Genomic DNA, 72,089 nt, shown 5'->3' with positions numbered 1-72,089 from the left:
CGCACGGGCCAAAAAAATTCCAGAACACTTCTTTCCTGCCGTTATTAGACATCTGAATGGACTTCTAAAATTTTACATTTAAACATTGACCTTGCTTTTAGTGCACTTTCTCTGCAGTCACAACATTGTATTCTTTGTTCTAATACCCTAATGCGCTTTGTATGGTATGATCCACCTGTGCTGCACACAAAACAAAACCTTTCACTCTACCTAGGTACGTGTAACAATAACAAATCACATCAAGTTAAAATCAAAATTCACACCTAGCCATGTTATACTTCATGTGGCGAGCATGTGCCAAGTCTCAACTTGTCTAAATCACTTTGAAACTATTTTTTGGAAACATTGTTCTCACAACCTGACCAAGTCTTGTGTCATGAGCAAATTTCAAAATATTACTTGTGTTCCTCTGGGCCACATCGTTTATATATACTGTGAATGATTTGGGCTAAATACTCAGCCCTGCTTAATCCCACAAGGATTCACCTTCCACTCCTCAAAAGACTGATTTATTCTTCTTCACTGTTTCCTATCAGCACATCCCATGAGCAAGAACCTGTCATGAGGGATCTTGCAAAAGCTTTTGAAAAATCCAAATACATCACATCTCTCTCTCTCTCTCTCTCTCTCTCTCTCTCTCTCACACACACACACACACACACACACACACACACACACACACACACACACACACACACACACCCCCATTTCTTCGACTCATTACCCGACACAGAAAAAAATCTTGGCAGCGGATGCAGCCTGGTTTCCCTTTTATAAATTCGTATTAACTACTTGGAATGTGTGTGACGACAAATTAACAGAACTCTGAAATGGCCGAGCAAACCAATCCAGGAAATTACAGATGAAGTACAGATTTGGGGCGGCACGGTGGCTCAGTGGTTAGCATTGTAGCCTCACAGCACCGGGACTCGGGTTTGATTCCAGCCTCGGGCAACCGTCTGTGTGGAGTTTGCACATTCTCCCCATGTCTACGTGGGTTTCCTCCGGGTGCTCTGGTTTCCTTCCACAGTCCAAAGATGTGCAGGCTAGGTGGATTGGCCATGCTAAATTGCCCAGAGTGTTCAGGGGTGTGTGGGTTATAGGGGGATGGGTCTGGGTGGGATGCTTCAAGCAGGGGTGTGGACTTGTTGGACCAAAGGCCCTGTTTCCATGCTGTAGGGAATCTAATCAAATCTAATCTAAAAGTGCCAGAATGCTATGAGAAAATGAAGGAAACACAGATTACCCCATTCTAATATGAAACATTAGAAAATCATTGAACCATACAGCACGGACACAGCCTTAACGATTTACATTCTAAGGGGGTGACATGGGAACCCCCACAGGCCCAAGTTATGCCTGCCTCTGTGTAGGATACGTGGAACAGTCCCTCTTCAGCAGCTACACTGGCACTATCACTCACGTTTTCCTCCGCTATATCAATGACTGTATTGGTGCCGCCTCGTGTTCCCACGAGGAGCTTGAACACTTCATCAACTTTACTTACACCTTTCACCCCAATCTCAAGTCACCTGGACCACCTTTGATACCTCTCTCTCCTTCCTGGGCTTCTCTGTCTCCATCTCTGGTGACAGCCTCAAAACTGATATACATTTCAAGTCCACTGACTCCAATAGCTACCTGGACTGCACCTCCTCTCACCCACCTTCCTGCAAGGACGCAATCCCCTACTCCCAACACCTTCACATCTGCTCCCAAGATGAGTCCTTCCACTCCTGAACATCCCAGAGGTCCTTGTAGTTCAAGAAGTGCAACTCCCCCCTTTCAGTGGTCGAAAACACTCTCAACCACATCTCTTGCGTTTCCTGCACCTCTGCCCTCCCACTATGTATGATAATATAACATATTAATATCAATGCAATGGTACACAGAGAATTTAAATGTAACGGTCCAGAGAATATCAGTACAATAGCATAGGGAAAATCAAAGTAATAGCACATAGAAAATATCAAAGTAACAGCATACAGAGAAGATCAATGTCATAGCACAAAGGGAATTTCAATGTAGCAGCACAAAGAAAATATCACTGTCAAAGCACAGAGACAACACCAATGTAATACCTTGGAGTGAATACCAGTGTACTAGCACAGAGAGAATATCAACATGATGGCAGAGCTTGAATACCAACGTAAATGCATGGAGAATGTCAATGTAAAAGCACAAAGAGCATAAATTTAACTGAACAGGGAGTCTGTCAATGTTACAGAACAGACAGGATATTACTGGAATAGAACAGAGAGTTTCAACATAATAGCACAAACAGAACATCAAAGTAATAGCACAGTGAGAACATCAATATGTTACCACAGAAAGAACATCAACGTAATAGCACACAGATTATCAATGTAATAATACGGAGAGAATATCAATGGAATAGCACAGAGAGAATATCGTTGTTGTAGCACAGACGGAATATCAATGCAATAGCACGGGGAGAATGCCACCACAATGCATGGGGAGAATACCAATGTAATAGCACGAGCAGCAGAGAGAGAGAACATTAATGTGATAGCACAGAGAGAATAAAAATGTAATTGCACAGAGAATATCAATTTTAACAGCATACAGAGTGTATCCATTAAATTGCATAGAGAATATCAATGTAATGCCACAGAGAACGTATGAATGTGATAACATAGAGAGAACATGAAAGAAATAGCACAGAAAGAATGTCAATTAAAAAGCCCAGAGAGAACGTCAATATAAGAGCGCAGGGAGAATATCAATATAATAACGCAGACAGAATATCAACATAATAGCGCATATACTATCAATGTAATAGCACAGAAAGAATATGAAAGTAGTAGCACATAGACAATATCAATTTAATAGCAGAGAGAGAATGTCATTGAAATTGCACAGAGAATATTAGTGTAACATCATACAGAGAACATAAATTTAAAAACACAAACAGAACATTGATGTGAAAACACAGGGAGGATATCCATGTGATAACACAACACAACATCAAAGTGTTAGCAGAGAGGGAATGTCAATGGAATAGCAAAGAGAATATCAATGTAACAGGACAGAGAAAATATCAATGTAATAGCATCGACACAATATTAATGTAATAGAACTGAGAATACCAAGGCAACAGCAAACTGAGAACATGAAAGTAATAGCACAGAGAGAATGTTGATTTAATAGCATATAGAGAATATCACTGTCATAGCACATAGACCATTATCAATGGCATAGGATGAACGAATATTAATGTAATCCAACTGAGAATATCAACATAATACTACAGAGGTAATTTCAATGTAATAGACATAAAGAACATCAATGTGATAGCACAGAGAAAATATCAATGAAAGCGCAGACAATATCAATGTTTAATTACATAGAGAATATAAATGTAACAGCACATATCAACATAATAGTGCAGACAATAACATGGAGAATATCAATATGATAGTACAGAGAGAATATCAATGCTATAGCACAGACAGAATATCTATGTAATAGCAGAAAGAATATCAATGTAAACATGCAGATCATGCAATGTAAAAGTACAGGTAATATGTCAATGTAGTAGCAAAGAGAGAATACAAATAGAGTAGCAAGGAAAATATTGATGGAAGAATACACAGAAAGAATGTCAAAGTAATAGTACAAAGAGAATATCAATGTAATAGCACAGAGAGTATATCAATGTAAAAGCACAGAAACAATATCAATGTAATAGCAGGGACAAAATGCAGAGATGGGCTGAGAGGTGGCAGATGGAGTTCAACCTGGATAAATGCGAGGTGATGCATTTTGGAAGGTCGAATTTGAAAGCTGAGTACAGGATTAAGGATAGGATTCTTGGCAGCGTGGAGGAACAGAGGGATCTTGGTGTGCAGATACATAGATCCCTTAAAATGGCCACCCAAGTGGATAGGGTTGTTAAGAAAGCATATGGTGTTTTGGCTTTCATTAACAGGGGGATTGAGTTTAAGAGTCGTGAGATCTTGTTGCAGCTCTATAAAACTTTGGTTAGACCGCACTTGGAATACTGCGTCCAGTTCTGGGCGCCCTATTATAGGAAAGATGTGGATGCTTTGGAGAGGGTTCAGAGGAGGTTTACCAGGATGCTGCCTGGACTGGAGGGCTTATCTTATGAAGAGAGGTTGACTGAGCTCGGTCTCTTTTCATTGGAGAAAAGGAGGAGGAGAGGGGACCTAATTGAGGTATACAAGATAATGAGAGGCATAGATAGAGTCGATAGCCAGAGACTATTTCCCAGGGCAGAAATGGCTAGCACGAGGGGTCATAGTTTTAAGCTGGTTGGTGGAAAGTATAGAGGGGATGTCAGAGGCAGGTTCTTTACGCAGAGAGTTGTGAGAGCATGGAATGCGTTGCCAGCAGCAGTTGTGGAAGCAAGGTCATTGGGGTCATTTAAGAGACTGCTGGACATGCATATGGTCACAGAAATTTGAGGGTGCATCCATGAGGATCAATGGTCGGCACAACATTGTGGGCTGAAGGGCCTGTTCTGTGCTGTACTGTTCTATGTTCTATGTTCTATGTTCTAAAATGTCAACGTACTAACACAGACAGAACATCAATGTGATACCACAGAGATGATATCAATGTGAAAGCACAGAGAGAATATCAACATAATATATTATGAATATGAATATGATAGCACACAGAATATCAATTTAATTGCACAGAGAAACTGTCATTGAAATAGCATTGTAATAGCTCAGACAGAATATCAACATAATGGCATAGACAATATGAATGTAATAGCACAGACAGAATATCACTGTAATAGCACACAGAATATCTGCTAATAGCATAGCGAATGCCAAAGTAATAGCACAGAGACGACATCAATGTGATTGACCACAGAGAATGTAAACGTAAGAGTACAGTCATAATATCACTGTAATAGCACTTAGAATATCAATGCAAAGAGAGAATACAAATAGAATAACAGGGAAAATATTGATGGAAGAATACACAGAGAGAATACCAACATAACAACACAGAGAGAATACCAATGTAATAGCACAATCAGAGCATCAATGGAACAGGACAGAGAGAGCATCAATGTAATAGCACAGAGGGAACACCAATACACCAACAGCATAGAGAATGTCAATGTAATAGCGCACAGAATATCAAGGTAATAGCACAGAGACAATATGAATTTAATAGACCTGAGAATATCAATGTAGCAGCAGAGAACATGACAATAAAAGCACAGAGAGAAGATCAATATAATAGCACAAAGAGAATATCAATGCAATAGCACAGAGAATATCAACATGATAGCATGGAGGGAATATTAATGAAATTGCACAGAGGAAATATGAATGGAATACTACAGAGAACTCTTCACTGTAATTGCACAGGGAGTATATCAATGTAATAGCAGAGAGAGAATATCAACGTAATAGCACACACAGAATATCAATATAATAGTATAGAGGTTATCGATACAATAGCACAGAGGGAATACCAATGTAATTGCACAGAAAAAAATGAATGTAATAGCTCACAGAATATTAATATGTAACAGACATCCATCAAATAGAATAGAGAATATCAATGCAATAGCAGAGAGAATATCAATGCAATAGCACAGAGAAATTATTAATGAAATATAACTGAGAATATCAAGGTAACAGCAAACAGAGAACTAAAAGTGGTAGAACAGTGAGAATTGCAGTTTAATAGCACACAGAGAATATCACCGTCAGAGGAAAGAGACCATATTAACAGCACAGCACAGACAGAATATTAATGTAACACGACTAAGAATATCAAAGTAACACCACAGAGGTAATATCAATGTAATAGCCAGCAAGGATATCGATGTAATAGCAGAGAGAGAATATCAAGGTAATAGCACACAGAAAATGTCAATGTAATAGCGCACAGAGAATATCAATTTATTGGCGCTCAGAATATCAATTTAACAGCTCAGAAAATATCAACGTAATAGCACAAGGAATATCAAAATAATAGCACATAGAAAATATCAAAGTAACAGCATAGAAAGAATATCAATGTCATAGCACATAGGGAATTTCAATATAATAGCACAAAGAGAATATCACTGTCATATCACCGAGACAATACCAATGTAATACCATGGAGAGAATATTAGTGTAACAGTACAGAAAGAAGATCAATGTAATAGCACAGAGAGACCATCAACAAAAGAGTAGAGAGTGAATACCAACATAAATGCATGGAGTGAATGTCAATGTAACAGAACAGAGAGGATATCAATGGAATAGTACAGAAAATATTAATCTAATACCACAGAGTATATCAATTTAATACCACAGATGATATCAACGTAATTGCACAGACAGAACATCAATATACTAGCAGAGTGAGAACATCAATGTATTAGCGCAGTGAGAATATCAACATAACAGCAAAGAGACAACCTGTTGGACCACCCAAGACATTTTTCCATCCCCTCCCCTGTCAGCTTTCCGGAGAGACCACTCTCTCCGTGACTCCCTTGTTCGCTCCACACTGCCCTCCAACCCCACCACACCCGGCACCTTCCCCTGCAACCGCAGGAAATGCTACACCTGTCCCCACACCTCCTCCCTCACCCCCATCCCAGGCCCCAAGATGACATTCCACATTAAGCAGAGGTTCACCTGCACATCTGCCAATGTGGTATACTGCATCCACTGTACCCGGTGCGGCTTCCTCTACATTGGGGAAACCAAGCGGAGGCTTGGGGACCGCTTTGCAGAACACCTCCGCTCAGTTCGCAACAAACAACTGCACCTCCCAGTCGCAAACCATTTCCACTCCCCCTCCCATTCTCTAGATGACATGTCCATCATGGGCCTCCTGCACTGCCACAATGATGCCACCCGAAGGTTGCAGGAACAGCAACTCAAATTCCGCCTGGGAACCCTGCAGCCATATGGTATCAATGTGGACTTCACCAGTTTCAAAATCTCCCCTTCCCCTACTGCATCCCTAAACCAGCCCAGTTCGTCCCCTCCCCCCACTGCACCACACAACCAGCCCAGCTCTTACGCCCCACCCACTGCATCCCAAAACCAGTCCAACCTGTCTCTGCCTCCCTAACCGGTTCTTCCTCTCACCCATCCCTTCCTCCCACCCCAAGCCGCACCCCCAGCTACCTACTAACCTCATCCAACCTCCTTGACCTGTCCGTCTTCCCTGGACCGACCTATCCCCTCCCTACCTCCCCACCTACACTCTCTCCACCTATCTTCTTTACTCTCCATCTTCGGTCCGCCTCCCCCTCTCTCCCTATTTATTCCAGTTCCCTCTCCCCATCCCCCTCTCTGATGAAGGGTCTAGGCCCGAAACGTCAGCTTTTGTGCTCCTGAGATGCTGCTTGGCCTGCTGTGTTCATCCAGCCTCACATTTTATTATCTTGGACTATAAACTGTTGCAATGTGATTTCTGACACAGTACAGAAAGAATGTCAATGTGATAACAAAGAGGATATCAAAGTAATAGCACAGAGTGAATATCAAAGTAAATGCACAGAGAGAATAAAAATGAAATAGCACAGAGAGAATATTGATGCAATAGCACAAAGAGATTAATAAAATGGTAGAACACAGAAAATGTCAAAGTAATAGCACAGAGAGTGTATCAATGTAGTAGCACAGAGTATATCAACGTAATAGCATAGACAGAACATCAAAGTAATAGCACACAGATTATCAATATAATAACACAGGGAGAGTATCAATTGAATAGCACAGGGAGAATATCAATGGAATAGCACAGGGAGAATACCAACACAATGGCATAGGGAGAATACCAACGGTAATAGCACAGAGATAATGTCCTTGAAATAGTATTGAGAATATCAGTGTAACATCATACAGAGAACACGCATGTAAGAACATGGGGAGAATATTCATGTGATAGCACAAACACAATATCAAAGTGCTAGCAGAGTGGGAATGTCAATGGAATAGCACAGAATATACCAATCAACTAGAATATCAATGTAGTAGCAAGGGGAATGTCAATGCAATAGCAGAGAGGATGTCAATGTAATAAGACTGAGAAAATATCAATGTGAAAGCACAGAGAGAATATTGATGTAATAGCACAGACACAATATTAATGTCATAGAACTGAGAATATCAAGGTAACAGCAAAAAGAAAACATGAAAGCAATAGCACAGAGAGAATGTCAATTTAATAGCAAATAGAGAACATAACTGTCAAAGCACAGAGACCATATAATGGCACAGAACAGACAGAATATTAATGTAATACAACTGAGAATATGAATATAATACCACAGAGGTAATATTAATGTAATAGCCAGAGACAACATCAATATGATAGCACAGAGAGAATGTCAATGAAAGCGCAAACAATATCAATTTATCTTCTCTATGTTGCATTACATAAAGAATTTAAATGTAACAGCACAAGGAGAATATCAATGTAATAGCAGAGAGAGAATATCAATGGAATAGAACAGAGAGAACACCAATGTAACAGAAAAGAGGATATCAAAGTAAATGCATACAGTGACTATCAATATAATAGCCCAGAGAGAATATCAATGGAATAGCACAGAGAGAACGTCACTGTTAAAGCACAAGGGAGTATACCAATGAAATAGCACAAAGAGAGTATCAATGTAATAGCCCAGAGAGAATATCAAGGGAATAGCACAGACAGAATATCAATATAATAGGATAGACAGAATAATAGTGATGATAAAAAAGAAATGTCAATGTAACAGTATCATAAGAGCATCAATGCAATTGCACAGAGAGAATTTCAGTGTAATAGCTCAAAGAGAATATCAATATAATGGAACAGACAATTTCAATGTGATAGCAGAGAGAGAACATTAATGCAACTGAAGACAGATAATGGCAATGCAATAGCATGGAGGGAACACCAAAACAATAGTAGGGAGAATGTCAATGCAATGGCACAGAGTGCATGTCAATGTAATAACACAGAGAGAATATTTATGTAATAGCACAGAAGGAATATTAATGTAATAGCACAGAAAGAATAATAAAGTGATAGTACAGAGAAAATGTCAATGTAATAGCATAATCTGAGTATCAATGTAATGACACAGAGCATATCAATGTAATAGGAAAGAGAAAAGGTCAACTACAGGCATAGAGAGTATGAATGTAATAGCACAGTGAGAATATCAATATAACGGCATGCAGAAAATAATGATGTAATAACACAGAGAATATCAACTAATAGCATAGAGAACGTAACAACACAGAGAGAATGCCATTGAAATAGCACAAAGAACATCAGTCTTATAGTACAGAGAGAATATGAATGTAATAGAACAGAGAGAATGTGATGTAATAGCACACAGAATATTAATGTAATAGCAGAGAGAGAATACCAACGTAGCAGCACAGAGGAAATAGCAATGTAACAGCTCAGACAGAACATCAAAGGAACAGGAAAGAGAGAATGTCACTATAATAGCACAGAGGGAACACCAAAACAACAGTAGAGACAATATCAATTTAATAGCACACAGAGAACATCAATGTAATAGCATGTAGACCATATCAAAGTAATATCACAGAGAGAATATTAAAGTGATAGTACAAAGGAAATGTCAGTGTAATAGCACAGAAAGAGTATCAATGTATCAGCATAGAAAATATCAATGTAATAGCACAGAGAAAAAAGCAATATAACAGCACAGAGAGAACAATAAAGTGATAATACAGAGAGGTCATCAATGCAACAGAAGACAGAAACGTCACTGTAATAGAACAGAGGGAACTCTAACTCAACAAAAGAAGGAATGTTAATACAATAGTGCAGAAAGAATACCACTGTAAGAGCAGAGGAAGAATAATAAAGTGATAATACAGAGAAAATGTCAATGTAATAGCATAGCATAAGTATCAATGTAATAGCACAGGACGTGTCAATGTAATAGGAATGAGAGAATGTCAACAACTGGCACAGAGAATATCAATGTAATAGCACAGAGAAAATTTCAATGTAATTGCGCAAAGAATATGAAGGTTATAGCTCAGAGAGAATGTTGTTATAACACAGAGAAGCTGTTATTAAAATAGCACAGTGGATATCAGTCTTATGGTGTAGAGAGAATGTCATGTAATAGCATACAGAATTTCAAGGTAATAGCACAGCAGCAATAGCACAGTGAGAATATTAATGAAATAGCACAGAACATCAATGTAACAATACAAAGAGAAAAACAGAGTAATAGTACAGAGAGAATTCCAATGTAATAGGACAGAGAGAATATCAATGTAATAGCACAGAGTGAATAACAATAAAATAGCACAGTGACAATATCAATGCTATTAGTACGCAGAGTATATCAATGTCACAGCACAGAGAATAACATTCTAATACAACAGAGAATGTCAATGTAATAGCACAGAGACAATGTCACTGCCATCGCACAGTACAAAGGGAATATCAATGTAATAGCAAACAGAGAATGTCAATGTAATAGCACAGAGTGAATATCAATGCAATAGCACATTGAGAATATGAATGTGTTGGCACATTGAGAATATAAACATAATAGTACAGGAGAGTACCAACATAATACCACAGAGAATATCAATGCAGTGCAACAGAGAGAAAATTAAAATGGTAGGACAGAGAGAATGTTCAATGAAATAGCGCAGAGAATATGCATGTAAAAGGACTCAGAATTTCAATGCAATATCAGAGGGAGCATATCAAAGTATAAGCACACAGATAATAAGAATATAATAGCACAGATAGAATATCAATGTTATAGCCCACGGAGAATATCTCCATAACAGCACAGAGAGAGTGCCATTGAAATAGCACAGAGAATATCAGTCTTAGACTCCAGAGGGAAGATCAACGGAATAGCATAAAGAGAATGTCACTGTAATAGCACACAGGATATCAATGTCAACTCAGAGAAAATAGCAATGTAATAGCACAGAGAATATGAATGTAATAGCTCAGAGAGAATATCAATGTAATGGAATGGAGAATTTGGACCTCACAGAGAGAATATTAATGCAACAGCACAGATTATAAACTAATAACACAGAGAATATCAAAGTAATACAATAGAGAAAATATCAATGTGATGGCACAGAGAACATCAGTGTAACAGTGCAAAGAGCATATCTGTGTAATAGCACAAAGAATATCAATATAATAGCGCTGAGACAATATCAATGCAACAGCACACAGAGAACTGCAATGTTATAGCACAGAATGAATACCAATGTAAAGGCACGGTGAGAATATCAATTCATTAGCAGGCAGAAAATATCAATGTAATCACGCAGAGAATATCAAAATAATAGCACCGAGAATATCAAGGTAATAGGACAGAGAATATCAATGTAACAGCGTACTGAGAACATCAACGTAATAGCACAGAGAGAATACCAACGTAAAAGCACAGAAAAAACAATTTATTTCTCTAACCCTAACAGTTAACAAAATGAACAATTCCTCCTTTACTACTAACTATTCCTAAAAAAACAAAATTCCGACAGTATGTAGTTCCAATAAATATAAGACCCACTTATATAAACCAAAGTAAAAAGAAAAACAAACTAAAACTTAATCTCTCAAAGTTACAGTCAGGATAAGTCTTTTGGAATGTTATTTACCTTCTCCACTGTTCTCCATTCAGGAACACGTTTCTCTGTCAAACTCCTCTGTCAGAAATGCCTTTCTGTTGTCTCAGGAATATTAGCTAAGAGTGCCACTGCACCTTTAGTGTAGATGATGATTTTCTGAGAACTTAGAGAATTCTTTGTCAGCCAGTGATGCTTTCTTTCACAACTGAGAGGGTTTTTTTTTTCTCTTGGTAGATGACAGTTGACTCTCACATCGATTTTCAAATGCTCTCTTCTTTTATACCCTTGATGACCTATTAATTTCTTACAATAGGATTGGTCTTAGGTTGTAAAAACTATCAGATTTAAATTTATTTGGGTTTTGGTTGCTATGGTCTGGTTAAAATTAATTGGCTAAATCCAAAATACCTGTTGTCTTGGTGAAATGCTGCCTTGCTTACTAATAATATAGCCTTTTGACACGATGTTTCAATTTTAAGAACCCTCTGCGCATCTGTTGCTGCTTGCAGACATTTTTTATTGTCCAAGCCCAAGGAAACATTATCTATTAAAGGCACCATGCACGCTTCCCCCCTATCATTTAAAAAAAAACAAATCATAACATTCTGGGTTCCAATCAACAATTACTGTACATTAATTACTCCCCCTTAAGAAAGAAAAGCACCATGATGAAGAAAAGATGGCATTTTTTCTAAATCTTAACATCATTATTGCTAGATACATAGGTTATTAAACTAGAGTTACACATTTCATACTAATTCTATACACATACTATGACATCGAACAGTAGGGCTTCTATCTTATATACTCATTTTTTTCTTTTAAACCAGCAATAACACATCTGCAATAACATTTTCACAACCCGCAAAATGGGCAATCTCAAAACTAAATGTTTGTTAACTCAAGACTCCAATGAAGAATGTTGGCTCAGTAGTTAGCAGTGCTACCTCAAAGCACCAGGGACCCGGGTTCAATTCCCACCATAGGTGACTGTCTGAATGGAGCTTGCACATTCTCCCTGTATCTGCAAGGGTTTGATCTGGTTTCTTCCCATCAGTTAAAGATGTGCAAGTTAGGTTGACTGGCCATGCTAAATTGTCTGCCATGTCCAGGGATATGTAGGCCAGGGGAGTTAGCTATGGGAAAGGCAGGAATAAGTTAGAGTGATGAATTTGGATGGGATGATCTTCAGAGAGTCAGTGTGGACTTGTTGGGCTGAATGGCCTCTTTCCACACTTTATGGATTCTATGAGAAATAATCTGGTGTTCTTGGCTTTAGTTCCTTCCAAAAATGTCAAAGGGTTGTGGTCATTTACACAAATGTATCTCATACATTTTTTTGCAACATAAACATTAAAATGCTGTAAGGCTAGCCCGAAACATCAGCTTTTGTGGTCCTAAGATGTTGCTTGGCCTGCTGTGTTCATCCAGCTCCACAATTTGTTATACCAAACACAATAACTCTTTTTCAACTGTTGAATATTTTCTCAGGTGGGTATTGAGTTTCTTTGAAAAATAACCAATTGGCCTTTCAATTCCACATTCATCCTCCTGTAACAACAGAGTTGCAACTCCTACATCGCTTGCATCAATGGCGACTTTCAAGGGTTTCAAGAAATTTGGCGTGGCTAAAACTGGTGCGGTGATTAACACTGCTTTTAAATTCTCATATGCCTCCTGGCATTGTTCTGTCCACTGAAAGTTCATATTCTTCTTCAACAAATCTGTCAGCAGTGCCACCATGCCACCAAGGTTTGGTACAATTTTCCTATCGAATCTGCTCAGTCCCAAAAATCATAACTCCTCTTTCTTCGAAGATGGTCTTGGAAATTCCTCAACAGACTTGGTCTTCACATTCCTTGGTGTCATCCTACCACATCTAATGTTGTGTCCTAAGAATGTCACTTCTGCCTTCACAAATTCTGTTTTTGCCAAATTTATGACCAAATTTGCCTTCCATAGCCTCTCAAACAGTTCTGCCAAATGCGCCATGTGCTCTTTCATGAGTGGCTAAAGATCACTAAGTCATCCATACAGACGGCACAATTAGTCATTCCTGTCACAACTCCGTTCATATGTCTTTGAAATTTGGCTGGTTGGTTCTTCATTCCAAAGGGTATTGCTTTAAATTGATATAGCTCATTTGGGGTTACAAAAGCAGTAACTTCTTTCACTCTGTCTGACAAAGATACTTGCCAGTAACCATGAAGTAGGTCCACTTTTTTGATGTAAGTGGCTTGTCCAACTTTTTCCACACAGTCCTCCAAACTTGGAATTGGGTATGAGTCTGATTTAGTGACGGCATTGACTTTCTGATAATCTACGCAGAATTGTTGAGTACCATCAGATTTGGGAACCAAGACAGTCGGCAAACTTCACTTGCTTTGATAATAAAATGTGAGGCTGGATGAACACAGCAGGCCCAGCAGCATCTCAGGAGCACAAAAGCTGACGTTTCGGGCCTAGACCCTTCATCAGAGAGCTCCTGAGATGCTGCTGGGCCTGCTGTGTTCATCCAGCCTCACATTTTATTATCTTGGATTCTTCAGCATCTGCAGTTCCCATTTTCACTTGCTTTGACTTGGGTTGATGATGTCTTCTTGGAGCACCACTTCCAACTCCATCTGTTAAGTTTTGTGAAGAGTAAGCTTGCAGGGATTTTATTTTATTAGAACAGAATTCCTTACGTCAACCACGTGTAGGATAGTATGACTACCCACATTCTACTTCTACATATGTCCTCAAAGTGCTGCAAAAAGCCTTTCAATTTAGTTCTCTGTGCCTGAGATAGATAGCTTACTACCCTATCCCATTCTTTACGGACTTCCTCATTATTCAATTTATTCTGAGGCATATCAAAATCCAAATCATCTAGATTTGATTCCTCACTCTGAGTGGCAGCAACTCATACCTATTTCTGCAGTTCCCTTTCCCTGTTCAAGAACAAACCATATTCCTGGCATAGACACTCTTTCAATCACTGCCACCGTCACTTTCTCAGTCTTGATTGGACTTTCCAGCCCAATCTTACACAGGAGAATGCTAAATCACTCTGCATTTATTCCACAGATTATCACTCTCTTGGGCAATATTTCAGAAGGAGTGCAAATACTTTCATCTCTTACTATTAGAGACTGACCAACACCCAAATCTCTTAATATTTTAATTTCTTTATCTTCTCCTTCTGTTCTTCCTGAGTAAACCTGACCCACAGAGGTGCGGTCTTTGAAGAGGCAAGAGATATCTTACTATCCATCCCATGACAAGGCTGTACACTCTCCTTGAATTATCTTAGGATTTCCTTCACTACCTCAACTAATCCCAATGGTTTAGTCTCTTTTACCTCATTGTTTTTGCCAGTGCTTCTCTTAACCACCAGCACTGAGACTTTGTGTCCCCCCCTGTATTACAGTGGAAACACCTGAGGCCAGGGGAAACACCTGAGGCCTTTTGCCTCTTTTTCACCCTCTTGGGATTCTATTTTCACATGTGGTAAACTGTTCCCAGGGTGGTCTACCTTTTGTTTTCACTGAAGGATCTCCCTCTTTCCTAATTTCTATCCCTCACAAGAATGAATTTGCTGTCTGAAGTTAGATTTCAATTTCTGCACAATTGCATATTCACCCGTTATCTCTGCAGCTCTTCTCACTGTTTTAATTTTCTGTTCCTCAGCATGAGCTCTTATCATTTCTGGAAGTGGGTTTTTGAACTCCTCCAGAAGAATGATCTATCTAAGATCCTCATATGTCTTTTTGATCTTTATGGCTCTCAACCATCCATTGAAGTTGCTAAGTTTAATTCTTTCAAACCTCAGCATAAGTTTCTTATATTTCTGAACCATTGTCTGAATGCTTCTGGTACTAATTCATAAGCACTCCACACAGCCGGGTTTACTTCCTCTTGACACCAATTCTGACAGTGTTGCAAACACCTAACTAGCCATATCAACCTACTTGGTCTGAACATTTTACCCACACAGTCTTTAGTCAGTTCATCTGTTTAGCCAATTTCTCAAAGGAAATGAAAGAAGCTTCTACATTTTTTAATAGAATTTTGGTAATGTTTAACATATTTGAATATCTCCGAACCAGGTCTTAGGCTTGGTGAGGAGGTGACCAATGATGAACAAATTCATCATAGCCAAACTTCTATCTTCATTTCCATCCTTTTAAATTGACTTTCCTGCTCAATTAGCAACTTCCAAATTTCAAACTCTCTTACTTTCCCTTTGTTCTCTCTTCTTCTTTTTGTTTTTCCTCTGCTTATAACCATAATTCAAACTGTCTCATTTTCCTTTCTTCTCTCTCTTTTTTCCTTCTAACTCCATTGCAGTTGCCTATTTCTCTGATATTCCTAAATGCTTGACTAACTCTGTTACAATTTCAGCTTTTCTCTTATCTCCAGTTAAACATATTACTAGCCTGCTTGTTAAGTCTAAAAGTATTTCCTTCCTCTGTCTTTCTAAACTTCCTTGGCAAAATTGAAAAGGATCTTCAAACCCCACAACCTCTTTAGCAATCTTAAGAGCCATATCCCTCACCTTTGATTTAACCAACCACAAGTCACCAAGATTGTGCAGATTTTTCAATTATAACCCAAGTTTTATTTAAAGATCCAGGACACTAATCCCCAAGTCTGTTTAAATCTGCAGGAAGCTTTCTTACCCAAAATCTGTTCAATTTGTCCAAATTTGTTCTGAACCTTTCAGATCCCATACACGAATCAGCTAGATCCCTGACTCGAGCCTCCAGTCTGTTACAAAGCAAAGGTTGACACCTCTCTGATAATTAAAACCAAAACTCCCAGAGAAGTTCACCTCACCCCCTAATCTGTTGAAGAAAGTATGATAAGTGGTATAACCTGCGTCTCTCCTCAAATCAAAAGAATATAAAGGAGAGGTGAAATAAAATGAACTCCTGAAAGTCACTCTTCAATCAACAAATAATAATTTATTTCTCTAAATCTAACAAATAACAAGTTAACTGAATTACTCACAAACCAAACAATTCCCTATTAACATCTAACTATTCCCAATAAAACAGAATTTTAATGGTGTTCTGTTCCAGTAAATACAAGACCCACTTGTATAAGCCAAATTAATAAGAAAAATAAATTAAAACTTAATCTCTCAAAATTACAGTCAGGATAATTTTTTTCTGAATGTTCTTTGCCTTCTCCACTGTTCTCCAGTCAATGTAATAGCACAGACAGAATGTCACTTTAATAGGACAGAGAGAATTTCAATCACAGAGACAATATCAATGTAATAGTACAGAGAATATCAATAGCACTAGGAAAATATCAGTGTATTAGCACAGGAGAGATCAATGAAATAGGACTGGGAGTATATCAATGTAATAACACAAAGACAATAGGAATGTATCAGCACTGAGAGAATATCAATGTAACAGCACAGAGAAAATGATAAAGTGATGGTACAGAGGAAATGTCAATGTAATAGCACAGAAGGAGAATCAACATAATAGCACAGAGAATATCAGTGAAGTAGCACAGAGGGAATACCAGACCAACAGCATAGAGAGTGTCCCAACATAAAAGCACAGAGACAATATCAATGCTATAGCAGATAGAGAATATCAATGCAATACCACAGAAAATATCAATGTAATAGTACAGAAAGGAGACCAAAGAAATAGCACTGACAGCATATCAACGTAATAGCACAGAGAGAATATCAGTGTCATAGCACAGAAGCGATGTAGATGTCATAGCACAGAGGCGACATCAATGTCATAGCACAGTAAATATCATTGAAGTAGCTCAGAGTAATAGAACAGAGATAATCACAATATAAAAAGACAGGCAGAATGACCATCTAACAGCACAAAGAGAATATCAATGTAATGGCACAGAGAGATTAACAAAATAACAGCACAGAAAGATTAACAAAGTGAGAGTACAAGCTATTAAGTCTATTAATTTAATAGCACAGAGAGAATATTACCATAATAGCACAGAGAGAATATCAACATAATAGTACAGAAAAAATATCAATGTAATAGCACAGAGAATATCAACAAAGTAGCACAGAGAGAATGCCAGAGTAATAGCACAGAGAATGCCAATGTGATAGTGCAGAGATAACACCAACATCATACCAGAGATAATATCAATGTCATAGCACAGAGAGAATATCAATATAATAGCACAGAAAATATCAATGTAATAGCTTTTAGATTTTCATTGAAGTAACACAGAGAGCATACCAGAGTAAAAGCATGAGAGGAAACCAACATAAAAGCACAGAAAGCTGTAATAGTACAAAGAGAATATCAATGTAATAGCACAGTGAGAAGATCAAAGCAATAGCAGTTAGATAGATCAACGTCAAAACACAGAGACAATATCAATGTAAAAGCCCAGAGAATATCGGTGTTATATCTCAGAAAATACAAATGTGATAGCACAAACAAATTATCAATGTAATAGCATAGAGCAAATATTATTGTAATTGCACAGAAAAAGTATCAATGTAATAGCACAGAGAGAATACCAATGTCATAGCACAGAGAGTATCAACTAAGTATCACAGAGAGATTACCAGAGTAATAGCACAGAGACCATGCCAATATAAGAGCACAGAGAGAATATCAATGTAATCTCACTGAGAAAATATCCATGAAATAACAGAAAATTTCAACATAACAATACAAATAGCATATCAATATAAATGGCACAGAGATAATATCAATGTAATAGCAGAGGGAATATCAACATAATAGCACAGACAATATCATCAAAGTAGTTCAGACAGAATGCCAGAGTAAAAGCCCAGAGAGAACACTAGCATATAGGCACAGAAAGAATATCAATGTAATAGCACAAAGAGAATAGCAATATAATAACACAGAGAATATTGATGTAATAGACAGACAGGAATCCAAAGTAATAGCACAGAGATGGTATCAGCGTCAAACCAGAGGCAAGATCAATGTAAAAGCACAGGGAATATCAATCTTATAGCCCAAAGAATATTAATGCAATGCCACAAACAGATTATCAATATAATAACACAAAGAGAATATTAATGTAATAGTACAGAAAAAATATCAACTTAATAGCACAGAGAATATCAATGAAGCAGCACAGAGAGAATACCAGAGTAATTGCACAGAAAGAGTTCCAATATAAAAGCACAGAAAGAATGTCAACGTAATTTCACAAAGAGAATAACCATACATTATCACAGAGAATATAAATGTAGTAGCAGAGACAGAATATCAATGTCATAGCACAGAGATAATACCAACGTCACAGAACTGACACAATGTCACTGTCATAGCACAGACACGATATCACTTTCTAGGCACAACAGAGAATATCAAATAAGAGCACAGAGATTATCAATGCAATACCACAGAGACAATATTAATGTGAACGTAGAGAGAATATCAAAGTAATGGCACAGACAGAATATAAATGTAATAGCATGGATACATGATCATTGTGAGCACAGAGTACATCAGTGTAATATCACAGAGAATATCAAAGTAATAGCACAGAGAGAAGAACCATGTAATAACAGAAAATTTCAATGTAACACCACAAACAGGATATCAATGTAATAGCACAAAAAGAATATCAAAGTAATAACAGTGAGAGAATATTGATGTAACAGAAAAGTGAAAATACCAATGTAATAGCACAGAGATAATATTAACATCATACCACAAAGACAATATCAATGTAAATGCACAAAGAATATCAGTGTAATTGCACAGACAGAATGTCAATGCAACAGCACTGAGAATATCATTGCATTAGCAAAGAAAATATCAATGTAATGGCACAAAGACAATATAAACGAAATAGGACAGAGACAATATCACTGTCATAGCAAAAGATCAATATAAATACAAATTATAAATACAAAAAAGAGCATATCAATATAAAAGCACAGAGAATGTCAATGTAATACCACAGTGAGAATATCATTGTAATAGCACAGAGAGATTATCAATGTGAACACAGAGAGAATACCAAAGTCATGGCACAGATAGTACATGACTTTAATAGCACAGACAGATAATCAATGCAATACCACAGCGAGAATATCAATGGAATAGCGTGAAGAATATCAATGGAATAGCACAGAGAAAATATCGACATAACAGCAAAGACAGCATATCAATGTAATACCACAGACAGCATCACAATGTAACAATACAATATAAATCACAAAGAATATGATTATAAAAGCACGAAAGGATAGCAATTTAATAGGGCAGACAGAATTTCAATGGAATACCACAGAGACAATATCAAAGTAATAGAACAGAGAATATCAATTTAATAGTTCTCGGAGAATATCTTTGTAATGGCAAAGGGAGTACATCAATGTAATAGCACAGAGATAACAGGAATGTATTAGCAGGAAGATTATATCAATATGACAGTACAGAGTGAATACGAATGTTATCACAGAGGGAGAATGCATATAGCATAAAGAATATCAATGTAATGGCATAGAGAGAATGTCAATGTAATAACAAAGAGGTAGTATCAACGTCATACACAGAGACAATATCAACATAAAAGCACAGAGAACATCAGTGTAATAGTACAGAGAGGATCAATTTAATAGAAAAGAGATTTTCAACGGAATACCACAGAGACAATATCAATGTAATAGGACAGGGAATATCAATATAACAGCTCTTGACTATATCAATGTACTAGCACAGAGAATATCAATATCATAGTGCAGAGAATATCATCAAAGTAGCTCAGAGAGAACACCACAGTCAAAGAACAGAAAGAATACCAACATAAAAGCTCAGAAAGAACAACAATGTAATGGCACAAAGAGATTATCAATATAATAACAGTGAGAGAGTATCAATGTAATAGCACTGAGAGAGTACTAACATAATACCACAGAGATAATATCAATGTCATACCACAGAGACAATATCAATTTAAAAGCACAGAGAATATCAATGTAATAACACAGTCAGAATATCGCTTTAATTGAACAGGGAGAATTTCAATGGAAAACCACAGAGACAATATCAATGCAATAGCACAGAGGAGATCAATTTAATAGGGTAGAGGATATCAATATAATAGCTTTGGGAGAATATCAATGTATTAACATAGAAAGAATATCAACGTAACAGCACAGAGATAACAGGTGTGTATTGGCATGGAGGCAATTTCAATATAAAGCTACAGAGAGATTGTGAATATAATCGCAATGAGAGAATATCATTGTAATAGCACAGAAAGGTTATCAATGTAATAGCAAAGAGAGAACATCAACATAATAGCGCAGAGAAAATATCAACATAAAGCAGAAAGTGCATATCAATGTCATACCACAGGGAATATCAATGTAATAGCACACAGAGAATATTAATGCAATTGCACAGAGATGATATCAACTAAAAGCACAGAGAATATCAAAGTAATAGCACAGAGAGAATCTTAATGTGATAGCACAGAGAATGTCAATGTAATGCAACACAGAATTTCAATACAATAGCACAGAGTATCAATGTAACAGTGCAGAGAGATGATCAATGTAATTGCTTAGAGTAAAAATCAATGTAATAGCACAGAGACAATCATCAATGTCATAGCATAGAGAATATCATCAAAGTAGTTCAGAGAGAATACCAGAGTAATAGAACAGAGACAATATCAACATAAAAGCACAGAGAGAATGACAATCTAAAAGCACAAAGAGAACATCAATGTAATAACACTGAGAAAATATTAGTGTAATAGCACAAAGACAGTATTAATGCTATACTGCAGAGACAACATCAATGCGAAAGCACAGAGAGGATGTCAATTTAATAGAACAGAGAGAATGTCAATGGAATACCACATAGGCAACATCAATGTGATAGCACAGAAAATACAAGTGTAATAGGACAGAGATATCAATATAATAGCTCTAGGAGAATAACAATGTATTAGCACAGAGGATATTGATGCAGTAGCACAGGGAATATCTCTGTAATATCATAGAGGGAGTATTAAAATAGTATCATAGCGGCAATATCAATGTCATCGCATAGAGAATATCACTGTCAAAGCATGGAGATAATATTCATGAAATACCAGAGAATATCAATGTTAAAGTACGTAGAGAATGTTACTGTAATAGCACAGAGCAAATATCATTGTAATAGCACAGATAAGATCATTGTAACTGCACATGAAATATCAATGTATTAGTACAGAAATTATATCAACATAAGAGCACAGACAATTTTATTGTAATAGTCCAGGGAATATAAACGGAAAACCACAGAGAGACTATCAACGTAATACCACAGACAGCATGTCAATATAACAATAAAGAGAAAATATCAATGTAATAGCGCAGACAATATCAATGAAATAGCACAGAGAATATCAACATACTAGCGCAGAGAGCATATCAATGCAATATCACAGAGACTATTGATTAAAAGCACAGAGAATATCAATATAATGTTGGTCCTCAAACCTTATGGTACTCAACGATTCTGTGTAGATTATTAGAAGGTCAATGCTGTGACCAAATCTGACTCATACCCAATTCCAAGGCTGGAAGATTGTGTTGAAAAAGTAGGACAAGCCACCTACATCACAAAGTTGGACGTTTTGTCAGAGAGAGCAAAAGAAGTTTCTGCTTTTGTAACACCAATCAGGCTATAGCAATTTAAAGCAATGTCCTTTGCAATTTAAAAAAAGGCGAAGTTGGTCATAAACTTGGAAAAACAGAATTTCCAAAGACAAAAGTGGCATTCTTGGGGCACAACATCAGATACTGATGGACAACACCAAGGAATGTGAAGACGAAGGCCATCGAGGAGTTTCCAAGACCGTCATCAAAGAAGGAAGTGCTATGATCTTTAGGACAGATTGGATTCTACAGGAAATTTGTACCAAACTTTAATGGCATAGTGACATCATTGATAGATTTGTTAAAAGCGAACACAAAATGTCAGTGGACCGAACAATGCCTGGAAGCATTTGAGAATTTAAAAGCAATGTTAACCACCACACTAGTTTTAGCCATGCCAGATTTTTTTAAACTCTTCAAAGTCGCCATCAACACAAGCAATGTAGGTGTTGGAGCTATGTTGTTACAGAAGGGTAATTGTGGAATAGAAAGGTCAATTGGTTATTTTTCCAAAAAACTAAGTATCCACCAGGAAAAATATTCAACCATTGAAAAGAGCTATTGTGTTTGGTCATGACCTTACAACATTTTAATGTTACGTTGCAAACAATGCATCAGAGACAATTGTGTATACCAATCACAATCCTTTAACAATTCTGGAAAAGTTTAAGGACAAGAACACTGGACTATTTTCTTGGGGTATCATGTTGCAAGCACTTAATTTACAGATTTACAAGTTGCAAGTCCTGAAAATGTTATTGCAGTTGAGTTTTCGCAGATTTAAATGAAAAATGCTTATATTTAATAGAAACGGTAGTGTTCAATGTTATATAACTAGAATTTTTGTAAAATGTACAAGTTTAGATTGATGAGCTATGGATCTCTAAAACACAATGAGTTAGGATTTTTAAAAAAGCTATCTTTTCATGCTAATGGTTCTTCCTTCTTCTTAAGGGCAGAGGTATAGCTAAGTTGAATAGAGTACTTGTGGATTGGGAGGCAGGAAGTTAGAATTTGGTGTTTGCAAAATGCTAGGGGGGGGGGGTAGGAAGTCATTGAGTGGTCCCTTTATAGGTGATATGCTTTTGCTATGCTTAGAAATCATAAAATCCCTACAGTATGGAAACAGGCTATTTGGCCTAACAAGCCCACACTGCTCCTCTGAACAGCATCTCACTCAGACCCGTTTCCCCGTCTAACCCAAACATCCCTGGGCACTATAGCATTGCCAATGCACCTATCTTGCACATTTTTTGACTGTGGGAGGAAACCAGAGCACCCAGAGGAAACATATACAGGAACAAGGAGAATGTGCAAATTCCACACAGACAGTCACCCAAGTTTGGAATTGAACTCAGGTCCCTGGGGCTGTGAGGCAGCAGTGCTAACCACTTAGCCCTGATGCCACTCCGATATAAAATGGATGGCTGTGAGCACCATCTTGAAGGTTTGCAAGTACACAGAGAGCACCTGAATTGAAACATTTGTATCAAAAAGTTGTACAGTTAGCAGGCCAAGCAACAGTTCTGAAGAAGTGTCTTAATACCAGTCACGGTCGGACATAGAGCAGTTTTTCCGCCGTCTTCGCCTGCATGCCTACTTCTTCAACCGGGAACCCAACCCTCCTTCCACTGACCCCTTCACCCGCTTCCAACACAAGTCCTCCTCTTGGACACCACCCCCAGGCCTCCTACCCTCCCTTGACCTCTTCATCTCCAACTGCCGTCGAGACATCAACCGCCTCAAACTCTCCACCCCTCTCACCCACTCCAACCTCTCCCCCGCAGAACGGGCAGCCCTCCGCTCCCTCCGCTCCAACCCCAACCTCACCATCAAACCCGCAGACAAGGGTGGCGCAGTGGTAGTATGGCGTACTGACCTCTACATCGCCGAGGCCAGACGCCAACTTTCCGACACCACCTCCTACCGCCTCCTCGATCATGACCCCACACCCGAGCACCAAACCATCATCTCCAACACCATTCATGACCTCATCACCTCAGGGGACCTCCCACCCACAGCCTCCAACCTCATTGTTCCCCAACCCCGCACGGCCCGTTTCTATCTCCTTCCCAAAATCCACAAACCTGCCTGCCCCGGTCGACCCATCGTCTCAGCCTGCTCCTGCCCCACCGAACTCATCTCCACCTATCTGGACTCCATTTTCTCCCCTTTGGTCCAGGAACTCCCCACCTATGTCCGTCACACCACCCACGCCCTCCACCTCCTCCAGGACTTCCAATTCCCTGGCCCCCAACACCTCATATTCACCATGGACGTCCAGTCCCTGTACACCTGCATTCCGCATGGAGATGGCCTCAAGGCCCTCCGCTTCTTCCTGTCCCGCAGGCCCGACCAGGCCCCCTCCACCGACACTCTCATCCGCCTAGCGGAACTCGTCCTCACACTCAACAACTTCTCTTTTGACTCCTCCCACTTCCTACAGACTAAGGGGGTGGCCATGGGCACCCGCATGGGCCCCAGCTATGCCTGCCTCTTTGTAGGTTACGTGGAACAGTCCATCTTCCGCACCTACACAGGCCCCAAACCCCACCTCTTCCTCTGGTACATTGATGACTGTATCGGCGCCGCCTCTTGCTCCCCAGAGGAGCTCGAACAGTTCATCCACTTCACCAACACATTCCACCCCAACCTTCAGTTCACCTGGGCCATCTCCAGCACATCCCTCACCTTCCTGGACCTCTCAGTCTCCATCTCAGGCAACCAGCTTGTAACTGATGTCCATTTCAAGCCCACCGACTCCCACAGCTACCTAGAATACACCTCCTCCCACCCACCCTCCTGCAAAAATTCCATCCCCTATTCCCAATTCCTCCGCCTCCGCCGCATCTGCTCCCAGGATAAGACATTCCACTCCCGCACATCCCAGATGTCCAAGTTCTTTAAGGACCGCAACTTTCCTCCCACGGTGATTGAGAACGCCCTTGACCGCGTCTCCCGCATCTCCCGCGACACATCCCTCACACCCCGCCCCCGCCACAACCGCCCCAAGAGGATCCCCCTCGTTCTCACACACCACCCTACCAACCTCCGGATACAACGCATTATCCTCCGACACTTCCGCCATTTACAATCCGACCCCACCACCCAAGACATTTTTCCATCCCCTCCCCTGTCTGCTTTCCGGAGAGACCACTCTCTCCGTGACTCCCTTGTTCGCTCCACACTGCCCTCCAACCCCACCATACCCGGCACCTTCCCCTGCAACCGCAGGAAATGCTACACTTGTCCCCACACCTCCTCCCTCACCCCCATCCCAGGCCCCAAGATGACATTCCACATTAAGCAGAGGTTCACCTGCACATCTGCCAATGTGGTATACTGCATCCACTGTACCCGGTGCGGCTTCCTCTACATTGGGGAAACCAAGCGGAGGCTTGGGGACCGCTTTGCAGAACACCTCCGCTCAGTTCGTAACAAACAACTGCACCTCCCAGTCGCAAACCATTTCCACTCCCCCTCCCATTCTCTTGATGACATGTCCATCATGGGCCTCCTGCACTGCCACAATGATGCCACCCGAAGGTTGCAGGAACAGCAACTTATATTCCGCCTGGGAACCCTGCAGCCATATGGTATCAATGTGGACTTCACCAGTTTCAAAATCTCCCCTTCCCCCACTGCATCCCTAAACCAGCCCAGTTCATCCCCTCCCCCCACTGCACCACACAACCAGCCCAGCTCTTCCCCCTCACCCACTGCATCCCAAAACCAGTCCAACCTGTCTCTGCCTCCCTAACCGGTTCTTCCTCTCACCTATCCCTTCCTCCCACCCCAAGCCGCACCCCCAGCTACCTACTAACCTCATCCCACCTCCTTGACCTGTCCGTCTTCCCTGGACTGACCTATCCCCTCCCTACCTCCCCACCTACACCCTCTCCACCTATCTTCTTTACTCTCCATCTTCGGTCCGCCTCCCCCTCTCTCCCTATTTATTCCAGTTCCCTCCCCCCATCCCCCTCTCTGATGAAGGGTCTAGGCCCGAAACGTCAGCTTTTGTGCTCCTGAGATGCTGCTTGGCCTGCTGTGTTCATCCAGCCCCACATTTTATTATCTTCGACCCAAAACGTCAAGATTTCCTGCTCCTCTAATGCTGCTTGGCCTGCTGTGTTCATCCAGCTTCACACCATGTTATCTCAAGCAACAGTTTTGTTTTGTTACCAAGATAACAAGTTTTTGAATGTAGCCAATTATTTTTAACTAGACACTTGGGTGCCAAAAACCAATTAAATTTAAATCTGGCCTGCTGTGTTCATCCAGCTTCACACCGCATTATCTTAAATTTAAATCTGATGGTTTTGACGATATAGGTCCAATTCTATCGTACAAAATTGATATGTCATCAAGCGTACAAAAGAAAAGGGCAGTTGGACAAAGAGCAGAGAGCTAGCTGCCACCCACCAGAGCTAACAGCTCTCAGATCTCAAGAGAGAATCTCTAGCTCCCACAGTTTCCTCTTAGAGAAAGCACCATTTAAATATCAAAATGCTAATCACCCAACGAGTTAATATTCCTGACAGGAGAATTGATGGAAAAGGTGTTCCTGGCAGAACATTTGATGGAGAAGGCACAGTACATTGGGAATTGTATTTATTGGAACAGCATATCATTAGAATCTTGTTTCATTCTAGAATAGTTAGTAGTTACAAGGGGTTTATTTGGCTTGTTAATTGTTTAGTTAATTTGTTCACTGTTAAAATTGGATAAATAAATTGTTACTTGTTGATTGAGTGTCAGGGATTTATTGCATTTGACCAGTAGAACTTGCTGAAAGGCTGGTCACGCCACCTTTCACAAACCTTTTACAGATTATAGGGTGAGGTGTTCCTCTTTGGGTGTTTCAGTTTTAGGTCTCAGACGCGGTCAAATTCCAGTTTGCAATAATAGCACAGACAGAATGTCGAGGTATTAGCACAGAGAGAACATGAATGCATCAGCACAGAGAGAATATCAATGTAATAGCACAGTGGAAATCAATGAAATGGCAGAGAGAATATCAATAAAATACGACAGACAGAATATCAATAGAAGACAACAGAGAATATCAAAGTAATAGAACAGAGAGAATATCGTGCAAAAGCACATGGAATATCAATGCCACAGCACAAACATTATCAATGCAATGGTACAGTGAATATCAATGGAATAGAACTAAGAGAAAATCAAAAGCAGCAAGAGAATATCCATGCTTTAGCACAAAGAAGATCAGTGGAATACCTCAGGAAGAATATCAGTGTAATGGCACAGAGAGAATATCAGTGTAATGGCACAGAGAGAATATCAGTGTAATGGCACAGAGAATATCAATGTAATGGCACAGAGAATATCAATGTAATAGTACAGAGAACATCAATGAGATAGCACAGAGAGAATGTCAGTGTAATAGTACAGAGAATGCTATTGTAATAGGACACAGAATATCATTGTTACAGTACAGGGACAATATCAATGTAACAGCAGAGACTGAATGTCAATGTAATGGCAGAGAGAGAATTTAATGTAATAGCACTGAAACAGAGACAGTACAGAAACAATATCAATGCAATAGCACAGAGAGGATATCAATGCAATAACACAGAGAGAACTTCAGTCTAATAGCACAGAGACAATATGAATGTTATAGAACGGAGAGAATATTAATATGATAGCACAGACAGAATATCAATTTAATAGCATAAAGACAATGCAATAGCATTATTCAAAGACAGCCTTGCTCTTTTCTTGTCTCTTCTCCAATATGGTGTTTAAACAGCTGGGGGAGGAGCGTGAGAGAATGTGGAAACTCTCAAAAGTAGATTTAAAAAATCCTCAGACATCCCACGCCTCATTGACGTTGCCTGGTGATGAAAGTTTCAAAACATTCTTCCGGCTCTAGAGAAAGGGTTGCGCGCTGAGCTGACAGAGCGGCGCTCTGGCCACGCTGTGGATATCTCAGGTCCTTCCCCCGGGTTTGGGTGGATAATACATCGAACCCGGCCTGAGGACAGTGCCTGGCGCCTGAGCAGGGGATAGAGACGCGGACGATGGATCTCAGGTTGGTCCTGTGCCTTATGAGTGCTTCCCTCGTCACTGAGGGCAGTCACGACTGTACCTGGACAGGTAAGCTTTTTTTCTTCAGCCTCTTGTTCCTGCTTGTTTTTATCATTGAACTCATTTCTTCATTTCTCCCAGATATTCTGTTGCTACTGCTTTTCGTGGTTTTGATTGTATTTGTTTTATGTTTTAAAGTGATTAAAAAACATGATTTTCTGGACAAACTCCCGCACACTGTGGGGGTCCGGTCCGCGGGAATTTCCGTACGATTGGCACATTGCCAAGCCCGGTGTGTGGTGTTTACCAGCAGCATAATTCTCATTTACACAGCGCTTAATGCTTCCCAGCAGCAAGAGTAGGCACCCAGCAACGTGCAGGAAGATTTCAATCTCCTTAATCACACTGCACAGTGGCTTCCACACCACTATGGAACCAGTGCAGTCGTTTCGAGGTGCAGTCACTGTTTTAATGTTTTCACCTCTGGGTGCCCTGAGACTATGGGGGACTTTTTAAATTAAGGGCCGCCTTTTTAGCTCAGTGATAAGGGGCCCCATGGCTGTACAAGACATTGGTCGGGCCACATTCGGTGTATTGCGTCCAGTTCTGGTCGCTCTGCTATAGGAATTATATTGCAAAACATGAAAGGGTGCAAAAAAAATTACGAGGACGCAAAAGTAGAAATTGTTGGAAAAGCTCAGCAAGTCTGGCAGCATTTGTGGAGAGAACTCTAGAGTTAAGGTTTCGTGTCGAGTTGTCAACAAATGCAGGCAAGCGGGATTAAAGTTTAGTTTGGGAACATCATTAATTGTTTACCGGAAACGTTAACCCTGATTTCTCTGGAAAGATGCTACCATGTTCCCAAACTAAACATCCTGCTCTGATGCTGTCTGAGCTGCTGTGCTACTCTAGCTCTATGTTTAATCGATTCTGCCTTCCAGCATTTGCAATCCTTACTATATCTTTAGGATTATCAGATCAACCGTGATCTCATTGAATGGGGCAGAAGTCTATATAGAGTAAATGGCCTATTACTGCTCCTATGTTTTCTGATCTTATGGAGAGGCATTCTTTTGATTGAGTCATTGAAAGATATACAATTCTGACAAGGCTCTACAGGGTAGATACTGAGAGGCTGTTTCCACTGGCAAGAGAGCCTCACCATACGTCAAAGTCATGGTTTTAGGATTGATAACTGTTTAGGACAGGGGTAAAGAGATTTTTCTTCACTCAGACTTCTGAATGTTTGGAATTTATTACTGCCGAAAGTTGTTAGTGCCCAGGTATTTAGTAAATTCAAATGAGAGATCAATTAATTTTCAGATGAGAAGGGAATCGAGGCAAGATGGAATTGAGGTAGAGAGTCAGTCTGGATTGTGTTGGATGAGTGAGTCAAATGAACATAGAACATAGAACATTACAGCACAGTACAGGCCCTTCGGCCCTCGATATTGTGCCGACCTGTCATACTGATCTCAAGCCCATCTAACCTACACTATTCCATGTACGTCCATATGCTTGATCAGTGACGACTTAAATGTACCTAAAGTTGGTGAATCTACTACCGTTGCAGGCAAAGCATTCCATTCTCTTACTACTCGCTGAGTAAAGAACTACCTCTAACATCTGTCCTATATCTTTCACCCCTCAATTTAAAGCTGTGCCCCCTCGTGCTCGCTGTCACCATCCTAGGAAAAAGGCTCTCCCTATCCACCCTATCTAACCCTCTGATTATTTCATATGTTTCAATTAAATCACCTCTCAACCTTCTTCTCTCTAATGAAAACAGCCTCAAGTCCCTCAGCCTTTCCTCGTAAGACCTTCCCTCCATACCAGGCAACATCCTAGTAAATCTCCTCTGCACTCTTTCCAAAGCTTCCACATCCTTTCTATAATGCGGTGACCAGAACTGTACACAATACTCCAAGTGCGGCCGCACCAGAGTTTTGTACAGCTTCACCATAACCTCTTGGTTCCGGAACTCGATCCCTCTATTAATAAAAGGTAACACATTGTATGCCTTCTTAACAGCCCTGTCAACCTGGGTGGCAACTTTCAAGGATCTGTGTACATGGACACCGAGATCTCTCTGCTCATCTACACTGCTAAGAATCTTACCATTAGCCCAGTACTTTGCCTTCCGGTTACTCCTACCAAAGTGCATCACCTCACACTTGCCTGCATTAAACTCCATTTGCCACCTCTCAGCCCGGCTTTGCAGCTTATCTATGTCTCTCTGCAACCTACAGCATCCTTCATCACTATCCACAACTCCATCGTCCTTAGTGTCGTCTGCAAATTTACTAACCCATCCTTCTAAGCCCTCATCCAGGTCATTTATAAAAATGACAAACAGCAGTGGACCCAACACCGACCCTTGCGGTACACCACTAGTAACTGGTCTCCAGGATGAACATTTCCCATCAACTACCACCCTCTGTCTTCTTTCAGCAAGCCAATTTCCGATCCAAGCTGCTATATCTTCCACAATTCCATTCCTCCGCATTTTGTACAATAGCCTATTGTGGGGAACCTTATCGAATGCCTTGCTGAAATCCATATGCACCACATCAACCGGTTTACTCTCATCTACCTGTTTGGTCACCTTCTCAAAGAACTCAATAAGGTTTGTGAGGCACGACCTTCCCTTCACAAAACCGTGCTGACTATCCCTAATCAATTTATTCTTTTCTAGATGATTATAAATCCTATCCCTTATAACCTTTTCCAACACTTTACTAACAACTGAGGTAAGGCTCACTGGTCTATAATTACCAGGGTTGTCTCTACTCCCCTTCTTGAACAGGGGAACCACATTTGCTATCCTCCTGTCATCTGGCACTATTCCTGTAGACAATAACGAGTTAAAGATCAATGCCAAAGGCTCAGCAATCTCCTCCCTGGCTTCCAGAGGATCCGAGGATAAATTCCATCCGGCCCAGGGGACTTATCTATCTTCACCTTCTGAAGGATTTCTAATACCTCTTCCGTGTGAACCTCAATCCCACCTAGCCTAGTAGCCTGTATCTCAGTAGTCTCCTTGACAACATTGTCGTTTTCTAGAGTGAATACTGTTGAAAAATATTCATTTAGCACTTCCCCTATCTCACAAGACAGAAAAAAACACAGAAGCAGCAGTAGGCTAATCAACCTATCAAATCTGCTCTGCCTTTCAATGGGGTCACGACTGATCTGATAATTCTTAATCTCGCATTCCTACTCCCGTTTTGTTTTCATACATTACAACTATCTGCTGGGTGATGTTTTCTTTAGCTACACAACAGTAAAGGAGAGCAGCTGACCTGTTCTCACTTGCCACTGTTTTGTAGACTGTGAACAAGTCCAGGCTCCCGTGATGCATTTAACTACGAATCCATATTAAACTGCTTTGTAACAGCACAATGCTAGGCCCACTCAGTCACATTTTCGAAGTCCTACGTGTCTCAGTCTTAGTCTTGAGCCTGACTCAGTTCCAATGTTAGAGCAGCATCGTAACATCTCTGGCACTACAAAGGGCAGAGCTAATCCATTTTACACACTGACTGTATGGCGTGGGCTTTTCCTCTCTCTTCCCTGGTTAGGTACTTTGCATTATTTATCACTCCAATCCATAAAACTGCTAGATGTGTAAGGGACATGTAACGTTCCGCTCCAGTTAGATTCCAGCCCGTTGCCAGGACTCAGAGAGGTCCTTTGTTGTGCCTGTCTAGAGTCGAATTTAAACTTCTCACTTTCAGTTTGAAGGGAGGAGCTGTGGGAAGCTAGTTCCAAATTGTTAGGTCATTCCACACAGACATTACCCTCCCATAAATAAAGACAGCATGGATATCCATTTCGTTACTCAGCAGATTTAATAGAAATGGAATGATCATTTTTTGCCAGATTTAAAGTTTGGACCTTACTCCAAGGCCTCAGCCCTCCCTCTGTCTCTAATTTCCGCCTGACCCATGGCAATTGGAGAAATCAGACTCTGCCCCAGTTCCAGCCTATGTAACATTCCCAATTCCAGCAGCTGGGCTCGGTTTTCTTTGTAATTTGCATCGCTCCCTTAATAATTTTCTCAAACATATATCTTTGACCAAGTTTTTATATGTCTGAATAAAAACTGAAAAGAACTGCAGATGCTATAAATCAGGAACAAAATCAGAAGTTGCTGGAAAAGGCCAGAGGTCTGGCAGCATCTGTGAAGGAAAACCAAAGTTAATATTTCAGATCTGGTGATTTAGATATTTGATCTGAGATTCTTTTGTGTGTTATATATTCCTTTCGAATTGTCCTGTGTGATACTTTGTAGTGTTTAATTGTGGTGTAGCTGCAACATAAATACAAGCTGTTGTTGACGAAGGTGGTGTGTCAGAACAATTAGTTTATTATGACATAGACCATTGAATGGCCTACTCCTGTTCCAAAGTTTGTGTTTGAAGTCTAAAGGTGAAATGGGTGGAACCTTAAAACTGGCTTTCCTGCTTAACATGTGTACATGTTCACAATTTTTATGCAGATTTCTTATAGCTGTCTTAACAGTGTTTTTTGGCCCATTTAACAGAATAACTGGAGCAATTTGACTTGATATGTAATAGGTTTCGGCTGTGTAAAGTATGTGATTTGTTCTGTAGTTAATAAATGTAAAACGGGGAGGTCATGGCCTAATAGTATTATTATTGAACTGTTACTCCAGAGACCCAAGTAATGTTCTGGGGACGTGGATTCGTATCTAGCCAAAGCAGATGATAGAAGTCAAATTCAGTTTAAAAAAAAATTCTGGGAAGAAAGTCTAATGATTACCATGAATTCATTGTCAGGAAAATCCCATCTGGTTCACTCATGTCCTTTACGGAAGTAAACTGCTCCCCTTACTTGGTCTGGCCTACCCATGACTCCAGGTCCACAGCAATGTGGCTGACTCCTTAACTCCCCTCTGGACAACTAGGGATAGGCAATAAATGCTGGGCCAGCTGGTCCCCTCATCCCATGAATGAATAATAAAAAGAAATGCAGCAAACTTTCTGGATGTAAGTTTGCTTGCTGAGCTGGAAGGTTTGTTTTCAGACGTTTCGTCACCATTCTAGGTAACATCATCAGTGAGCCTCCGGTGAAGAGCTGGTGTTATGTCCCGCTTTCTATTTATCTCTTTAGGTTTCCTTAGGTTGGTGATGTCATTTCCTGTGTTGATGCCATTTCCTGCATTGTTGATGTCATTTCCTGTTCTCTTTCTCAAGAGTGTGGTAGATGGGTTCCAAATCAATGTGTGTGTTGATGGAGTTCCAGTTGGAATGCCATGCTTCTAGAAATTCTCGTGCGTGTCTGTGTTTGGCTTGTCCTAGGATGGATGTGTTGTCCCAATCAAAGTGGTGTCCTTCCTCATCTGTATGTAAGGATACTATTGATAGTGGGTCATGTCTTTTTGTGGCTAGTTGATGTTCATATATCCTGGTGGCTAACTTTCTATGATCTTATTGTCCCTGTTTTGATTTCCAATAAATGTTTAACTTGCCATAAAATTACCAAAATATAGGGTTGATCTGTCATTAGAGAGAGAGACAACTGGTAGTGGTCACCACGCCTCAGGAGAGGGAAGAAGTTGAGCAGGAGAGACCTTTGTGGTAACCTCAGCCAGTGTAAGAATTGAACCCATGCAGATAACATTTACGTATGAGTAAAGAGTACTGTCTTTCAGACTGTAGCTTGATACTCACTTGAAGAGTGAATGACTAAACATTAGTGTCACTGCATCACAAACCAGCCAACAGAAAACCCACCCCCTCCCACTGTTAATCTATTAGGCAAAGTCTGAATAAAGATCAGGACATGAAAAAACCATATTTGAGGACTCACTGTATCTTTCAGTCTGTCACTGAAGGAAAAAGCTTCCAGAGTTGACAACGCTACAATCCTTTCTACTATGGGACATCAAGAAATCTCCTTTAAAGCTTTCTGCTTCAGGACAGTACACCATCGAAAACAATTCAACATTGTCCATTTAACGACTCATTTCTTCAGTGTTATGCTGCCATAGTGTCACCAAATGTTTAGTCATTCACTCTTCAAGTGAGTATCAAGCTACAGTCTGAAAGACAGTACTCTTTACTCATACGTAAATGTTATCTGCATAGGTAAACACAGCAGATAATACCCAAAACCGGTGACTGCTCCTTTCCTCCAAATGCTGCTTGGCCTGCTGTTTTTCCAGCCTCCTATTTGTCTATCTTAGACTTCAGCATCTGCAGTTTTTTCTTATCTCTAACCTTTACTGATACCCTGTTTTTTTGAAATGTACAGGAGATGGATCAGTCAGAGCGATAATATGTTCACCCCTATAACCCTATATCTGTTACACTGTGTTGACATTTCTCCCAGAACATCCTGTAGCCCCCAGCATTAATTTCCGTCACAATTATAAAGGCAGGCAAATATATCAAAAGTTCAGGAAGGAAAGCTGTTTAATTGAATGAGTCATGTTCTCATTTAATAAAGTAATGTTGTTTTTTTGATTGTTGTGGGAGGACAGTATTTTGCAAGAACAGACAAGCTAGTGATATTTGGGGAGGGTGTGCTTGAGGGCAGGAAGCCAAATGATAAAATACACCCAACCACAGATGGCAATATTACACTCCATCCACTATGAGACATCGAGAAAGCTCCTTTAAAATAAGAAGGTCTCACCAGACCCTTCAATCCTTGGGAATTGCCCCAAGTCTTAATTTCCGGTCCTTTTTTTTATTCATTTGCAGGAAGTGGATAATGCTGACAAATGCTGGATACTCCTGTGTCTGCACACATTTCCTCCAGGTGCTTTTGGTTTCCTCCCACAGTCCAAAGATGTGTAGCCATGGGGAGTGCAAGGTTAAGGGGATATGGTGGTGTTTGATTTGGGTGGGATATTATTCAGAGATTCGGTGCAGACTTGATGGGCTGAAATGCCTATTTCCACACTTTAGGGATTCTATGATGGGGTCAAGCTCGCTCCAGTTGGCCTAACCTGGGCTGGCTTTGTGAGCCAGAGGTATGATGTCATGACACTCTTTGAGGAAGAACAGGGAAATTATTGCAGTATTTATTCATTAACGAATAGAATATCTTTTTTTTTATTTAACCTATTTTTCCTAATCAACCTGTCCAAAGATGTTGCTACACACCTCCGGAGTAGGTGGGACTTGAAATCAGGCCTCCTGATCCAGAGACAGGGGCATTACCATCACACTGCAAGAGCCCCTTTATCTGGTCATTTATCCCATTGCTTTTTTTTTGTCAGGAGCTGCTGAGTGAAAATCAACTGCCTCATTTCCTACATAAACAGTGCATACTTCCGAAGTACTTTATGAGCTGTGAAGTGTTTTGGACTGACTTGAAATCATAAGATTGAAATGATTCTCCCTTGCTAGCAACAGCCAAGCAAGCAGAGTTAGAGTGAGTAATGGCACTTTAAACCCCTCCAGTAATTAGATTCATTAAATCCAAACTTGCAACAGAATGTCCTGGAGATGAACACACTGAAGGGGAAGCCAATCTCCCTGTCCTGCCCTTTATTCAGGGCTTGGTCTTTGTTACCACCACAACTCACATTCTCATTTGTTTTTCCAGTTCTCCTACCTTGTATCCCATACTCCATTTTCAGCCATGCGGAGTGCCATTAATTGACATCTTACTCTATTCCCTATTACTCACATCCCACCCAACAGCTGTTAATATCTTACTCTTGTAGTATACGACTGTCCAAATCCTTCATGATGCTGCATCCTTGTTCTCAGCCACCTTCTAATTTAGTTTGAACATTCCCCAAAAAACACTAGAAAATCACGCCAAGAGAACACTGATTCCTGGCTCTGTTCTAGGGAACTCCTGTTGAAGCTATTCCCAATGAATTTAAAACCCTCTCTCATGCACCGACTCTCCAACAGCCAAGAATTGGCTGCCTCTCTTCCTATTTACTGAACGTGCCAGTGTGTATGACTGTATCTAAGTTGGAGACTGCTATCTTTGATAAAAACCGAAAGCACTGCAGATGCCGAGCATCAGGAACAAAAACAAAGTTGCTGGGAAAGCTCAGCAGGTCAGGCAGCATCTGTGAAGGGAAAAAAAACGGAGTTAACGTTTCAGGTCCTGTGACCCTCAGAACTGATGGTGGCTGGGAAAACATCAGTTTATATGCATGAAAAAGGGAGGGGACTGGGGAGGGTGTAAACGACAAGATAGACCCTAAAGAGAGAGAAGAGCAGTTAGACACACAAAGGAGTTGCTAACGATCAGACTGGTAGTTAATGGGGACTGTTAGTGACTAACAACGGTTGTTGTATAATGGCAGGCTACGTGGTAACAAGGCCTGGTGTGTGGGGTAGGGGGCTGGCACATGGGAGAGTTTAGGCCCATGTCTCATATTGTAGATATTCTGCAAAGCGATCACCCAGTTGTCATCTACACTGGGGAAACGAAGCGTAGACTAGGTGGCCGTTTCACAAAACATCGACGTTCTGCTCGCAAGAAAAACCCTGAACTACCTGTTGCCTGCCACTTTCACACATCACCCTGCTTCCTGGCCAACATCTCTGTCTCTGGCTTGCTGCAGTGTTCCAGTAACCTCAATGCAAGCTAGAAGAACAACATAATAATAAAATGTGAGGCTGGATGAACACAGCAGGCCAAGCAGCATCTCAGGAGCACAAAAGCTGACGTTTCGGGCCTGGACCCTTCATCAGAGGGTCAAAACGTCAGCTTTTGTGCTCCTGAGATGCTGCTTGGCCTGCTGTGTTCATCCAGCCTCACATTTTATTATCTTGGAATCTCCAGCATCTGCAGTTCCCATTATCTCTAGAAGAACAACACCTCATTTTCCACTTAGGGTCCATGCAGCCCTCTGGACTCAATGTTGAATTGAATAATTTTACAGCCTAAACTCTTGCATGTCCAAGCCCCCTACCCCACACACCAGGCCTTGTTACCACATGGCCTGCCATTATACACCACCTGTTGTTAGTCACTAACAGTCTCCATTAACAACCATTCACCCTCCCAGCCTAATTGTTAGCAACTCCTTTGTGTGACCAACTGTTCTTCTCTCTCTTTAGGCTCTTTCCTATTGTTTACTCCCCACCCCAACCCCTCCCTTATTTTCTGCATATAAACTGATGTTTTCCCAGCCACCATCAGTTCTGAGGGAAGGATCACTGGAGCTGAAATGTTAACTCTGTTTTTTCCCTGCTCAGATGCTGCCAAACCTGCTGAGCTTTTCCAGCAACTTTGTTTTTATTGCTATCTTTGAGATCCTGCATGCTGGTTTCCTTATAATTCTTTGAAGTCTGCCACCTGGACCCAATCCCACTTTCTCCCTCTAACCTTTGTACTGACATGAGCTGCAATATCTGACTGTTTGCCCTCAAAGTGCTCTGCAGTGCTCAGTCACCTCCTTGACCCTAGCACCAGGCTGGCAACACATTATCCAGGAATTACAAATGTGGCTTAGAAACGCTTGTTTGTTGCCCTGACTTTGAATTCTTTATTAACATTTTCTAGTCTTCCTCCACTCCATTGTTTCCCCCACTCCATGCAGTTGACCCAGCCATAGTTAAGGGGACTTAGTTCTGGTTACTGATCCCAGTCGACACATGACCGTTACCTAAACAGAATTGAATACTAGTTGGAGAGCAAGCTGCACTGTGAGGACTCCTGCACTATTATACTAGCCTGGTCTTTCTGGACTGTCTGATGGCTAGGAATTCTCCAGGTAATGCTAGTGCCCTGGAAGAGTGTTGTCCAACAGAGACCGATGGGTGCAGGTACATAGTTCCGTGAAAGTGGCTTCAGGTTGGTGAAGAAGGCATTTGGCACACTTACCTTCATCTGTTAGAGCATTGAGTACATTGTGTTGGGACATCATGTTACAGCTGTACAAGACATTAAGGCCACATTTAAAGTACTGTGTACAATTCTGGTCACCCTACTATAGGAAGGATGTTATTAAACTGGAAAGGGTGCAGAAGTGATTTACGAGGATGTTATCAAAACTGTTTGTTTGAGTTATAAGAAAAGGTTGGATAGGCTGGGACCTTTCTCCCCAGAAGTGTAGGAGGCTGAAGGATTACCATTTAGAGGTTTGTAAAATCATGAAGGGCACAGATAAGAATAGCCAAGATCTTTTCCCCAGGGTAGGGGAGTCCATAACTAGCAAGCTTAAGTTGAAGGTGAGAGGGAACAGATAAAAAAGGACCTAAGGGGCAACTTTTTCACACAAACGGTGGTGTGTGTATGGAATGAGCTGTCAGAGGAAACGTTAACGGGAGGTATAGTTTGAGCATTTAAAAGACATTTGGAGAGGTACATGGATAGAAAAGGTTTAGAGGGATATGGGCCTAAGGCAGCAAATGGGACCATTTTCGATTTGGAAACTTGGTTGGCATGACGAGTTGGACTGGACGGCCTGTTTCCATGTGTACAATCTGTATTTCTGTGGCTGTCTGCCAATACATGTTTTATGCTGCAGAGCGGCCTCATTGATAAACAGGCTTCCTACAAAGGGCTCTGAGTGGATGAACCACAGTTACTCCAGCTGTTACTTAAAACTGATGTCCAGAGCTGGACCTGCTCCAGCTGACAATGCATTCTGCACATGTGGGACCCTGAGACATGATAAACAAGAAATAGTATTTTTACAGCAGTTTTGGATGACGGAGAAATGTGAATCTGGCCACCAGCCAGTGCATCACCACTCTCCATCAAACTAATGCAATTGTTGCAAATCGTCTGACTTCCTGAGAGAGGCTGTTGATGTCCCATGTAACAATCACAATACTTGACGACAAGGTACCACTCCTTCAGTACTGAGTTTTGTGTTCAAATCTCTGGAGAATGAGTGTTAGTACAAAGCCAGATTAATATCTTTGAATCTGGCATCAGACTAGCCCAAGGTTGAGTTACTATGGTTACTATTCCCAACAATTATTCATGAATTCTGTCTGCTGATGACTATGTTCCACTGACTGCAACTTCTGTGTCTTGAATTTTGGGTGTGAAACCTAATTGCTCAGTGCTCATTTTGATTCCATTTCAGAGACTGTCACACCTCCAACTGATTTGACTGTGACTTTGAAGGGAATTGGTTTCATTAATTCCACTTGGACATGGAAACTGCCAAGTTATTTAGAAAACTCCACCAAAGAAATCAAGTTTGAAAGCGTGTTTAAGTATGATGGCGCCGAGTGGGACGTAAGTTGAAATGTTCATTATCTTTCTTCCCCAGTGTTTGATGCATTGTAGCTGGGATATCCTAAGGGCAAATTGTCTGCCCACTTTACCCTGCCTCACTAGCTTGCACTTGGCTGTAAGAGCCTCATTGTTTCAATTTCAAGTTTTCTAACATTGGCATTCTTTCTCCCTCTTCATCTATAACCCTCTAATTTTCCTTTAGTCACCTCCCTTACAACGCTTGCAAGTTTTAGCCTGAAGCCAGTCAATCCGTGTTGCCTTTTCTTGATGATGCTCACTAATAATCTTCCCTCTTCCACCGTTCTCACAACTTCTTCGTTGTTCTCCCAAACTTTCCTCCTGACCCACCCCATCTTTCTGCAGAACACACTTTTCACACTTTCCAACACTGGTTACCAACCTTTTTCAAGGTGTATCATGTATATTCTTTCATTTTGATATTCCTTCCCAGATCACATGGTGGATTTGAATGAAAAATCTCCTGTAGCCTTTTAGCTTGCATCCCACCAGTATCTCTCTTGCATTGTCATCCAAAGTGACCTAGTATACACATTACTGTCCAGCAATCCAGACACACTCTCAATGAAAACATTCTTTTGATATTGTGTAGAACTTGTCCTTCCCAGATCTAGACCAGTGTCCTCTGCTGCTGCCGAATTGAAGTGTGTTATCCCAGGCTATTCTAGTATTTTTCTCAGTATCCCCCCTGGCTTCATAAGGAGCCCTATCAGACAGCTTCTGTTGAAAGTTGGGGCATTCTGACTTCTCCACTTTTTGTCTGTCGCTCTCTCCTTTGAAGCCTACTGTTTACTCTCTATCCGTTACTTCAAAGGTTTATGTTGATGGAAGGGTAATTGAGCTCATGTTTTGGAACACAAGAATTATAAGCAAGAGTAGGCCATTAGGCCCCTTCAGACCTGCTCTGCCATTCATCTTCCCAAAGGCCTCAACTTCTCTCTCATGGCAGTTGTTCAGCCCTCAAGTTCTCAATATTTCAAAAATCTTTCAATGTTTCCAGTAATCTAATCTCCACAAGTCTCTGCAGGAGAGAATTCTACACTGGTGTCTCGTAGGAGAAATTCCTTCAACTGTCAGTTTGAGATGATGTCCCATTATCCTGTAACTCCATCCTTTAGTTTGAGATTCCCCCACTAATGATAACATCTTGTTAACACCTACCCTGTTAAACCTTCTTAGAGTCGTGTATGTTTTATTAAGATCACCCCTCATTCTTCCAGACTCTTAGGCATAAAGGCCTAACCTGATAAGCCATTCTTCACAAGTCAATCCTTGCAATCCCTGAATCGGCTTCATGAAGTTTCAATGTGGCACATCCTTTCTTAAACACAAAAGGACCAAAACTACACACTGTACTCCAGGTGCAGCCTCAGTCCATACAAATGTAACAAGACTTCCCTATTTATAAACTCCAAGCCCCTAGAAATAAAAGCTAAAGTTCAAATTGCCTCTTTAATTGTTTGCTGCACCTACATGCTAACTTTTTGAGCATTGTGCACGAAAACACTTATATCTTTGTGTTGCACTTTTTTAAGTGTCACTGTCTATTTGATAACAGTCTGACTTTTGATTCTTCCTACCAAAAGTGTATGACCTCACATTTCTCCACATTAAACTCCATTTTCCAAGTCTTTGCCCAATCTGTCAATCCATCTGATTCCTTTGCAGATTCTTTAAGTCTTCAACACAACATGCCCTCCCCTATTTTTATACCTTACTTCTAATATACTCCTCAAATTGATATGATTTGTGACATCAAAAGACAGACACCAGACGTCACAGCATTTTTCAGTCTGCAGTAGTTAAATTTTGAGTTAGAGTTAATGTTTTGAGTCCAATATGACTCTTCTTCAGAATGTTTCAGTTAAGAATCATATCGGATTTGAAATGTTAATTTCATTTCTCTTTCTGTCTGTGCTGCAGAGCTGCTGAATTTGTCCAGGATTCTCTTTTGGTTATTTAAGAATAGGATTAACAGACTTCAAAATAGTCAGGTTAACCCCAATACTTATAATAGGCATATCACACATTATTTGTGGTAAGCAGATCTGCACCTAGTACTCCAGGTATGTTTCGACCGGGACATTGTGCAGTTTGTGTGTATTATAAGGAATCCTGAACCTAATGCATGTTGTAATTCAGAAAATTATTGATATGTTGTTTTATTTAGGAAAGAAAAAGAAAGAAAGATATGACTCGTGAAGATAAGGTGATTCTTAACCAAGGAATCACTTTCAGAGTGAAGGCATTGGCGATAAATGGTGATACATGTCAAGAAAGCAACTGGACTGAGAAATATATCCCTCCTGCAGAAGGTAATGCAAAGTTTTATGTTTTAGATTAGTTAACAATGTCTTAAAATTCATGCTTAAAATAGTTATCATTCATTGACCACACGCTTTTTAGATGTTTCAATGGTGACAGAACTTGGATTTATATTCACAGATTAGTGAAATAACTATGTGGCTGGTCTCTTTCCTTTTCCTCGCTGACTAATGAGGCTATTCCTGGGAGGCCAGCATTTATTATATATCTCTAATTGTCCTGGATTTGAATGACACAGTGAACCTGTTTAGAGTACAGTTGAGAGTCATTGCTATGGGCTTGGATGAGCAGCCCAGTGATGCTAATTGTCCTCAAGTCCAACAGACGCAAGCTAAACAAGATATGGTAAACAACTAGTTTTGTCAGAGCCATCCATGGCCTTGTCTCTCCTGCTCTCTGTAGTCTCCTACAGCCTTGGAATTCCGTAGGATATCTCTTCCAGTTCTGGCCTCCCAGACATCCTCAATTTTAATGACACCCCATTGGTGGCCATGCCTTGAGCAACTTCTTCCCAAAACCTCTCCACCTCTCACTCTTCCTTTTTGAAGGGAGCATGACAGGTAGATAAGGTAATTAAGAAGGCATCTGGAATAGTTCTGAAGCACTTACCTCTTTGACACCTGGCACTCTTTAGTAACCTACATCCTCATTTCTTTTATATGGTTCAATACCTTACGTATTCTAATTGCACTTCTGCAAAGCATCGAAGGACGTTTTACCATGTTAAAGATACGTCATGAATACAATTTCCTGTCATTCAGTGGTGTTTATGTGAGTCAGAAACTTTAAAGGCAACAAGAAGTCGAACCTTGTGCTGAAAATAATTCCTCAGATCTGGCCAAATCCCTGAGCTAGCACTTGTGGTCTTTCCTGCTAGATGTGTTGAATGTTCATGTTTCAGTATTGCTCAAGTTTGGAAACTTGTTTGAAAGTGGAAGAGCCATGTATATGTTTGTTTTGTCTTCTATTTGTAGATATTGTGTGTTAGGATGGTAAAACATTATATTAGTTCCATTTTTGTGTTTTGTTGGAGGCAGTTGCCTGTGTGGAGTTCTGCTCAGTTGCATGTTCATGTTTTTTAAAACTCCTGAGGTGAATAGTTCAGTGCATTAGAAACAAAGGTAAAAGAGGGAGAAATGGACTGTTGTCCCATGACTCTGGGAGACAGATGGTAGTAATTTAGTTTGGAAAGCAAATGTGCATGTTTCTCTCAGAGAATCATATAATCATAGAGCTGTACGCATGGAAACAGACCCTTCGGTCCAATTCGTTCAGCATCTATAATTCTTGCTATCTCCATCTTTTCTAATCCCATTTCCTAGCATTTGGCCCATAGCCTCATATGCAATGGCATTTCAAGTGTTCATCTAAACACTACTAAAACACCTTGAGGATTCTTACCTTTATTATCTTTTAGCCGGCGTGTTCCAGATAACCACGAAACTCAATGCTTTTTTTTCCTTAAATCCCCTCTAAAGTTCCTGTTTCTTACCTGAAAACTGTGCCCCCTGAGTACTGATCAATCTATGAAGAGGAAAAGAAATCAAACCCAGGTCTCTTGTGTTGTGAGGCAGCAGTGCTAACCACTGAGCCATCGTGCCACCGTGGAGTCACCCTGGAGTGTAAAGCTTTCCTCTTCACTATTTACCACACCATCAATATTCATGTATTCTATGAACTTACTTGTTCAGTAATTGATCACTTGCAATAATTAAATAGCAAAAATAAAAGTCACAATCAATCAAGCTAGGTTTTGCTTTGCAGCTCTGACTTGTCCAGTATTGCCATCAGCTGGAATGATTACAATGACTTAGTTACAAACATGGGTGCTCACTGCCTCTGAAGTGAAACTTCACCATTGTCCATTTAGTGTTCTAGCCAGCCTTATGATGATATGATGATGGTGATAGCAGTGGTTCAATGGGTTTCTGTCCCATAATCAAGGTCATAAAATCCCTACAGTGTGGTAACAAGACATTTGGCGCAACAGGTCCACGCCACCCCTCCAAAGAGCGTCCCGCCCAGACCCATTCCCCTACCCCTGCATTTTACCATGCTAATCCACCTAACTTAAACGCCTCTGGATACTACAGGCAATTTAGCATGACCAATCCACCCACTCTGCACATCTTTGGACTGTGGGAGGAAACCAGAGCACCCGGAGGAAACGCACGCAGACACGGGGAGAATGTGCAAATTCCACACAGACTGAGGGTGGAATTGAACCCAGGTCCCTGGCACTGTGCAGCAGTAGTGCTAACCACTGAGCCACCGTGCCACCGTGCCACCCTGATTACACTAATCCAGACTGCCCGAGAGAGTGCTTTCTTCCAGACAAGGTGAAAAGATGTTATGCTCTCATTTGACAGAGGAAGGACATCTTCTGTTATAATCTCCTACCAACAAATCTGAAAACAGATCATCTCATCATAGTGACAGTGTCACTTTGGGGGCCTTGCTATGTGCAAATTGTCTGCCATGTTTCCCAAACTCCAGAAAGTCATCATACTTCACAACTACATTCTTCATTAGAAAGTACGCCGGGACATTTCTACAATGTGGAAGACATTTTGTAAACATGAGTCTTTATCCCCAGGCATGCAGTCCCAATGGCAATGCTGTTTCACATTCAGTTGCCCCTTCTTGTTTACTACATAAGGGCCCTGCAGTTCCCTAGTTTATTTATTGCCACTGGCTCTCTTCCAGACCAATGGGGCCATCCCCATATAAATTGACTTCCTCTTGATGACCCTTAGAATTTCACGAGTTTTGCCCCTAGGCCATTTGTTACTGTGAGACTTATCTGTGAAAACATTCTTGCAGTACTGGAATTCTTCCAAACCGATGTACCATAAAAAAAGCAGTTTACAGAAGCACATTGGGCCTGTTATAACCTGAATGCAGATGAAGCTCATTCTGCCTGTGCTAGCAATTTGAAAGAAGTGTCCAATATGTTCTGCTCCTCTGATGTTTAGAGCTTTTTCATGGCTTTCATTCAATTCCTTTTTAGTAATTATCGCTAAAGCTGCTTTCACGACCTTTCATGCAACGGACTCGAGATCATAACATACACCAACAATATGATACTTTTATCCTTTTCTTTGTCTACTGTCACTAATATGCCTGCTAGCGGAATCCATTTCTCCTTCATTACTCTGTCAAAAGCTTTCATGATGGTGATTGTCTCTGTAGACCTACTCTTAGCCCTTCTGCTTGAAGGAGAACTAGTACATATTCTTTAATCTCTCCTTGTAGCTCCTCCAAAACTTCCAATTCCATGGTCCCCAACATCTCATTTTATCAGGGATGTCCAGTCCCTATACACCTGTATTCCCCGTGCAGATGGCCTAAAGGCCCTCCACTTCTTCCTGTCCCACCAGCCTGACCACCTCCACTGACACCCTCATCCGCTTAGTCGAACTCATCCTTACTCTCAACAACTTCTCTTTCGATAACTCCCACTTCCTACAGACAGAGGGGGTGACCATGGGTACCCACATGGCCCTAAGCTATGCCTGCCTCTTTGTAGGTTACGTGGAACAATCCGTCTTCCGTACTTACACTGGTCCTAAACCCCACCTCTTCCTCCGTTACATTGATGACTGTATCGGCACCGCCTCATGCTCCCACGAGGATCTCGAACAGTTCATCCGCTTCACCAACACCTTCCACCCCAACCTTAGGTTCACCTGGACCATCTCTGATGCCTCTCTCTCCTTCCTGGACCTCTCTGTCTCCATCTCTGGCAATCACCTGGAAACTGATATCCATTTCAAGCCCACCAACTCCTACAGATACCTAGAATACACCTCCTCACACCCACCTTCCTGCAAAAATGCCATCCCCTAGTCCCAATTCCTTCACCTCCACCGCACCTGCTCCCAGGACGAGGCATTCCACTCCCGTACATCTCAGATGTCCTCCTTTTTCAAGGACCGCAACGTCCCCCGCTCCCCCCTCAGTCGTAAAGAATGCCTTCAACCATGTCTCCCGCATTTCCTGCAACTCATCCCTCACACCCTGTCCCCGCAAAACAACCAAAACAGAATCCCTCTCGTTCTCACATACCACCCCAACAACCTCTGGATTCAACACATCATCCTCTGACACTTCTGCCATCTGCAATTCAACCCCACCACCAAAGACATTTTTCCCTCCCCACCCTTATCTGCTTTCCGGAGGAACCACTCTCTCAGGGACTGTCTTGTCCACTCCACACTCCCCTCCAGCCCAACCACACCCGGCACTTTTCCCTGCAACAGCAGGAAGTGCTACATTTGCCCCTACACCTACCCCACACCCCCATCCCAGGCCCCAAGAAGACTTCCCACATCAAGCAAATGTTCACCTGCACATCTGATGACGTGGTATACTATATCCACTGTTCCCGTTGTGGCGTCCTCTACACTGGGGAAACCAAGCGGAGGCTTCAGGACCGCTTTGCAGAACACCTACACTCGGGTCGCACTAAACAACTGCAGCTCCCAGTCATGAAATTTTTCAACTCACCCTCCCATTCCTCAGACAACATGTCCATCCTGGGGCTCCTGCAGTGCCACAATGATGCCACCCGAAGGTCGCAGGAACAGTACCTCATATTACGCTTGGGAACCCTACAGCCCAGTGGTATCAATGTGGACTTCACAAGCTTCTAAATCTCCCTTCCCCTTAGCGCATCCCAAAACTAGTCCAGCTTGTCCCCGCCTCCCAAACCTATCCTTCCTCCCACCTATCCCCTCCTCCCACCTCAAGCCCCACACCCCCTTGACCTGTCCTTCCTCTCCGGACTGGCCTGTCCACTCCCACCTGCACTTACCTTTACTGCCTCCATCCCCGCCTCTTTGACCTACCTGTCTCCTCTCTACCTATCTTCTCCATCCATCTTCTATCCGCCTCCCCCTCTCTCCCTATTTATTTCATTACCCCCTTCCCCTCCCCCATTTCTAAAGAAGGGTCTAGGCCCGAAACATTAGCTTTCCTGCTTCTCTGCTGCTTGGACTGCTGTGTTCATCTAACTGTACACCTTGTTATCTCTTAATCCAGCATGTCTGGTCCCTTTCTTGTAAATCACCTGTGTTCCCTCTGTCAGACCTGGAGATTCTGTTCATTGTATGATGCCAGAACTTGGTATAATACTGCAGCTGATACCTATCAATTTAACTTAAATTGCTTGCTTTTTGATTCTTGTCCTTTATTTATAAACCTGAGATCATGTGCTTTCTTTTTAAACATGTTTATAGTTTTCTGACTTGGGCCCGCAGACCTTTCTGTTTCCATGGGTCAATTACAGGGGTGGCGATTGCCGAAGTTGGGCAAAGCAAAGGCCTAGTGGTATTATCGCTATACAATTAGCCCAAAAACCCAGATAATGTTCTGGGGGCCTGAGTTCAAATCCCCCTACAACAGATGGTGGAATGCGAATCTGAATTTGAATTCAATAAATGACTGGAATTAAGAATCTAATGATTACCATGAAATGATTGATCTGCTTCACAAATGTCCTTCAGGGAAGGAAACTACCATCCTTACCTGGTCTACATGTGACTCCAGTCCTACAGCAATGTAGTTGACTCTTAACTGTCCTCCGGGCAATAAATGCTGCCTAGCCAGTGATGACCTCATTCCTGTGAATGAATAAAGAAAATAACATTAATTTGCATTACCTGTTGTGTTTTGTCCCAAGACATCAATAGATATCTCTTTGCAATGTTATAATTCTAGCTACAAGGCTTAAAATGCCATGTGGCACTGCATCAGTTTCAAAGTTAGAGATGAGGTTCTCTATCCATCATCGCAGTTGTGAATAAATACTGTGAATAAATACAGTGAATAATTGAGGTTTGTGCTGTTTCTGTCTTGTGGTGAGTATGTAGGTATGACTTTAAGAGATTTGTTCATGATATCATCAGTGCATCATAGCACATGATCTGAAAATATAAAGGACTCAGACTCCATTTTTATCACATGAAATGTGATACACTAATGGAAACATGCTGTGTTGTAAACTAATAACTTAATGTTAACCCAGACTCAGATACAGCAGAGAAATATTGTGATTGTATATAATGATTAATTGGATTGAATGTCTACTGGAATTTTCAATACAATACCCCACACCCAATAACATAAAACAGTGCCATATTAGGCAAAAGTCCTGTGGAGGAAAAGTTCTTGCCTGTTCTCAAGATTAATGGTTTCCTTTTCACAACATTCAGCACCAGAGATTTGTGACCTTTCTGCCCGCAATACTCTGATGTTCACTCTGAACTGTTAATGAATATCAGGCTTTTAGAAAAGATTTATTTACATTTAAAATATACAGGGGTCCCCAATTTATGAGCATCCGAAATAGGAACACGCATAGGAAAGCGATCCCTTACGGAGGTGTAATTTTAAATATCCGACGCACTAATGTTTCTTGCACTTACAAATGGTTGCCTTATATTGTCCTGCATTGTGTTTCAACTTGAGTTCAGATTGACATGCAAACAGACTTGGAAACAGAACCTGTTCCACCTATATGGAGAAATCAAGTGGTACAAGAATGACTAGCAGTGCAGCGCTAAATTGGCCACTGTCTCCATGAGGAATTTAAAACAGTACCTCATCCAGATGCATAGATTTCTGCTAAAACATCAGTGCCAATTTTGAGAACCTTGAGGGAAATTCTTCAGAGAACAGTTCAGAACTTCTGAGATCCTAGTGGATACCAAAATGCAGCAGATTTCAAAATGAAACAATTCATGGGAAAATTGGGGGTTATAATGTTTCTCTGGTTTTAAGTCTGAACTAGGCCCATCTGAAGATCCTGTAATCATCAAGCAAATAAAATTGTAAACATTTCAAATCTTAAAAAGAGCTGAACAGTGGTATCATTACGATCTGTGGATTGTTTGTGGTACTCAACCACCTCCTGTGACCATGTATTTTGGCAGGATTACGTCAGCTTCTGAGCTCATCATTAGATTTCATGATTTCATCTCCTTCCTCCTGCCAATTTTCACCAAAGGGCTAGTCCCAAATGTTGTATAAAAACCAAAAGAACTGTGCATGCTGCAAATTAGGAACAAAAACAAATTTGATGGAAAAGCTCAGTAGGTCTGGCAGCATCTGTGAAGGTAAAAAGTTAACATTTCATGTCCGTTCACCCTTCCTCAGAACTCTGTTTTCTCCTTCACAGATGCTGCCAGAGCTGCTGGGCTGTTCCAGCAACTTTGTTTCTGTTCCTTGTTTTTAGCCCTAGACATTTACTGGCATTTTGATGCCATGGCTAAAGTTCATGTTCAAAGATAAGGTGAATCCATAGTCAATCTTTAATTTCACCATCCAGAAATATTATACAGGCTTATTCAAAATCAGATTTTGAAACCAAAAATTGCTCAGTAAGTCCTTCAAAAGGAACAAGTAAAGACACAGCACAGGGGGTATTTTGTGATGGAATGTGAATGAAATCAGGGAATCCCTACAGAGTGGAAACAGGCCTTTCAGCTTAACAAGTCCTTCAGAACATCCCGCCCAGACCTAACCCTCAAACCCACCTAATCTGCACATCCCTGAAAGCTAGGGGCAATTTAACATAGTCAATCCACTTAGACTGCATGTCTTTAGATTATGGGAGGAAACCAAAATACCTGGAAGAAGCCCACACAGACTCAGGGAGAACGTGCAAACTCCACACAGTCAGTCATCCGAAGGTGGAATTGAACCCATGTCCCAGGCGCTGTGAGGCAGCAGTGCTAACAACTGAGCCACTGTGCAAAGACCCCCTTCTGCTGGGGGTTTGACATCAAGCTAAATGATTGTTAGCCCATCCTCCTTCACAGTTGAGTAGCATGATTCCAAAGTCAGAAGGGGAAGTGAGAATGATAGACCGGAATAGTACCTAAACCAATAATCTCAGCAGCTGTTTCATGTACTCCCTTTTTGAGTGCTATGCTGAGCATGAACAAATTTGGATCACTAAGGGATGAATGTTCCAGCAACGTTAGGCTCTTAACTAAATCTGCTTTATTACTCATTACTAAATTTAATGTGGCATTCCCCCTTGCTTCTATTTGAGTACAGCAAAACAGTCCCCTCTATATTCAACGCAGGGCTGGCCACTGTCAATAGAGAGTCAGGGGTTTGAAGTGCTGTCCCACTGTTTAATTGATAACCTGGCCAGAATACCCGACTGTGGCAATGCCAAGTCATTGGTACTGTGCACAAATTGCTGAGGCCAGCTCGAAATGAGTGAATGACTTTTAGATTTCATGTTTCAGATTGGAGAAAACTCGAGGCCCTTTTTTTTTTAATTTAGAAGCTCACTTTGCATTTGTGGCAGAGCTGTGTTCTAAGAGTTTTCTTGGTACACAGAGAAGATGATGTTTTGAATGAGAGCACACAAGAGACCCCTGAATCGGCTATGATCTTGCCAAATTTTATGTCCTGTTACTGTGCTTCTGATGTCTCCTTGACCCTTTTTCCTGTTATTTTCCTCTCGCAGGTGATGCCAACACTGCTGTCAGGAACTTTGGATGTATTTTCTACAACTTAGAATATATAAATTGCACTTGGGACATTGGAAGTAAGACACCAGCTAACACAGTGTATAACTTCAATTACTGGTGAGGGAGTATTGAATCTTTAAATGGTAAGGATGAATTTACCCTGGTGTGTATATACAGGCATGCAAATTAAATATGCTTTGTGACCATGCAGGCAAAAGGGCATGGATGTCATTCAAAACTGTACCAGTTACATATCAAAAGATGGCAGATTGAACGTTGGTTGCCACCTTCAACGTGATCAATTTGATGATGAACAGGACTTACATATTTGTGTCTCAGGAAACAGTTCTTCTGCCAAGATAAAGCCATTCTTCTATAATCTGGAAGCTGCAAGTTTTGGTAAGTTGCACGTGCCCTGCCATTAAATCTACATCAATAGAATGAGTGATAATGGGAACTGCAGATGCTGTAGAATCCAAGATAATGAAATGTGAAGCTGGATGAACACAGCAGGCCCAGCAGCATCTCAGGAGCACAAAAGCTGACGTTTGGGCCTAGACCCTTCCCACAAAAGCTGACGTTTCGGGCCTAGACCCTTCCTTCACAAAAGCTGACGTTTCAGGCCTAGACCCTTCTTCACAAAAGCTGACGTCTAGGCCTGAAACGTCAGCTTTTGTGCTCAATAGAATGAGGCTGGATTACTTAGTGATTGCCATATGCACCAGCAAATTAATGCTGAGACATCTCCTTAAGAGGTTTTTAATCTGTAGCCCAAATATATGAGAGCAGCATCTCTGACAGTGCAGCGCTCCCTCAGCACTGACCCTCTAACATTGTGGCACTCCTTCAGTGCTGAGCCTTTGAGATTGCAGCACTCCCTCAAAGCTGACCCTCTGACAGTGCAGCACTTCCTTTTTACTGACCTTCTTAGATTGTGGCACTCCCTCAGCGCTGACCCTCTGACAGTGTGGCACGCCCCCAGCACTGACCCTTTCTCCTTTGACAGTGTAACCCTATCTAGGAATTGCACTGAAGGTTCAGTCTAAATTCATTTGAGGGTCCGACCAGTCGGCCATGAGCTGTTGTCAACAGCAAGTAGGTAATCTTTACAGCTAGTTGGCAGATCGCAAATCAACATTTACAACATCATGTTCTCTCTCTGCCTGCCCCACTCCAGTCTGTTTTTTCCCATTCTGCCAGTTAGACACGCAATTGTTCTGCCACTCCCACATTCTGATCACTTAATCTGCATAACGAGCACCCTTTCTCCCCCAGCACTCCACCTTGCACCCACACCATTGCATAAATGCTGGCCCCTCCACACAACTACATCAGTTTGCTCCCTCTCCATGGATGCTGCTTGACCCGTTGTGGGTTCCAGCATTTTTTGTTTTCAGTAAAGATTTCAGTAGATGTAGTAATTTGCTCATACATAAATCAACATTTCTTTGACTGCCTGGATAGTTGAGTGGAAGAATACACTGTCTACTTGCCTCCAAGACTTTGTGTCAAATCCAAATGGGATTGTTGGATTAGAGAATGTTTGATATTCATTTTTAAGAATTGCAAGCAAATTGAATCGGCTCACTGTTGAATCCCATCATTTAAGAGAAAAAGTACCTCAAGTAGCAGATTGTGTTCAACAAAGCACTTTGTATTAATAGAGATAATGGGAACTGCAGATGCTGGAGAATCCAAGATAACAAAGTGTGGAGCTGGTTGAACACATCAGGCCATCTCAGAAGCACAAAAGCTGATGTTTCGGGCCTAGACCCTTCATCAGAGAGGGGGATGGGGAGAGGGTTCTGGAATAAATAGGGAGAGAGGGGGAGGCGGACTGAAGATGGAGAGAAAAGAAGATAGGTGGAGAGGAGAGTATAGGTGGGGAGGTAGGGAGGGGATAGGTCAGTCCAGGGTAGACGGACAGGTCAAGGAGGTGGGATGAGGTTAGTAGGGAGGAAATGGAGGTACGGCTTGAGGTGGGAGGAAGGGATGGGTGAGAGGAAGAACAGGTTAGGGAGGCGGAGACAGGCTGGTCTGGTTTTGGGATGCGGTGCGGGGAGGGGAGATTTTGAAGCTTGTGAAGTCCACATTGATACCATTGGGCTGCAGGGTTCCCAAGCGGAATATGAGTTGCTGTTCTTGCAACCTTCAGGTGGCATCATTATGGCACTGCAGGAGGCCCATGCTGGACATGTCGTCTGAGGAATGGGAGTGGGAGTTAAAATGGTTCGTGACTGGAAGCTGCAGTTGTTTATTGTGAACCGAGCCGAGGTGTTCTGCAAAGCGGTCCCCAAGCCTCCGCTTGGTTTCCCCAATGTAGAGGAAGCCACACCGGGTACAATGGATACAGTATACCACATTGGCAGATGTGCAGATGAACATCTGCTTAAAATGGAAGGTCATCTTGGGGCCTGTGATGGGGGTGAGGGAGGAGGTGTGGGGGCAAGTGTAGCACTTCCTGCGGTTGCAGGGGAAGGTGCCGGGTGTGGTGGGGTTGGAGGGCAGTGTGGAGCGAACAAGGGAGTCACGGAGAGAGTGGTCTCTCCGGAAGGCAGACAAGGGTGGGGATGGAAAAATGTCTTGGGTGGTGGGGTCAGATTGTAGATGGTGGAAGTGTCGGAGGATAATGCGTTGTATCCGGAGGTTAGTGGGGTGGTATGTGAGAACGAGGGGGATCCTCTTGGGCGGTTGTGGCAGGGGCGGGATGTGAGGGATGTGTTGCGGGAAATGCGGGAGACGCGGTCAAGGGCATTCTCGACCACCGCGGGAGGAAAGTTGCGGTCCTTGAAGAACGTGCACATCTGGGATGTGCGGGAGTAGAATGCCTCATCCTGGGAGCAGATGCAGTGGAGGCGGAGGAATTGGGAATAGGGGATGGAATTTTTACAGGAGGGTGGGTGGGAGGAGGTATATTCTAGGTAGCTGTGGGAGTCAGTGGGCTTGAAATGGACATCAGTTTCTAGCTGGTTACCTGAGATGGACACTGAGAGGTCCAGGAAGGTGAGGGATGGGTTGGAGATGGCCCAGGTGAACTTGAGGTTGGGGTGGAAGGTGTTGGTGAAGTGGAACTGTTCGAGCTCCTCTGGGGAGCCAGAGGCGGCCCCGATACAATCATCAATGTAACGGAGGAAGAGGTGGGGTTTGGGGCAAATGCAGGTGTGGAAGAGGGACTGTTCCACATAACCTACAAAGAGGCAGGCATAGCTTGGGCCCATGCAAGTACCCATGGCCATCCCCTATGTCTGTAGGACGTTTGCCTCTTTGTAGGTTACGTGGAACAGTCCCTCTTCCACACCTACACAGGCCCCAAACCCCACCTCTTCCTCCGTTACATTGATGACTGTATCGGCGCCGCCTCTTGCTCCCCAGAGGAGCTTGAACAGTTCATCTAATTCACCAACACCTTCCACCCCAACCTCAAGTTCACCTGGGTCATCTCCAACACATCCCTCACCTTCCTAGACCTCTCGGTGTCCATCTCAGGTAACCAGCTAGAAACCGATGTCCATTTCAAGCCCACTGACTCCCACAGCCACCTAGAATACACCTCCTCCCACCCACCCTCCTGCAAAAATTCCATCCCCTATTCCCAATTCCTCCGCCTCCGCCGCATCTGCTCCCAGGATGAGGCATTCCACTCCCGCACATCCCAGATGTCCAAGTTCCTCAAGGACCGCAACTTTCCCCCCGCAGAGGTCGAGAACGCCCTTGACCGCGTCTCCCTCATTTCCCGCAACAAATCCCTCACACCCCGCCCCCGCCACAACCGCCCCAAGAGGATCCCCCTTGTTCTCACATACCACCCCACCAACCTCCAGATACAACGCATCATCCTCCAACACTTCCGCCATCTACAATCTGACCCCACCACCCAAGACATTTTTCCATCCCCACCCTTGTCTGCCTTCCGGAGAGACCACTCTCTCCATGACTCCCTTGTCCGCTCCACACTCCCTCCAACCCCACCACACCCGGCACCTTCCCCTGCAACCGCAGGAAGTGTTACACTTGCCCCCACACCTCCTCCCTCACCCCCATCCCAGGCCCCAAGATGACCTTCCATATTAAGCAGATGTTCACCTGCACATCTGCCAATGTGGTATACTGTATCCATTGTACCTGGTGTGGCTTCCTCTACATTGGGGAAACCAAGCGGAGGCTTGGGGACCGCTTTGCAGAATATTTCTGCCCGGTTCGCAATAAACAACTGCAGCTCCCAGTCGCGAACCATTTTAACTCCCCCTCCCATTCCTCAGATGACACGTCCATCATGGGCCTCCTGCAGTGCCACAATGATGCCACATGAAGGTTGCAAGAATAGCAACTCATATTCCGCTTGGGAACCCTGCAGCCCAATGGTATCAATGTGGACTTCACAAGCTTCAAAATCTCACCTTCCCCACCGCATCCCAAAACCAGCCCAGTTCGTCCCCTCTCCCCACTGCATCCCAAAACCAGCCCAGCCAGTCTCCGCCTCCCTAACCTGTTCTTCCTCTCACCCATCCCTTCCTCCCACCTTAAGCCGCACCTCCATTTCGAACCTACTGCCTCATCCCACCTCCTTGACCTGTCCATCTTCCCCGGATTGACCTGTCCCCTCCCTACCTCCCCACCTATACTCTCCTCTCCACCTATCTTCTTCTCTCTCCATCTTCAGTCCGCCTCCCCCTCTCTCCCTATTTATTCCAGAACCCTCTCCCCATCCCCCTCTCTAATGAAGGGTCTAGGCCCGAAACGTCAGCTTTTGTGCTCCTGAGATGCTGCTGGGCCTGCTGTGTTCATCCAGCTTCACACTTTGTTACTTTGTCTTAATAAATGTTTTCATTGTTGTGAAATCATTTGTGAAAGGTTTGCAAGGGACCTAAGGAGCAACCTTTGGCTGGTACAAATGCAACATTTAAAAGGTATCTGGATGGGTACATGAATAGGAATGGTTTAGAGGGATATGGGCCAAATTCTGGAAAATGGGACTAGATTAATTTAGCATATTTGGTTAGCATGAATAAGTTGGACTGCAGGGTCTATTTCCATGCTGTACAGCTCTATGACTCTGTGTCTAATCCAGTGAGAAACATTAATTTCATTGAAATGAGTGGAGGTTTTACCATGCAAATACCATTTATAGGATGAATCAGTTGAAATATCTGTGTTGTTCTTGATAATGATTCTTTTACCAGTCCTTAAATCAGTAGATTGACTCCACCTCCATACCAATGTTTAAATGTTCTCACGCAGGAACATAACTATTGACACACAGGCAGACAAAGCAAACAGAGTAGAAGGGAAGATGGTGGCATGATGGTCATCTCACTGGGTTTGTAATGCAGTACCACAGGTAATGCCATGGGGGCATGGGTTCACATCTCTCCATGGCAGATTGTGAAATTCTGGAATAAAAGGCTAGCCAAATGAAAATCATGTGTTCACTATTGATTGTTGTATAATCTTTTCTGGTTTACTAATGATCTTTTAAAGAAATCCATCCACCATCCTTTCTTGGTCTGGCCTATGTGTGACTCCAGGCACATCACAATGTGGTTGATTATTTGTGTCATAAATTCTAGTCTAGCCGGCAACACCCACATCCTGTGAATGAATTTAAAAGAATGAGAAGTCAGATGACATTGACATACTGAGCAATGTTGATTGTTGGAACTATCACCCACTGCTACTTTGGATTACCTGTAAATGCCTGAGATCTCGGACTTTGGCTAGGAGCACTCTAAGCAACCAAAGAACATCATACTGGATTCCCAGCTAACTCTTGGTATGAAGACTTGCATTTATGCAGCAATTTACACAATCTCAGGGTGTCCCAAAGTACTTACAATTAAATAATTTTTGGTGTAGTTAAAGTTGCAACATAGAAATTTGAGAAGTTCAGATGTGTGCAGCAAGATCCCATGAACTGTCATGAAATAATGACCAGACAATATCTTTCTGAGATTTTGGTTGCGGGATACATTTACAAATGGGCCAGAGCTCCAGGGAGAACTCTTCTCCTCTTTGTATAATGCCATGGGTTCTTTGTATCACCTAACTATTTGTGCCACAGCCCACTGTCTCTTAAAGGGGCATTGTGATGTTGATTACGTTTCTAAGCTAGTAATCCAGAATGTGTATTTTAAGGGAGTTAAAACCACCACCACTCTTCAAATGGTCCATGCAACTAATTCTCTAATGCTGTTTTGTGAGAAAGAATCTTCCATTCCTAAACTGGCCTGGCCTATGTGACTTCAATCTCACATCGATGTGATGGTCTCTTAATTGGCCTTTGGATTGGCACAGCAAGGAATTCAGTTGAATTAAAATTTCTACAAAGAAGGTTGACCTACATCTGTGGGCAGCAATGATGGTTATTAAATGTTAGTCTTCCCACATCCTGATCATAAATAACAAAAATCAAATTCGGCTGATGGGCTGTGTCTGAGGCACAAGTTATGAGCTGAGGTGTTCCCAATCACTGAAGCATTGAAAGTTGTGTGCAGTCAGCTCCTGTCTGTTGTTTTATATCTCAGTCTTAATGTCAGTATACCATAAAGAGACACAGTGTATATACGTAGGTTTAAGAGAGATGCCCATGGTACCTTCACTGCATCAGAGCATGTGATCTAACAGGACAAAGATTTCATTCTCCATCTTGGCTCAGATCGCTTGAAGCATGACACTATACTGAGTGAGTTTTGAGGACATTTGTAGCTCAGGTTGAGTTTCTGAATGTGAGTTTACTCGCTGAGCTGGAAGGTTAGTTTTCAGATGTTTCATCACCATTCTAGGTAACATCATCAGTGAGCCTCCGATGAAGCGCTGGTGTTAGGTCCCGCTTTCTATTTATCTGTTTAGGTTTCCTTGGGTTGGTGATGTCATTTCCTGCGTTGGTGATGCCATTTCCTGTTCTTTTTCTCAGAGGATGGTAGATTGGCTCCAAATCAATGTGTGTGTTGATGGAGTTCCGGTTGGAATGTCATGCTTCTAGGAATTCTCGTGCATGTCACTGTTTGGCTTGTCCTAGGATGGATGTGTTGTTCCAATCAAAGTGGTGTTCTTCCTCATCTGTATGTAAGGATACTAGTGATAGTAGGTCATGTTGTTTTGTGGCTAGTTGATGCTCATGTATCCTGTTGGCTGGCTTTCTGTCTGTTTGTCCAATGTAGTGTTTGTCACAGTTCTTGCAAGGTATTTTGTAGATGACGTTCGTTTTGCTTGTTGTCTGTATAGTGTCTTTTAAGTTCATTAGCTGCTGTTTTAGTGTGTTGGTGGGTTTGTGGGCTACCCTGATGCCAAGAGGTCTAAGTAGTCTGGCAGTCATTTCAGAAATGTCTTTGATGTAGGGGAGAGTGGTTATGGTTTCTGAGCCCGTTTTATCTGTTGGCATCACCAACGCAGGAAATGACATCACCAACCCAAGGAAACCTAAACAGATAAGTAGAAAGCGGGACATAACGTCAGCGCTTCATCGGAGGCTTGCTGATGATGTTACCTAGAATGGTGACAAAACGTCTGAAAACTAACCTTCCAGCTCAGCGAGCAAACTCACATCCAGAAACTCTACTGAGTCCCATGCAACCTGATAGGTTAATATTAACCCAAAAGCTTATGTGTCTGAGGAATGTAATATTTGTACCTAATTGCAGTAATAAACATCTGTTAGGTTCTTCAATACCAATTCCTCATGTTATGAGAGATAACATAAACATTGCCACACGAGATAAAAACACCCTGCCAGAGGCAGACTCTCACTAGTGCCTATTGGTGTAAGTGAAGTGCCAGGAGTTGATGGCCCAGTGGCATTAGCTATTGCTGTTTATTACTGCCTGTCTGTGTAGCACCTATTCAAGGTTACCAATTTGTTTGAAATTGAACAAGGCTATTTCCAAAGTAGCAAAAGATCTAAATCTGACCTCACTTGAAGCGGAAGCTCAGCTAGTGGAGTCTTGTATTATAATGACATTGTACAGTTCTGCTAATGTTTGTATTTGCAGGATAAAATTGAGTCTCATAATATGATATGTTCCACTCCATTTTAGTGCAATTGTCCCCTCCTTGGGGAATCAACATTTCAAAGATGAACAAAGTGTTTTGGATCAACTGGAGTCCAGCTGCTCACTGGAACCAAAAGTGTGTGATATATGAAATTAGAAGGAAGAGCAGCATGAGCAGTGATTGGATTGTTCACGAGGTGAGCATCTCTGTCATCGAGGCATGGCTGATTATCTGCTTGTGGGAAGAGCCAGCACTGCAAGATTTTTAACTCAAGGCTGTTGTGGTGAGGAAACTATCACAGGGTTCTAACTGACTGGGAAACTCTGTCACATTAAATGCTTACTACAAGCAAATTGAAGGGTCCATAGTTTGAATTCAGTTCACAATGGCAGGCCACCGCCATTCGAGCTGGGGACTCCCAAGAGCACAGGGGAAACCCAGATGGTATGTGATGATGGACCTCAATTGGCACTTTAATTGGCTGAAGAACCTACCCGTCTCTGGGGGCAAGCAGGTATCACCCTTCTGTAGCCATCTTCCCAAAAATAAGCTGGAGGAGGCGAGCAGGCTAATTCACTGGGCCTCCGCCCTGAAAAATGTTAGTACACCCATTTCCAGATACATTTCCAAAACTGCCCAAGTGTTTCATTTACCAAGTCCTTTCAGAGATGCAAGTTGTTTCCTCTGGTTTGTTCACTGGTCTGGAAGGTGAATGTTGACAGCAGCATTTTATAATCACCTCTTACCCTTCTCTTCCAGTGAAGTCACAACCAATGTGAGTGGTTGATCCTTACAATCCAATCCTTCAATTCTTTCAAAAACTTTTGCAGAGTGGTGACCAGGACTCTACACAATACTCCACATGGAGCCACAGTGTTAATTTATGAAATAACAAGATTATCCATTACTTGTCTCAATATTGACCATTTAGCACCCTCCCACTTGAATGCCTCATGCCCCTAACTCACCATTATTCAGATGGATTCAATTTATTGTCTTTTAGGAGCTCCAGATTGCTCTCATTTTCCATGCACATTATTTATAAAATTAGCACATGCCTTTTTTTTTGGTTAATCATCATCAAGCTTTCTTCCTTCAAGACCTCCAACCCAGAAATGAAAATTCCCGACGCAGACCCGAATGTTAAGAATGTAGTGCAGGTGCGGGCCAGATACAACATTTGTGGAGACGATGGCATCTGGAGTGAATGGAGTGAAGAAGAATACTTTGGTAAGAGAAACATTGCCATATGTCCAACTCCTGACTTCAAGAGTGAAGTGTAAACTTGGAAACCGAAAATCACAATTTTTCAAAGGTTATCAAGTGGATTGTACCCATTTGAAGAAGATCAGGGAAGTTATCACAAGAGTCTTGATCAACATTTATCTCCCAATCAACATTGCAGGAACCTTCTCATTATCACCTTGCTCTTTGATACTATTGTGTGTAAATTGGATTTTCCTGACTCCTATAATACAGCAGTGACTACACTATAAGACTATTTGACCTAGGATGTATTGTGGTTATGGAAGGTGCCATATGTCATAAACTTGCACGATGGGTGAAGTCTAGTTCTCTCTGGTCCTGCTTCATTGTGACTTTGGGGATTGGGTTTAGAATTTGCTCGCTGTGAGCTTCCTGATAATGTGCCCTACTGCAAACTGGAAGATGCTACTGATATCTCCAGCAGCAGCCTGGAAAAAGCCAGTGACAGGAAGGTTAAGCATCATGATGACCCTCTGAGCCACAGGGAGTACTGGCCATGCCCTGTATGAGGTGGGAGTTTGTGCAGCAGTGGGTGTTTGAGCTCTGGTGGAATCTCCTTAATGAAGGGAAGCTATCTGATACAGGTTTCTGTTGGAGTGGGACCTCTCCAATGAGCCTCAAGTGGCCTGTTCCCTCTGTTCTGCCTTAATTGCTGTTCAAATCCGTTTGACTTACCAGAGAGCCATCAATGGTTTTAGTGACTGATACGTACAGGCCTAAACTAGTTAAAAACTCTCAGCAATCAATCTAAGCTTCCAAAAGTCATGGCCAGTCAACAACCTGACTTGACAAACTTACAAGCTCTGCTCTAGCCCCTTTAACTAACAATGAGGAAAGATGCTTCCTACCTGATAGTGCTGTGATGCTGAGTAAGCTCACCACAACCAAATAAGGTACTGGAGAAAACGAAAATCAAGAGGCACAGGGCATCATTTTGCCTAAGTTATCCATTGCTTTAAATTGCTCTTAACATTAACTGTGTAAGTCCTGCCCTTGTTCATCGCACCAAAATGCAACACCTCACATTTAATGAAATTGAACTCCATCTGCCACTCCTTGGCCTCAAATGATGACCCATATGGAAAACAGCAGTCGTGTTTGAAAATATCCCTGCACTTCCTGCCCATTTTGGAATTGTGGACACCATTTAGCAAACCAAACCAGCAATGAGAATTTAAAGTTTTGGCAAAGAAGTGTAACTTGGGTTGTAGGTGAGGTTGTTGACTTGTTCGCCGAGCTGACATGTTCTCGTTCAGATGTTTCATCGCCATGCTAGACGACTTCATCAGTGAGGCCTCCGATGAAGCCATGTTGTCCTACTCCGCTTGAAATTTATATCATCTGGTCCATTATGGTGAGTTTATGGTCACTTCCGGTTTTGATCTGTACAAGTTTGTATATGGGATCCAATTCTATCTGTTTGTTGATGGCATTATAGGTGGAGAACCATGCCTCTAGGAATTCCAATGCTTGTCTATGTTTGGCTTGGGCCACTCTGGGCTAATCAACGAACAGATAGAATTGGACCCATAATTGGACGAAACACCTGAATGAGAACAAGCCAACCCGGTGAGCAAGTCAACAATGGGAGAGCCACAATCATTGAATCTTTAAAGTGCAGAAAGAGACCGTTTGGCTGATCCAGTCGAGACTGACCCTCTGAAGTACAGCTTACACAGACCCACCCCATCCTCGTTATCCCTTGGTCTTGATTTATTGTGAAATAAAGACTTAATATTTAATTGGTGTATAATACAGTGAGGATGATTATCTAAGATTACAAAGAGAACTTGATCAATTGGGCTTCATTTTGCTGAGACCCTTGAGTTTCGGAATTGGGATGTCATGTTACAGTTGTATAGGACATTGGTGAGGCCACTTTTAGAATAAAGATCTGGTCACCCTCCTATAGGAAGAATGTTATTAAATTGGAGAGAGGTCAGTAAAAAATTACCAGGATGTTGCTGGGACTGGAAGGTTTGAGTTATAAGGAGGTTGGATAGGCTGGGACATTTTTCACAGGAGCATAGGTGGTGTGGGGTGACCTTACAGAGGTTTATAAAATGATGAGGGGTATAAATAAGCTGAATAGCAAATGTCTTTTCCCTGGGAATGTGGAATTCAAAACTAAAGGATATAGGTTTAAGGTGAGAGAGGAGGGATTTAAAAGGGACCTGAGGGGCAACCTTTTGACACACAGGGTGGTTCATATGAGGAATAAACTGCCAGAGGAAGCAATAAGTACAAGTACAATTACAACATTTTAAAGATATTTGGACAGGTACATGAATAGGAGAGGTTTAGAGGGATATGGGCCAAATGCAAGCAAATGGGGCTGGTTTAGTTTAGAAAACTTGGGCAGCATGGTTGAACTAGTCTGTTTCTGTGCTGTATGACTGTTTGACTCTAAATATCTAATGATGTGAATCATGTGGTTTTGATGACAGCAATATCTCTCTGTGAATAAAACTGATATTTCTCACAGGAGAAGACATTGGGCCAGGCTGGAATTGGAAAATTGCTTTACTCATCATTGTCCCTATCCTGGTGGCAGCTGCTGCAATCACACTCCTTACCTACCTGAAACAGTAAGAGCTTTCCATCCTGGTTTCTAAAACTTCTCTTTTTAACTCCTTTATAAAACATCAACCCATTTTCTAAGAATGAACAAAAGCCTCTGGGTGCAGATAAATTAAATGTGTGGTATTAAGAAAGCGTAGTGAGAAGAGTTATTTCATAGTAACTAAGAAGGCAGGCTTAGCATCTCTGATATAAAGCCTAACTGGTTGCTGAGCGGCTGTTTGGATAATAGAAGAACACAGAGGACATAATAAAGGGCTTGAGGTTAGAAGAGTACTAGGAGGGAAATGATTAGACCAGATAGGAGAGAGTCAAATTCTGAGGATTAGGTTGCATTAGTATGTAATAAAATGGGTCGAGGTGAGATCTGGTCGAAGTGGTGAAAAATTCAAAAGGATTTGGTAGAGTGGATACAGTTAATCTATTTCCTTGACAGACCAAAGAAGATATAGTCTTTAAGTTGGAGCATGACTATTCAGGAGGGGAAAGAACACTTGCATTCACCCAGAAATGTGGAATTCTTGACCCCAGAATAGTTGTCGATATCAGAGTGCTGTTGGAACTCTTTATCATAAATGTGATTGATGGTATTTGTTTGGAAGATAAGCAAAGCTAGGAGGGAAAGGCAAATGGAAAGTAGGGATAGGTCATGATACAAGGGGCTGAATGGCCTTCTCCTGCATCTTATTCTAGACTGTAATTTCCATAATTCGGATTTGGACCAGCTGGACAAAATAATCTAAACGAATTTCTTCGGTTAGCTTAACTAACCATTAGCAGTGTCATCTTTTATTACTGAAGTGTATTGATAGGTATGACATTGTTTGTGTAGTGACTACCCCACTTTACATTCTGCTAACTGATGTGTCACTTCTTTCTAAGGCTTCAGATCTTGATCCTGCCGCCAATCCCTGATCCAGGAAAAATTTTTAAAGGCATGTTTGGTGACTCCAGTGGAAATGATGTGGTAGGTTAATAATAGATTGCTTTCATTCTCTAACTGCAATGGGAAAGGAAATTAGAGTCATATCGATACTGCACAGGAAATTGGAATCTGAAAGTGCACAGATTTCCTGAGGGCTGAAGTACAAAGATAGGGAGGGATGAGTATCCCAGTTTGCCCTTGATGATTTCCACATTTGACTGCATTTCGAAAGTGCTACATTGGCTATAAAGCCTTGGGATGTCCTCTGGTTTTGAAAGGAGCTATATAAATGCAAGCCATTCTTTGGAAACCTCTTGAAATAACTTTACAGAGGCCATTATCCTGTCAGTAAATTATCCTTTATTTATACATGGAGAGTCCTTGACACTGATCCAGCTCCATCAGAGCGAGCTCTCAGAGTGAACAGATCTCCGACACTCCTGTTTTTATCTGTCAGTCAGGGCTGTCTGATTGGTGCTGTTAATCTGGTCCAATCTGGGAACACATATTTGATGAGGTCCACCTGGCTGACCTCCTTACAATCGATAGACCACCTTTAACCATTGTTTGTTTCACAAACTCATGTCATTTGGAGTTTTAGAAGATCAGACATAATAATATCATGGACGGCATTAGTTCATGGTGATGCTTCACCACTTCTCTCAAGGGCAATTAGGAATGGGAAATAAATGATGAGCCAGCCAGTGATGCCTAATTCCCGTGAATGAGCTTAAAAAAAACTAAATAAGACACCTGATAAAACAGGTAAAAGGGCTAAGAAAGTTTACTGAGCTGAGTTTGTTTTGCTTTGACAGATGTGGAGTAAGCAAACAAAAGAAAGCCTGATTTTCAAAGCAGAGGAAGAAATAGTCCACCAGGTGACAACCGTTGAGCAACTACAAGCAACCTTTGCAGAGAAAGAAGGGGATCTGGGTGAGGCCGAGAAATTGGAAGTGGAGGAAACTGCTGTTATATTTGTGGATGAGGCTAGTCTTCTGGATAACAACAGCGTACATTTTAACCTGGTGACATCTTGAATGGAACATTTTCCAGTGTTATGTTGTTATATGGCTGAAGCCCTGTGACTTCATTCATGCACACAAAGAAGATTCTCTTTTGCAACAATGCATAAACTGCTCAGCACAGTGACCCGTCAGTGGATTCCAGGAATGAATGACCAAACTGTCAGATTTAGGTATTTTGCATCATTTCTGCATCTGATTAAACAGAGTAATATACGTCACAGACCACTGCAGGTTCTGTCCACTTGGCCCCTGTTCATGAAGTTGTGATATGTTTCTTGCCTCATACTGCACAGGTGGATTCCGGTCAGTGGTCTGTGACCTTGTATCAGTGCCTAGCATTGAGCTGCTAGCTTACTGTTTGATAATTGGCTGTGTATCAGGGAAATGGCAAGAACTGACCAGCCAAGTATGAGCCACTCACTTTGCGCCGGGCTTATCAAACAGCAACCTTATCACAAGAGAAGATTTCCAAACGTGTGACACCTCACCTAGTCATTAACTACCAATCTCTATCATATATTAGATTGTAGACAAGGAAGTGGTCAACATCAATACACAGCAGACCAAAGTGTGCACAGCAGACAAAAGCATACAGTAGATCTATACTTAGACAAATGCTCACCAGACACAAAAACACTCGTGCATATGTGTATGTGCACACACTGTCTCAGCCTCTCACTCTCACACTCTCTCTCTCTCTCTCTCACATTCTATCTCTCTCACAGTCTCTGTCTCTCACACACACATTCCCTGTCTCATACTCTCTCTGTCCTTTGCCTGCTTTGTCCTTCTCACTTGCTCTCTCAGATGCCAGACACATCCACGTACACATACATACATACACTTGAACACTGGTCGACAAATATCATTTAAGACTTTCACCCCTGACTGGTGTAGACTGACAGTGCATACTTGTGGTTCTTCTGATGCATAAACTGAACTTTAAACTTCTGAAATGTGGTGCAAGACCGAATTATTGTTTATAGAAATATTTGGATGACAAAATGCCAGATTAAAAACAGCTGCTTTGCAGAACCCGTTTTTCAAACAGGAATCCACAGATAGAACACACAGACTGAAACACAAGATTTAAAGTTCAATCATGCTGTAGCACTTATCTGTTGATAACTTTCCTGTGATTCACTGCAATATCCCAGTGAACACTTTATAAGCAAAAATGCACTAACTGGTGAACACTGGTTGAATTTCAGAACTTGCAAGCTTTGTTAAAAAAAAATCGATTGTTTCTAAGTGATGGAATGGAAGAATGAACAATGGACAGTAATTTCAAACGCTCCAATTGGAGAGCAGAGGGAGGGGTATTTAAACAACCTGACATCCCTCTTGTTTAGTCTGAATGAAGGATAAATTTCCATCTGATGAGTCAGGTACCCTCCCTGAAACACAACAAAATACAGAGGGTGCTGGAAATGTGAAATAAAAACAAATATTGCCTCAATTGCCAAGCAATTCTGGCAGCATCTATGGAGGAGGTTTAGGTTTTCGAGTTTGCAAGACCTTCCAACAAAGGCTGTTCCTAGTGTAACTTGACAGCTGTGTACTTTGGAGTGGAATGTAGTTCGGTTGCTACCTCCCAGTTCCAATGACCTGGGTTCAATTCCAGCCTCAGGTGACTGTCTGTGTGGAGTTTGCGTGTCTGTGTGGGTGTGCTCTGGTTCCCTTCCACAGTCCAAAGATGTGCAGGTTTGTTGGATTGGCCATGCTAAATTGCCGTTGTCTCCAGGGATATGAAGGTAGGTGGAAATGCAGAGTTACAGGGATAGAGTGGGAATGTTCTTTGGAAAGTTGATGTGGAATTGTCAGGCTGAATAGTTTGTTTCCACGTTGCCAGGATTGTATGAGCTTGAAAAGGCATTTTCTAATTCTGTCCTTAAATTTTAAATGACTTTATGTTCTCGCTGGAGGAACCACCACCATTATGTTTGCGTGTTGATTTCTTAGATGCATTTTCCTTCGGGCGCATTGTTCTGCAGAAGAACCCATTACCTAGTGAACGTTCTTTTCACTATTTGCCAAATAGCATTGAACCATTGTGCATGTACATTCCAACCTTGTTTCTCTTAAAGAGAAATGTTTACTTATGTATGTCATGTGAAATTGTCAAATCTTCAATAAAAATTTTCTTACAGTTGACTGTTTACATTTCCAAATGCTTAGGACTCTATTGAACTGGAAGATAATATTATTTTTATTTAAATGGTGCTTATTCAATTCCCAGAAGGAAGGCATGTGGCATAACGGATAACACTATTGTGAGTCCGGAGCTCAGGATTCTACTCCAAGGCTTGACGGCTATGAAAGATGCATTCACAATGTGACCAAACAGATTGATTATCAATGAGTAAATCTTTCCAATATGCCTGTGATAAGTGTGAGAGAATCTCTTAACTGATATTGCATGATGCAAACTGGTGTAGAGCCACTGAGGACTCGCTTTAGAAAAGAAACTAACATGCTTTGTCCACTTCACTTTGGAAAAAAAGCTTTTGGAAAATATATTTCATGGGATCACTAGAGAGGCCAACATTCATTCTCCATCCCTAACTACCCCTTAAACTGAGTGGCTTACTAGGTCCCTCCAGAGGACGGGCAGGTGGCACTAGTTTAGTTTGGGATTATATTCAGCATGGATTAGTTAGACCAAAGGGTCTGTTTCTGGACTGTATAACTGTCTGAGTCAACCATCTTCCTATGGATGGAAAGTCACATGTAGGCTAAACTGGGCAAGAATGGCAGATTTCCTTTACTGAGGGTATTAGTGAAGCAGAAGAGGTTTTACAGCAACTTTTAACAGTTTCCTGACATCATTACTGACAGCAGATTTCAACTTCAGAGTTACTAATTGAATTTAAATTCCACCAACTTCTGTGGTGAGCGTTGAATTCTGCCCAGCTGCCAAGCATTAGCTTCAGCCTCTGAATTATTAACAACCACTATACCACCCATTTCTCATGGTGCCAATTGATTTGAGAGAAAAGAAGGGGTCCTCTCCAGAACTTGCTAAGTGCTGTACGATACCAATGGGCATTGGCATGGTGGTATTATTGCTGGACTGTTAATCCAGAGACTCACAATATCCTGGGCAAAACAAAAATTGCTGGAAATCACAGCAGGTCAGGCAGCATCCGTGGTAAGAGAGCAAGTTAACATTCTGAGTCAAGATGACTCTTCATCAGTGCTAGTATTATAGGGACCCAGGTTCAAATCCATGGCAGATGATGGAATTTGCATTCAATATAAGCCTGGAATGAAGAATAATGATGACCATGGAACCATTGTCAATTGTCAGAAAAAACCTCTAACGTTATTGGTGCCCCTTAGAGAAGGAAGCTATCATTTACTAGGCCTGGACTGCACATGACTCCAGACCCACAGCCATGGGATAGGCAACAAATGCTGGCACAGCCAGTGCTGCCTTCATCCCGTAAATGATTAAAAAAAACAACGAATTACTTTGAAATACAGCCAATTTGTACATAGAAAGCTTCCATAACACAAGTGAGACCATATTTTTGTGGTTCTGGTGAGGGATATCAGCCAAACTATAAATGGAATTTTTCAGCAGCTGTGACTTTACTGCAAACTTAAGGTCTTCCTGATTTTGTACAAATATTTGGCTAGCATTACTACTTCAACAGGAAGCAAGAGTCATCAGAGTAGCAAAAATAGTCCATTATTTAATACCCTGTGCTTCAAAAGTAAGTCAGCAAATAAAACTTTCCTTGCAAGACTGACGTCTGCTGTACAGAAAGTATTACCATACTGCATCACTTATTATAACACAAACCCCACTGGGTCAAAGTCGAATGGAGATTGCCATCAATTAGGATTCCTTCTGTCTGCAGTTTTTAAATTAAATCTGGTCCTCACAGCAGGAGTTTAAGAAAGATATATTTGAGTACTTTCTCATTTCGAGAACATCAATAGAATCCTTTTATTTGGATACAAGCCTAAAGCAAAGTTTCACAATAAAAAAAGTCAAAGCTTTTCCTCAACTGAATTCCCAAACAAATGTGATGGAATCACTCAGAAACTTCAAAAAGGAGCTAGCTTAGTATATACAGCAATAAAAATCAGCATACAGGCTTACATTTATACAGCAGCTTTCTTGACCTCAAGGTTTTACAAACATTGAAGTATTTTTTGAATTGCATTTGAAGTGAAACTACAATGTCGTGGCCGTTACAAAGACTTTGATAACACAGAGGCACGAATGGTTGTTGGATGTTCCGGGGTATAGGTGTTTCAAAAGAAATAGGGAGGGAGGTAAAAGATGTGGGGGAGTGGCATTGCTAATCAGGGCTGATGTCTCCACTGCAGAAAAGGAGGTTGTGGAGGAGGGTTTGTCTACTGAGTCAGTATGTGTGGAAGTCTAGAAACAGGAAAGGAGCAGTCACTTTATTGGGAGTTTTCTGGAGAACCCCCAATAGCAACAGAGACACTGTGGAACAGATTGGGAAGCAGAGTTTGGAAAGGTGCGGAAGTAATAGGGTTGTTTTCATGGGTGACTTCAACTTCCGTAATATACGCTGGAACCTCCTAAGTGCAAATAGTTTGGATGGAGCATATTTTATCAGGTGTGTCCGGGAAGGATTTCTGAATCAATATGTAGATAGGCTGATGAGAGGAGAGGGCCATATTGGATTTGGTGCTTGTCAGCGAACCAGGCCAGGTGTCAGATCTTTCGGTCGAAGAGTATTTCAGTGATAGTGATTACAACTCCCTGACCTTTACTACAGTCATGGAGAGGTATGGGAGCAGACAGCATGGGAAAGTATTTAATTTGGAGAGGGGGAATTACAATGTTATTAGGCCAGAACTACGGAGCACAATTAGGATCAGATGTTCTCAGGAAAATGCATGACAAAAATGTGGAGGTTGTTTAGGGAGCAGATGCTACAAAAACGTGATAGGTTTGTACCACTGAGGCAAGGAAAGGATGGTAAGATGAAGGAACCATGGATGGCAAGACACGTGGAACACCTAGTCAAGAGGAAGAAGGAAGCTTACTTAAGGTTGAAGAAGCAAGGATTGGACAGGGGTCTAGACGGCTACAAGGTAACCAGGAAGGTACTGAAGAATAGATTGAGGAGAGGTAGAAGCGAGCATGAGAAAACCTTGGCAGGTAGGATCAAGGAAAACCCCCAAGGCGTTCAATGCTGATGTAAGGAACAAGAGGATGGCCAGAGTGAGAGTAGGCCCGATCAGGGATAGTGGGGAAAACATGTGCGCAGAGTCAGAGGAGGTAGGGGAGGTCCTTAATAAATACTTTGATTCAGTATTCACCAGTGACAGGGACTTTGACGTTTGTGAGGACAGTGTGAAACAGGCAGATATGCTCAAACAGGTTGCTGTTAGGAAGGAGAATGTGCTAGAAATTTTGAAAAACATTAGGACAGATAAGTCCCCTGGGCCATATACTCAAGTTTATATCCAAGGTTACTATGAGAAGCGAGGGAAGAGATTGCTGCCCCTTTGGCAATGATGTTTCCGTCCTCACTGTCCACTGGAGTAATACCAGAAAATTAGAGGGTGACAAATGTCATTCCCTTGTTCAGGATAGCAAATAGGGATAACCCTGGAACTTACAGGCAAGTCAGTCTTACTTCTGCGGTGTGAAATATTATTGGAGAGGATTCTGAGAGATAGTACTTATGCTTATTTGGAAAAGCACTGTTTGATTAGAAATAGTCAGCATGACTTTGTGAGGGGCAGGTCATGCCTCACAAGCCTTACTGAATTCTTTGAGGATGTGACAAAACACTTCGATGAAGGTAGAACAGTGAATGTGGTGTATATGGATTTTAACAAGGTATTTGATGATATTTGATAGGGGCTGCCTCACAGGGCAAGGGACCTTGGTTTGATTCCACACTCAGACGACTGTCTGTCTGGAGTTTGCTCATTCTCCCCGTGTATGTGTAAGTTTCCTCTGGGTGATGCAGCTTCCTCCCACAGTCCAAAGATGTGCAGGTTAGGTCGATTGGCCATGCTAAATTCCCCGTGGGGTTAAGCGATGTGTAGATTAGGAGGGCTATAGGGGGATGTTTCTGGGGGGGATACCCTGGTGTTCGGTGTGGATTAGTTGGGCCGAAGGGCCTGTTTCCACACTGTAGGGATTCTATGATAGGGTTCCCCATGGTAGGCTCATTCAGAAAGTAAGGAGGCTTGGGATTCAGGCAAATTTGGCTGTGTGGATACAAAACTGGCTGTCCAATAGAAGATAGAGGATGGTAGTAGATGGAAAGTATTCAGCCTGGAGCTCGTTGGCCAGTGGTGTTCCACAGGGATCTGTTCTGAGACCTCTGGTCTTTGTGATCTTTATAAATGACTAGGATGAGGAAGTGGGTTAAAACGTTTTCCGGTGACACGAAGGTTCGTGGTGTTGCGGACAGTGTGGAGGGCTGTTGTAGGTTGTAATGTGATATTGGCAGGGTGCAGAGCTGCGCAAAGACGTGGCGGATGGAATTCAATGTGAACTGATTCATTTTGGAAGGTCAAATTTGAATTCAGAATACAGGTTAATGGCAAGATTCTCAGTAGTGTGGAGGAATGGGGGTTCTTCGGGTCCACGTCCATAGATCTCTCAAAGTTGCCACCCAAGTTGATAGGATGGTTAAGAAAGCATATGATGTGATGGCTTTCATTAGCAGGGGAATTGAGTTTAAGAGCTGTGAAGTTATACTGTAGCTCTATGAAACTCTGGTTAGACCACACTTGGAATATTGTGTTCAGTTCTGGTCACCTCATTATAGGAAAGATGTGGAAACTTTGGTGAGGGTGCAGAGGAAACTTACCAAGATGCTGCCTGGGCTGGAGGGCAGGTCTTATGAGGAAAGGTTGAGGGAGCAAGGGCTTTTGTCATTGAAGCGAAGAAGGATGAGAGGTGACTTGATAGAGATGTACAAGATGTTGAGAGATATAGATAGAGTCGATGTCCAGAGACTTTTTTCCAGGGCGAAAATGACTATAATGAGGGGGCATAATTTTAAGGTGATTGGAGGAATGCGTAGAGGAGATGTCAGAGGTAGGTTCTTTGCATAGAGAGCAGTGGGCATGTGGAATGCGCTGCTGGCAATGAAAGTAGAATCTGATACTTTAGAGACTTTTAAGCGGCTCTTGGAGAGGCACATTGGAGCATAGTAAAATGTGGGGTAGATTGATGTTCGTAGGATAATAGGTCGGCACATCATCGTGGGCCGAAGGGCCCGCATTGTGCTGTACTGTTCTATGTTCTATGTTCTAAGATCGATATTGTGCAGGAATATAGCCCAGTAATTTTGTTCCCCAAAAATAGAAATGTAATCATAACCAAATAATCTGTTTTAGCTACTTGTTCATGGATAAATGTTGGCCAGGCCACAAAAAAAGAACTTACATTGATGTAATACCTTTGTTCAGATTAAAAAAAGACACACTGGAAAATACCCCTGCTTCTCTTCAAGATAGTGCTAAAACTTTGTTAATATCCACTGTAGAGGATAGGCAGGATTTGAGTTTGTCTTCATAATCTGAAAGACAGCACCTCGAACAGTGCCCTGGGCCTTGGATGCACAGCCTTCTAATTGAAAGGTGAGCCATAGCTCTTGCTGAGCATAATGAAGACAAGACACTGCATCAGTAAAATGACATCTCTATGAAACTGGAGCTTAGTTGGTTGTCCAAAACAGGGAGCTCTGAATAATCAAACACAAAGAATAGCCTTAGGTTGGTCTGATTTATTGATCATGTAACCAGCTTCTGAGACAAACAATAAGAATTCAGGACAATGGTTTAATCAGGAGTCAGAGTCATACAGCATGGAAGCAGACCCTTTGGGTCCAACTCAACCAGGTCGACCAGATTTCCTAAACTGAACTAATCCTATTTGCCTGCATTTGATCCTTCTAAATCTTTCCTATTCACATACCTGTCCAAATCTCTTTCAAATATTGTAACTGTACTCACCTCTACCACTTCCTCTGA

General features: G+C 41.7%; 1 protein-coding gene and 1 long non-coding RNA gene across 3 annotated transcripts in view; one reads left to right on the top strand and one right to left on the bottom strand.

Moving 5' to 3' along the window:
* Positions 1-2,177, bottom strand: part of LOC125458693 (uncharacterized) — a 23,455-nt gene extending 21,278 nt beyond the window's left edge. Inside the window, exon 1 of the long non-coding RNA XR_007248897.2 lies at positions 2,082-2,177. This is a non-coding gene — a long non-coding RNA (uncharacterized LOC125458693). The remainder of the gene's footprint in view (positions 1-2,081) is intronic.
* Positions 2,178-28,093: 25,916 nt separating this feature from the next.
* On the top strand, positions 28,094-66,255 carry LOC125459051 (interleukin-13 receptor subunit alpha-1-like). 2 transcript variants are annotated; one of them, XM_059651510.1, is made up of 10 exons: positions 28,094-28,362; positions 39,335-39,489; positions 41,678-41,822; positions 50,318-50,438; positions 50,533-50,720; positions 58,352-58,503; positions 59,393-59,537; positions 62,059-62,161; positions 63,036-63,120; positions 63,894-66,255. In XM_059651510.1, exons 1-10 carry the CDS (start codon positions 28,287-28,289, stop codon positions 64,113-64,115), a joined length of 1,392 nt encoding a protein of 463 aa, XP_059507493.1. In that variant the 5' UTR covers positions 28,094-28,286; the 3' UTR covers positions 64,116-66,255. The 2 variants fall into 2 exon arrangements, with proteins under 2 accessions (XP_059507493.1, XP_059507494.1); XM_059651511.1 differs by having other exon boundaries at positions 28,096-28,362; positions 59,408-59,537.
* The last annotated feature ends 5,834 nt before the right edge of the window (positions 66,256-72,089 follow it).

This window comes from Stegostoma tigrinum, chromosome 15 (genome assembly GCF_030684315.1).
Source record: "Stegostoma tigrinum isolate sSteTig4 chromosome 15, sSteTig4.hap1, whole genome shotgun sequence".
Taxonomy (NCBI): domain Eukaryota; kingdom Metazoa; phylum Chordata; class Chondrichthyes; order Orectolobiformes; family Stegostomatidae; genus Stegostoma; species Stegostoma tigrinum.
Note: the sequence above shows the minus strand (reverse complement) of the source record. Positions and strands in the feature narration are given on the sequence as shown.

Coding starts and splice junctions, on each gene's coding strand:
- LOC125459051 (XM_059651510.1), top strand. CDS start 28,287: ATGGATCTCAGGTTGGTCCTGTGCCTTATGAGTGCTTCCCTCGTCACT. Junction 41,823..50,317: donor ATATATCCCTCCTGCAGAAG/GTAATGCAAAGT, acceptor TTCCTCTCGCAG/GTGATGCCAACACTGCTGTC. Junction 59,538..62,058: donor GAGTGAAGAAGAATACTTTG/GTAAGAGAAACA, acceptor TATTTCTCACAG/GAGAAGACATTGGGCCAGGC.